The 71,419-nt window shown below is 50.4% G+C and overlaps 1 protein-coding gene across 2 annotated transcripts; it reads right to left on the bottom strand.

Moving 5' to 3' along the window:
• FGFR1OP (FGFR1 oncogene partner) lies at positions 37,044-65,569 on the bottom strand. Of its 2 annotated transcripts, XM_018053465.1 has the most exons (13): positions 65,382-65,569; positions 63,833-63,886; positions 63,188-63,242; positions 62,633-62,721; positions 62,060-62,197; positions 57,871-57,951; positions 55,159-55,218; positions 45,668-45,894; positions 43,677-43,789; positions 42,002-42,070; positions 41,364-41,403; positions 40,398-40,494; positions 37,044-38,773 (listed from the first exon to the last, which is right to left on the bottom strand). In XM_018053465.1, exons 1-13 carry the CDS (start codon positions 65,484-65,486, stop codon positions 38,699-38,701), a joined length of 1,203 nt encoding a protein of 400 aa, XP_017908954.1. In that variant the 5' UTR covers positions 65,487-65,569; the 3' UTR covers positions 37,044-38,698. The 2 variants fall into 2 exon arrangements, with proteins under 2 accessions (XP_017908954.1, XP_017908953.1); XM_018053464.1 differs by lacking the exon at positions 55,159-55,218.

Raw genomic sequence — 71,419 nt, 5'->3', positions numbered from 1 at the left:
ATGCTGAAGCTGAAACTCCAATACTTTGGCCAACTGATGCAAAGAGCTGACTCATTTGAAAAGCCACTGATGCTGGGAGGGATTGAGGGCAGGAGGAGAAGGGGATGACGGAGGATGAGATGGTTGGATGGCATCACCTACTCAATGGACATGGGTTGGGTGGACTCTGGGAGTTGGTGACGGACAGGGAGGCCTGCCATGCGGCGGTTCAAGGGGTTGCAAAGAGTGGGACACGACTGAGCGACTGAACTGAACTGATACATTATGTCCCTTCCCTCTGGAACCTCCCTCCCACCTCCCACCTCCCACCCCATCGCACCCCTCTAGGTTGTCACAGAGCCCGGGATTTGAATTCCCTGCATCAGGCAGCAAATTCCCACCAGCTGTCCTCACACGTGGTGATGCACGGCTCCCTCCCGCATGGCTTCCTCAGATGGCCCCGTCCTCTCCTTCCGCCCTCCGTGTCCGCGGGCCTGTCGTCTGTCTCTGCCTCCATCGCCGCCCTGCACATAGGCGCGTCAGTACCATCTTCCTAGATCCCACACACGTGTGTGTATTAATATTTACTATTTGCCCCTCTTTCTGATTCACTTCACTCGTGTACTAGGCCGTAAGTCCATCCGCCTCATTAGAACTGAGTCGAATGCAGCCCGTTTCATGGTTGAGTCCCATTCCATTGTGTATATGTACCACAGCTTTCTTATCCATCTGTCTGTTGATGGCCATCTGGGTACAATTATTTTTAAAGTAGATAAATTAAGATTTTTAGTTGGAGTTTCAATATCAAGGACTCAAAGTTAATAGGATAACTGTACAGAGACCTAGAAGGATCTAGCAAGCCTGAGAAGCACTATGAACCAATTCAACATAATTAAGATTTACACAATTTTCCTGCAGCAGTGGGATTCAAATTCTACTCGAGTTTCCACAGACTATAAACTGCTGCTGCTGCTGCTGCTAAGGCGCTTCAGTCGTGTCGACTCTGTGCGACCCCATAGACAGCAGCCCACTAGGCTCCTCTGTCCCTGGGATTCTCCAGGCAAGAACACCAGAGTGGGCTGCCATTTCCTTCTCCAATGCATGAAAGTAAAGAGTGAAAGTGAAGTCGCTCAGTCGTGCCCGACTCTTAGCGACCCCATGGACTGCAGCCTACCAGGCTCCTCCGTCCATGGGATTTTCCAGGCAAGAGTACTGGAGTGGGGTGCCATTGCCTTCTCCTAGACTATAAACTAGGAGACACTGAAACATATCCAGGGACATAAAACTAGGTGCAAAAAGCTCATGGTCTAAAGGCTGAAACCGTACAGAGTCTGCTCTCTTATCACTGCGAAATCATGTCTTTTTCTTAATGCGCATTTTGTTGCTATAAACTTCCCTCTTAGAGCCTCTCTTGCAAATCACGGACATTTCAGAACGCTGTGCTTCCATTTTCATTTTTCTCTAAACACTTTAAAATGTCTTTTTTTAAATTCTCCTTTGACCCATTTCTTGCTCAGTAGCCTGCTATTTAATCTCCATATATTTGTAAATCCTCCATTTTCTTCTTGTCATTGAGTTACAGTTTCATTTCACTGTGGTTGGAGAAGATACTTGAGGCAACTTCAATCTTCTTAACTTGCTGACTTTTCTTGTGGATTTATCTATCCTGAAGCACGCTCCATGTGTACTTGAGAAGAACGTGTATTCTGTTGCCATTGGATGAAATGGTCTATCGATATATAGATACATATGTCCTTCGGGTCCACCAGGTCTAAGATGTAGTTTAAGTACAATATTCATTGGTTGATTTTCTGTCCGGATGATCTATTTGTTGTTAAAAGTGAGGCATTGCTAGTGTTAACAGTATCAGTGCTGCCTGGTGTTATTGTATTCTTCCCTATTTCTCCTTTCAGATCTGTTAATATCTGCTTTATGTATTTAGTTGTTCCATGTCAGATGCATAAGTAGCTACAGCTGTCATATCCTCTTGATAAACGGACTCCTTTATCATTATGTAACGACTCTTCTATCTCACTGAAATCTTTGGCTTGATGTCTATTTTTTCTGACATATGTATATATAAAACCCTGTTTTTAAGTTTTCATTCACATGTAATTCTTTTTCTGTCCCTTCACTTTCACCCTACTTCTGTCCTTAAAGCTGAGACAAGTCTCTTAGAAGCAGCATACAGTTGGACCTTATTTTTCTTAATCCATTCAGTCACTCTGTCTTTCAATGGGAGAGTCTAATCCATTCACATTTAAAGTAACCATCAATGAATATGGACTTACTGCCATCATTCACTAATTATTTCCTGGTTGCTTTTTATTCCCTTGGGCCTTTACTCCTCTCTTGATCTCTGTGCTCAGCCCGGGTGAACAGCCAGGTGAGTCCTTGCTCACCCGTTAAGAACTGCTTGGGTCTCAAGGGCACAGGTCCTGCTGACTTTCAGAGTGAGCTGATTTGGGGGCCTGGCCTTCCGATGGGAGTGTTGAAAGCTGGGGCACTAGATGTGGAATCTAACCCTTTTGCTCCTCGTGGGGAAGGTGGGAGGTGGGAGCTCCCTCCAGAGCATATGGCCCAGGACCAAAGACCAGAGGGTCTTGCCTTTCCTCCCAAATTAGAAGTGGGCATGTTCTCATTTACGTAAAGAACAGGCACCCCTCAGCCAGTCTCTGTACCTGTTTCCAAGGGAACTGCCCCCCGAGTAGCTGTGTCTCTGGTGTGCCTGCGAGAGGACGGGAGTTGGGAGTCTCCAACGTCTCCGCCTGTGCTGTCTCCTGCCCTGTGGTCTTTCTCAACCCGCTCCTGTGCCGGGGCGCCGGGAAACGCTCCCGTGCTGGGGCATCAGGAAATGCTCCTGGCATTGGGAAACGCTCCTGGGCTGGCGCGTCAGGAAACACCTCCCACTCTGCAGACCTTGATCTCACTTCCTGCACATCCTGATTTTCTCAAATACACCTTGATGTTAGCAAAACGTTCGAATATCCTTCTGACTGAACTGGTAAAATGTAGGCTGAATGAATGCTACTCTTAGACAGATTCTTGGCTGATTGAATCACCATGTGCGACTAGAAAGAGGGAATCATCTTTTTCAGTGCGGAAACAGTTGATTAGTGACATGCTAGGGGGTACCCTGATCTTTCACTCAGCATTAGTTTCAACCTGTGACTTGGATACAAGTAGGAAAGAAACGCATCGAATTTGCTGAATTGTAAGATCTGAGATGGGTGACTACTAGTGTAGATAATGCTCAAGATTTTATATTGTTTCATGTGGTTGGAATTCTGCACTGAAAGCAACAAGACACAGAGGAAAATGATAAACATGTGGGCTGCAGGCCGCAGTCTTCGATGGTATCTGGTAGAGATACGCTGTGAGTCACATATGTAGTCTAAATCTTTCTAGTAGTCACCCTTAAAAAGGTCAAAGGAAACTGGGAAAAGCAATCTTCAACGTTTTTAATTCGAGGGACTTCCCTAGTGGTCCAGTGGTTAAGGCTTTGCCTTCCACTGCGGGGTGTGTCAGCTCAATCCCTGGTTGAGAAACGAAGCTCTCACATGCCTTGTGGCCAAAAAACCAAACTATAAAGGAGAAGCAATAGTGTAACAAATTCAACAAAGCCTTAAAAAACGGTCCACACCAAAAAAAAATTTTTTTTAATTTATAACTCCAAAATATATCCAAAATATAATTATATATATTGTATTATATATCCAAAATATAATTATTCCAACATGTAACCAATATAAAAATTAATGGAATATTTTATCATTTTTGTACTAAGTCTTCAAAAGCATATGTGCGTTGGATATTTATAGCACATCTCAATTCAGACTAACCACACTTCAGATGTTCCACTGCAAGTCAAGAAACCAATGTATGTAAAAGTTATCAAATAAATGTAACTGCTCATGTAAAGCAATTATCCTCCAATTAAAAATTGTTATTCAGTCGCTAAGTCGTATCCAATTCTTTGAGACCCTGTGGTTGCAGCATGCCAAGCGTCTCTGTCCTTCACTATCTCCCAGAATTTTTTCAAACTCGTGTCCAGTGAGTCGCTGGTGCCATCCAGCCATCTCAGCCTCTGTCACCCCTTCTCCTCCCGCCCTCAATCTTTCCCAGTATCTGCTTTTTATTTCTTCAGTGAGTCAGCTCTTCGCATCAGATGGCCAAAGTACTGGAGCTTCAGCCTCAGCATCTGTCCTTCCAATGAATATTAAGGGTTGATTTCCTTTAGGATTGACTGGTTTGACCTCCTTGCTATCCAAGGGACTCTCAAGAGTCTTCTCCAACACCAGTTTGAAAGCATCAGTTCTTCAGCCCTCAGCCTTCTTTACTAGTTGGATAGTAACTCTCTCTCCAACTTTACTATCCAACATCTGTACATGCCTACTGGAAAAACCATAGCTTTGGCTAGACAGACCCTAAAAATAAATAAATTTTTTAAAATAATGATAAAAAATCGTGAAAGTGAAAGTCGTTCAGTCGTGTCTGACTCTTTGCAACCCCAGGGACTGTGCAGTCCGTGGAACTCTCCAGGCCAGAAGACTGCAGTGGGTAGCCGTTCCCTTCTCCAGGGGAATTTTCCCAACCCAGGGGTGGAACCCAGGTCTCCCGCAGATTCTTTACCAGCTGAGCCCCAAGGTCAGCCCAAGGGAGGAACATGTGACCAATCCCATGTTTAATGTAAGCCACTATAACAGGTAATCCAATCCTGGGTGACGCTAGTTATACGGAGTGTTAACTATGTATTGGCAAAACAACACGGTAAACCTCAGCACTGGAGCCCCAGTGGGACGTGACACTGGCTGCTTACTGTTGCTCCCAGGCCTGCAGGCGAGCCAGGCGGCTCCCGACCCGGCCAGACAGCCGAGGTGGCTGAGCCACTCGCGCACCAGCCAGGTCAGCCGCTGCTGCCGTGCAGAATGGCCTCGGCCGGGACAGCCTGTCCGTACGTACCCGCGTGTTCTCTCGTCCTCCCCAGCGAGGCCCAAGCCGCCCCCGGGGAGAGGGGCACCGCCAACAGGACGTCTCAGGCGCTGGGCTCAGGACGGCACTCCGTCCCTTCACCTCGTGCATCAAGGCAGGCTCACCGGTCGGGAAGCCAAGTCTGCCTTCTGCGGGGGAGTGTGTGAGACCACATCACATCACTCCAGGGATGCTGGAGCCTGATGTCTGGGGGCGCTGGTGCCATCAGGCGCCCTCGGGAGCTGCGTCACGGGTGTCTGTGCTGAGCAGACAGGGGTCACTCCTTCCAGGCCTGGGCACCGGGGCTTAGGAGTGCCGGGCAGTGCGGTCGGGAAGGCCACGTGGCCTGGGCCCCTTGGGCAGGACTTACAGGAAAGCTCTGTGTTCAGTTCCAAAGCGAGAAGACTGCGGACAACCCGAGAGCTGTCTTCAAACTGTAAAGCACAAACCTGGGGAAGGCAGAGTCTTGTTCTCAGTTCCCCAAAGAGTTTCTGAGGGTTAATTCTATGCCAGGAACTGGGCCGGATGCAGAGACAGAAGTAGAAGAAGGGAAGTTTCCGTAGATACCGGCTCACCCAGGAGAACTTTCTAATGAACGGAAAGAAGCGGTACAGTCGGATAACTCGCCTGCCGCAGGTGAGCGCTGAAGCTGGAGGCTGCGTCAGGGGAGTCCCGTCCCCAGTGCGGGCCACGCGGCTGTTGTCGGAGGGGAACTCGGCTCTCAGCTCTCGAGGTCAGCCACGCGTTTTGGCTCTTTGATTCGCAGGGATCCCGCGGAACATGCTTCGTGCCCACGGACACATGCAGAGTGCTCCAACCAGACACGGACGACCAGGGTTAGAGGCAGCCCCACGTCACCTGGTGTCTCGTCCTTTGTTCTGCGGTGGGAAAGGGTGAGAAGGCACCGGAGGTCACGTGGGACGACCAGACAAACTGGAGGCGAGGTGGCTGCGGGTGCTGACCCCTGCAGTTCGCCCAGCCCCCAGACCGCAGCCCCGAGACACCGTCCCGCGCGCTGGGCTCCCGGCGCAGTCGCCGTGCTCCTGAGGCCGCGGAGGGCTTTGGCGGGAGCGGCAAGGGCATCGCGCCAACCTGCTCCTGTTTCCTGCAGATACAAGCACTGGGAACCTGGGAGGAATTCACGGGGCCTGCTGCGGATCCAAGGCAACCACAGCGGATGCCAGGGGAAGGACAGCGCTGGAGACGCAGTCACTTCAAGGTGGACCGTCTCCTTCCGTCTCAGCAGGAGTAAGGGGCCCTGAAGCAGACCTCCTTGGTCCTCGGAAGCCACGCAAATGCAGGCCACGCTGGCAAGCCAGGGAGACCGTGCCAGGGAGGCTCACCAAGGCTTCTCTTGGACTCAGGGTTTCCAGAACTCGGAGGCTCTGGGGAGAAGGGGCAGAAATCGATCTCAGGCCGGGGTGCCCCACGCCGAGGAGTGGCCGCAGCCTCACAGCCCCCCACCAGACGAGTCCAAGGCTCCCCACCCGCTCAGTGCCCTGGGGACAAAGTCAAGCCTGCAGGAGCTCAGGGAGTGCCCCACACTCGGCGAGGGCATCGCGTCCTTTGACAAGCCCTCTGGCCTGTTCACAGTCCTGGACCAACAGGGCAGGGCACCAGCTCTGCCCCACCTCGAGGCCCGCTCTCCAAGGCACAGAAGCAGGGACAACAGAAAACGCGGCTGCCCTTCCCAGGGAGGAGACGCATCCGAGCCCCCTTTCTCCTCAGCAGCGCCTCTGGGAGCAGGACAGGCCATCACGGATGAGCTCCCAGGATTCTCGCAGGGTGAGCAGGGAGGGCCGGGGCGGCAGCGGATGCTGAGCTTCCTGCCAGCATCCAGGAGACTGACCCGGACGTAGCTCTGACTATTAACCAGCATGCAGATGGCAGAGTGGTAAGCATTTGTCAGCGGCCCCCCAGGATTAAAGGAGCCCTGATGAGTAGGTCTGCCCAATCCTGTGGAGTGAACGATCCCACTCTGGCCAGCGTCCAGCAGCCAAGCTGATGTCACTGAACGCAGGCCCGGGAAGAGCGCTGCAGCGCCTCCAGGTCAGCCGGCTGCAAGGCCACTGCCCACGGGGACTCAGCGAGCAGCAGGCAGGAAGAGGACGCCCTGGCTGACTTCACGGACACGGAGCTCCCGGCAAAACGATCAGCCGGGACTCGGCGACAGCTGGTGGGTCAGCAGTCAAGCAGAGGGGCATGGGGCAGAGACAGACAGGAAAGGACTCCGGGAGCCTTTGGAGGGGTGGGAACATTTTCTGTTCTCACCGTGGTTGTGGACACGCTGGTGTAAATTTGCCAAAACTCACTGACACAGTCCCGACCGTGAGTGCTTTCTGCTGTTGTTGTTCAGCTGCCAGGACATGTTGGACTCTGTGACCCCATGGATGGCGACACGCCAGGCCCCCGGTCCCTCACCATCTCCTGGAGTTTCTCCAAGCTCGTGTCCGTTGAATCCGTGATGCCATCCAACCATCTCATCCTCTGCTGCCCTCCAAAGGTGTGTAAATTATATCTCAATAAAGTTGGCTTTGTAAAACATGATGGCCCTCCCCAGCAGGAGAGGTGTGTGCAGGCTGGCTGATTCATAGGTCTGGGTCAGGGGTGGGGTTGAGATCTAATGCCCGTCATTCCAAGGCCCGAACGTCTGTCAGAGCGACTTAGCAAACTTGTCCCAGGCTCTCCCTGCCGGTTTCCAGCATTACTACTTCTAAGATCTGCTGGTAAAAGACTTCATTTTTTGGGCTCCAAAATCACTGCAGATGGTGACTGCAGCCATGAAATTAAAAGACACTTACTCCTTGGAAGGAAAGCTATGACCAACCTAGACAGCATATTAAAAAGCAGGGACATTACTTTGCCAACAAAGGTCCGTCTAGTCAAAGCTATGGTTTCTCCAGTGGTCATGTATGGATGTGAGAGTTGGACCATAGAGAAAGCTGAGCGCCAAAGAATTGATGCTTTTGAACGGTGGTGTTGGAGAAGACTCTTGAGAGTCTCTTGGACTGCCACGAGATCCAACCAGTCCATCCTAAAGGAAATTAGTCCTGAATATTCATTGGAAGGACTGATGCTGAAGCTGAAACTCCAATACTTTGGCCACCTGATGTGAAGAACTGACTCATTAGAAAAGACCCTGATGCTGGGAAAGATGGAGGGCAGGAGGAGACGGGGATGACAGAGGATGAGATGGTTGGATGGCATCACCGACTCGATGGACATGAGTTTGAGCAAGCTCCGGGTTCGGTGATGGACAGGGAAGCCTGGCGTGCTGCAGTCCGTGGGGTGAAAGAATTGGACCCGATGGAGTGACTGAACTGAACTGAACTGAAGGTCTGCTGGAATGATGAAAGGAGAGATGCGTCAGGCTCCTGTACTAGGCCCCTCACCCACCCCCCCGGACATTAGGACTTCGTGACTCACCAGGACCTCACCTCAGCTCTGTCTCTGCCCCAAAGCCCTGCGTTAGCATCCTGGGGATGTTTCCAAAGTTTCACAAACCCAAGGACTTAATCTACAGGTACCTAACCTCTCACGGTCAGGGAGATCAGAAGTGCAGGATGGGGTCAGGGCTGCGTCCTCCATAGGTCTTAATACAAACCAGCTCAGGGCCCTTCCCAGCTGTGGATGGTGCCTGCAGCCCCTGGGGGGCCTTGCCCTACAGACGCACCACTCCGCTCTCTGTCTGAACTTCGAGTCACCTCTCTGCACCTGAATCCTCTCCTCTTATGGGGTGTTGATGCGGGGTGGGGCGGGCCCCTATCTCACCCTCACGTCAAGATGATCTGAGCCCTTAGCTTGGTTATTGACCTGTAGAGACAGGAGCTTCCCAGGCGGCGCTAGTGGTAAAGAGCCCGCCTGCCAACGCAGGAGACACGAGACGAGGGTTCAATCCCTCAGCCAGAAACATCCCCTGGAGAGGGCATGGCAACCCACCTCAGAGAATCCTGCGGACAGAGGGGCCTGGTGGGCCGCAGTCCATAGGGCCGCAGAGTCAGGCACGACTGAAGCAACTTAGCATGCACATTGCAGAGACCATGTCCAGATGAGGTCACATGCTAAGGCTCTGGGCAGACATGAGTTTGGGTGAGACTGTATTCACCTAACTACACCGTGAAACTATCTCCAGCCCAGACCCTTCTCTGGAACCCGACATCGGACCCCGACTCAGAACATTCACAAGAGCTCAAGTAGTTCCTGTCCAAAATCAAACTGTTTGCCTTCCATGAACTTGCTCATCCACAAGCCCATTTCAGCACCAGGCAACCGAACCCCTTCAACCCCTGTGGTTCAGGCCACAGACCTTGGTTCAGTTCAGTAGCTCAGTCGTGCCTAACTCCTTACGACCCCACAGACTGCAGCACCCCAGGCCTCCCTGTCCATTACCAACTCCTGGAGCTTGCTCAAACTCATGTCCATCGAGTCGGTGATGCCATCCAACCATCTCATCCTCACCCATGGAATCCTCCAGGCAAGAATACTGGAGCAGGTTGCCATTTCCTTCTCTAGGGGATCTTCCTGACCCAGAAAGAGAACCCAGGTCTCCTGCATTGCAGGTGGAATCTTTACCATCTGAGCTACGGGGAAGTCACAGACCTTGGAGGCACCCAAATTCTCTCTCACTCCCCATCAAGCACATCAGTGAATTCCCTTGGCTCTGTCCTTGGGATTAACGTGAACCCTGTATCCCAAATCCCACGGCCTGACTCCTTCCCTGCAGACAACCGATCCCCGGGACCCTCACTCGCATCTCCCAGGGAGGGGGCCCTGCCCCACTCCTGTCTCCACTCGGCAGGCCCAGTGGGACTTTCACGACTGTTCAAGTCAGGTCTGGATTCTGTTCGAAACCCTCCAGGGCGGCCCCGGCCCCAGCCTGCATCCTGACCAGGACCTACAGGGCTCTCCCGGGCCCCCACCCTCTCTCTCCCCCTCCAGGCTTTTTCTCCCCCCATTGTTAACACCAGGGATCCTGACATCCTGCCTTTTCCTGGAGTTTGCTCAGCACGTTCCTCAGCCTTTATCCTTCAGACTTCTCTGCAAGGATGTGCCCTCCCCAGACAACTTCGGTGGACGCTCCCCACTGAGGTGCCCGCTCCAGGGAGAGACCACCTGCCCCCCTGGCCACCCACAGGGGCTCCAGCCCTGCTTCCTCTCCCCATGGGCCACATTTCCTGTCTGCGGCCCCCAGCGTGCTCGCCCCGCAGAGACGGAGCTGCTGTTTGGCTCCCGTGGACGCCTCCCCAGCGGCCAGGTGCTCCAGAAAGGCCTATGGGCCTGCCGAGTGAACGAGTGAGGGATGAAGTGACGGGCGTGGAAAAGCTGAGGAGTGAGGGCTTCCAAAGCTTATCTTCTCAGGCATCCATCTTCAGACCTGAGCATCACCCGCCTCTCGCCGCGGCACAGATGGGGGGACTCACCGCAATCTGGGGCGCGACGGCCTTGTGATCTGTCATCTCAAAAGGGGAAGAGGTTTCGACTTCAAAGAGAAAAGCAGGCGGCCTTTATGTGGGACACTCACCCGAAGCACAGGGGGCCCGGCCGCGTCCCTCACGCCTTCTCCTGCTGGACCCCTCGCCCACCACCCTGCCGGAGGGGATGCCAAACCATCCTGCCGGGTGGAGCTCCTCGCTCTGACGGGACACACGGATGCTCTGGCCAGCGGACAAACACCCCTCGAGGGACTGTTTGGAAGCTCACACTAGACTGTGCTGAAGGTGCGCTCGTATTCATTTCCGCGGCCGCCTGCAGGCTTTCTCTTGCTGCAGTGAGCAGGCACGCCCGTCTAACGGCAGCCTGCGGGCTTCTCGTCGCTGCTTTCTCTCCTTGCAGAGCACGGGCTCCAGGCACGCGGCCTTCAGCAGGTGCGGCTCCTGGAGTATTTGTGGCTCACAGACTAGGTCTTCTCAGACCCGGGACTGAACCCTTGTCTCCTGCCTTCGCAGGTGAATTCTTTCCCGCTGGACCACCAGGGAAGCCCGGGCTACACGGCCCGTGCTTCTGCATTGCCTTTTAAGCCTGAAATTCTCCCTTGGTCCAACTATCAAAGACTACAAGCCTGGGACATGAGAGAAAGTAAAGGACCAGTGGGACCCTGGAGGATGGGACTGCAGTGAGCGGGGCCACTGGAGGCAGAGATGCCGAGACACAGGCTTTTTAAAAAAATTTATTTTTTACTGAAGGATAATCGCTTTACAGAATTTTGCTGTTTTCTGTCAAACCTCTACACGAATCAGCCATAGATAGACATATATCCCCTCCCTTTTGAGCCTCCCTCTCATCTACCCGGATGAGAATGTAATAGAGTTTACTAGACCGTGGATTTAGACTGGTACCTGAAGCTGGGCTCAGCTGGGAGCCCTGTGTAAGTCACGTCATCTCCCTGAGTGTGTGACGGAGGGCGGGGCAGCCGCCTTGCTGGGGAGCGTTTGACAGGCGGTGCATTTTATCGAGGGAAGGGCTCAGGGGAGGAGGGACAGGTAGGGGGGCCCAAGCTGTCGTAAGAGAACGGCAGGTCTAGTCTTATGCTGGTCCAGCCTGTCAGGGGACTGTGAATGCCTCCCACTGAGCCCCTGAACCTCAGCCCCCCGGACCGCAGCCAACCACGCCTCCTGGCAACCCCCGGTAGAAGGTTCGGAGGAAGACGACTCAGCCAGGTGTGAGGGCTGCAGAGATGTCTGTCCCTGCTTTACATACAGGAACCCCGAAGGTGGAGGAAGTGGGCTTGGAGGACCAGAAAAGAAGGGAAAAACAAAACAGCCGCAGAGGCGGGGCGGCCGCTCCCCTTCCTGTCACCTGGAGGAAATAAAGGCTAATTAGGGAGGCGCCGGAGTTTCCACACTTCTGATTCCTTTATTGCTGTTGTTCAGTAGCCCAGTCGTGTCCGACTCCTTGTGACCCTGTGGACGGCAGCACGCCAGGCCTCCCTGTCCATCACTGTCTCCCAGAGCATGCGTCCCAGGAGAGGAAGGAAGACCCTCCCCTGCCAGTCCCAGCCCCGCTCCCACCCGAGGTCCAAGTGGGGGACCCGCCCTGCCGTCCTGTCCGAGCAGCTCCCCCACCAGCAGCCCAGCCGCGATGCTGTCCTCCTCCTGAGGACTGGGAGGCCAGTCCTGCTTCTTGCTGATTTGACCCACCTCTGATGGCAGCTCCGTCCTCCTCTTCTCCTCTAGACCAAAGCCACGGCCGACTCAGGAACCCTGGCCCCAGGGAACACGCCGCACATAAGACGGGGCCACCCTGGGTCCCCAGGGAGACCCCGCTGACCTGTGACTTCTGCCCACAGGGGGAAGGCAGGGGTCTCACGTGATCCAGCACCTTCTATTCTGAGCCCCAGGGAGCCCCATGACGAGAGGCTGGCCCACAGTTTCTGTGGCCCCCCAAGTTCCTGGAGTGGGAGGTCCAGGGATTTACTAAGGATGCCCCGCTGTCCCCAGGGGTTCTGATTTCTGCTCACTGACCGCTGTAAGAACACAGCTCCTCGCGGGAAGGAGCAGGCTTTGTGGAATTCGCCCCAGCTGCAGTCTCTCAGCAGCGAGGACCTCCACTCACCCCTGATTGAGTCTGGCCCATCAGCCTTGGCTCCATGACTGAGGAAGCGACACCTCCGCCCCCGAGGGTCACCTCCGCGGGCTGCAGGGGGCGCGGGTTGGGAGGGGCCCTGTGAAATGGGCAGCCGCTCCTCGGGTGGTCTGCAGCGTCCACAGCACCAGGCCCTTAGGGACGGTGCCCAGGAAGCTCCATCCTCAGTGCCCCCAAGTGCTGCTGGCGCTGGTGAGCCCAGAACCGCTGAACTAAAGAACAAGCTTTCTTTCCCCCTTCAAAAGGTAATCCTCAGGTTAACCCGTGTGTCTTATGCTTTTTCATGTACAACACTGTCCCTGATACTAGCAACTAACCTGAACTAATTAATCTGAGCTGACTAATCTGAAATTGCTTCTTTAAACTTTTTTTTTTTTTTAAATATTGTCTTGGAAGTTTATTTATGATATGTCTAGGTGGATTTTTTTCTTCAGTTTTGGAGTTTTTGTATTTACACTGTTGGAGTTCCCTGAACTTGGTGGACCTGGAGTTTATCTTGCCCTGTTTTTGGAAAATTCTTAGCCACTATCTGTTTAGAAACTTGAGAGTTCCTTGGACAGCAAGATCAAACCAGTCAGTCCTAAAGGAAATCAACCCTGAATATTCATTGGAGGGACTGAAGCTGAAGCTGTAATACTTGGGCCACCTGATGGGAAGAACTGACTCATTGGGAAAGACCCTGATGCTGGGAAAGATTGAAGGCAGGAGGAGAGGGGGACGACAGAGGATGAGATGGTTGGATGGCGTCACCGACTCGATGGACATGAGTCTGAGCAGACTCCAGGAGATGGCGAAGGACAGGGAGGCCTGGCGTGCTGCCGTCCACGGGTTCGCAGAGAATCGGACACGACAGCGATGAACAACGGTGAAAATCTGTTTAGGTGTTTCCTCTGCTCTTTCACTTTTATTCTAGGAAAATCCAACTGAACGTGTTAGGTTATATGATACTGTCCCAAGGATCTTAGATTCTGTGTTATGGGTTTTTTTTTTTTCAGCCTTTTATTCTTTTTTTTGTATATCATTTTTTTATGACTTCTCCATCTACCTGCAAGTTCATTAGCTTTCCTCAGCTGAGACTAGGCTACTGATAAGCCCGCTAAAAGAACCCTTTCCTATCACTTACCATGGTTATTTTCAAGTCCTGATCTTAGCCTTCCAACATCTGGGTTGTTGCTAGTTCTGGTCCTGCTGATTGCTTTATCTGCTGGCAATGATTTGGTTTTGTTTCGCTTTGCTTTTTAAAGTGTCAGCTTTGGATGGACTGCTGAAAATTATGCATAAAGAAATAGCAGAGACCACAGTAAGTAGCTTTTATGTTCATAAAACAATCATTTAATATGTGCTTCCAGGAGCGAGGAGGTCGTCTATCTAATCAGGGCTTGCTTGAGCTGGGTTTCAAGGTGTTTGTCTTCAATTGTGACTTTCAGCACACCAGGTGGGCAAAGTGCCGCTGGCTTCTTCTCCATGTTCCCGCCCATCTTCTCGTTCCAGTTTCTCTCTCCTGCAGAAACAGGCAGCTGCTGTTGCTGCCTCGAGCTCAGCTCCTGGGGGTGGGATGCAGGGTTCTCCGCTGCCCTAGGGCTCGCGTCAGCCTATGAATCTGGGCTTTTACACAAGGTCTTCAAAGCACTCTTGCCGCTCCTCCCACGGAAGCCCCGCTCTGCCTCGTGGCCGGGGTTTGTCCCGGGTGGGAGACGGTCTCCTGTCTGTCCCGAGCTGCAGTGGGCCATTGTTTGTCCTTGGTTGAGAGGCTGGACTGCTCTTCTGTCCATAGCCTAAGGCTTTTACTAACTGGCAGGAAAGGGTAACGGGGGGGGGGGGGGAGAGAGAGCTATGTCTGCCTCCCAGAGCCCGAGAGCCCCACAGAGGACCGTCCACAGAGGAGCTTGCCCCGGAGTCCTGCCCCCAGGCACCCCTGCCATCTCCTGGGGGGCCTGTGGAGAAGGGCCCCCGGTGAGGGGGCTACGGAACTTGCCTAGGTCCCCGGCCCCACTGTTTGTGCCTGACCCCCAGCCCATCCTGGGCCTGCAGCTTCCTTACCCCCAGCCTCTCTTAGCCGCGGTCTAGCAGCCACCTCTCCTCTCCTCTGCCAAGTCTGGTGTGGATCATGCCATCTCACCCCACCCAACGGGCTCTCCTCTCTGTGCAGCTCAGCTGCAGAGCTGTCCTGCACACAGAGCTCTTCAACAGATTGAGAAGTGCTATGACTTCTGATTTCGGTGTTGACCATCTGGTGATGTCCATGTGTAGAGTCTTCTCTTGTGTTGTTGGAAGAGGGTGTTTGCTATGACCAGTGCATTTTCTTGGCTAAACTCTATTAGTCTTTGCCCTGCTTCATTCCGAATTCCAAGGCCAAATTTGCCTGTTACCCCAGGTGTTTCTTGACTTCCTACTTTTGCATTCCAGTCCCCTATAATGAAAAGGACATCTTTTTTTGGTGTTAGTTCTAAAAGGTCTTGTAGGTCTTCATAGAACCGTTCAACTTCAGCTTCTTCAGCGTTACTGGTTGGGGCACAGACTTGGATTACTGTGATATTGAGTATTTTGCCTTGGAAACGAACAGAGATCATTCTGTCGTTTTTGAGACTGCATCCATGTACTGCATTTCGGACTCTTTTGTTGACCATGATGGCTACTCCATTTCTTCTGAGGGATTCCTGCCCGCAGTAGTAGATATAATGGTCATCTGAGTTAAATTCACCCATTCCAGTCCATTTTAGTTCGCTGATTCCTAGAATGTCGACATTCACTCTTGCCATCTCATTTGACCACTTCCAATTTGCCTTGATTCATGGACCTAACATTCCAGGTTCCTATGCAATATTGCTCTTTACAGCATTGGACCTTGCTTCTATCACCAGTCACATCCACAGCTGGGTATTGTTTTAGCTTTGGCTCCATCCCTTCATTCTTTCTGGAGTTATTTCTCCTCTGATCTCCAGTAGCATGTTGGGCACCTACTGACCTGGGGAGTTCCTCTTTCAGTATCCTATCATTTTGCCTTTTCATACTGTTCATGGGGTTCTCAAAGCAAGAATACTGAAGTGGCTAGCCATTCCCTTCTCCAGTGGACCACATTCTATCAGACCTCTCCACCATGATGCACCCATCTTGGGTTGCCCCGCCGGCATGACTTAGTTTCATTGAATTAGACAAGGCTGTGGTCCTAGTGTGATTAGAGTGACTAGTTTTCTGTGAGTATGGTTTCAGTGTGTCTGCCCTCTGATGCCCTCTTGCAACACCTACCATCTTACTTGGGTTTCTCTTACCTTGGGCATGGGGTATCTCTTCACGGCTGCTCCAGCAAAGCGCAGCCGCTGCTCCTTACCTTGAACCAAGGGTATATCCTCACCGCCGCCCTTCCTGACCTTCAATGGGGGATAGCTCCTCTAGGCCCTCCTGCGCCTGTGCAGCCACCGCTCCTTGGACGTGGGTTTGCTCCTCCCAGCCGCCCCTGGCCTCAGACGCGGGGTGGCTCCTCCCGGCCGCCCCTGGCCTCAGACACGGGGTAGCTCCTCTCGGCTGCCGCCCCTGGCCTCAGACAAGGGGTAGCTCCTACGGCCGTTCCTGCGCCATCGCAGCCTGGCACTCTTGGCCACTGCCCTTGACCTCGGACGTGGGGTGGCTCCTTCCAGCACCGCCCCTGGCCTTGGACGCAGGGTAGCTCCTCTCGGCCGTTCCTGTGCCATTGCAGCCTGGCACTCTCAGCCACTGCCCCTGACCTCGGACATGGGGTAACTCCTCTTGGCTGCCACCCTTCGGGCATGGGGTCCTCCCGGCTTCTGCCCCTGACCTCAGACGTGAGGTAGCTCCTCTCGGCCGTGCTTAGCGTGCCGGTCGCAGCCGCCCACGCTGTACATTATCACTCTGCTTATTTAACTTCTATGCAGAGTACATCATACAAAATGCTGGGCTGGAGGAAGCACAAACTGGAATCAAGATTGCTGGGAGAAATATTAATAACCTCAGATATGTAGATGACACCATCCTTATGGCAGAAAGTGAAGAGGAACTAAAGAGCCTCTTGATGAAGATGAAAGAGGAGAGTGAAAAAGCTGGCTTAAAACTCAACTTTCAAAAAAGAAGATCATGGCATCCAGTCCCATAACTTCATGGCATGTGGAGGGGAAACAATGGAATCAGTGAAAGACTTTATTTTCCTGGGCTCCAAAATCACTGCAGACGGTGACTGCAGCCATGAAATCAAAAGACGCTTGCTCCCTGGAAGAAAAGCTATGACCAACCTAGACAGCATATTGAAAAGCAGAGACATTACTTTGCCAAAAATGGTCCATCTAGTCAAAGCTCTGGTTTTTCCAGTAGTCATGTACGGATATGAGAGTTGTACCATAAAGAAAGCTGAGCACTGAAGAATTGATGCTTTTGAACTGTGGTGTTGGAGAAGGCTCTTGAGAGTCCCTTGGACTGCCACGAGATCCAACCAGTCCATCTTAAGGGAAATCAGTCTTGAATATTCATTGGAAGGACTGATGTTGAAGCTGAAACTTTAATATTTTGGCCACCTGATGTGAAGAACTGACTCATTAGAAAAGACCCTGATGCTGGGAAAGATTGAAGGCTGGAGGAGAAGGGGACGACAGAGAATGAGATGGCTGGATGGCATCACTGACTCAATGGACATGAGTTTGGGTAAACTCCGGGAGTTGGTGATGGACAGCGAGGCCTGGTGTGCTGCAGTCCATGGGGTCGCAAAGAGTGGGACACGACTGAGTGACTGAACTGAACTGATAAAATAATAATTTCTATCAGGAGCAATGTTGCTCAGGTTTCCTTTTAGATAAAACTACAGGCTCTGAGTCTATAGGGAGAGGGAGAGCACCACGTTCCCTCCCCCACAGGGCAGTGTGGCTGGGTGGGCAGCGTCCTTCACGGGTCAGACAGGACTGGCTGCTCGCTCTGCTCGGGCTCACGGCGGCTCACGTGGTCAGAACAGATGCCAAGTCTCCACCAAGCTGGTGTCCCCGCAAGGCTTGCTTCAGTTAACGCGTGGAGGCTGGAGATCCATTGCACTTCCGGGCGAGACCTTGTAAGGTCTGGTGCGGGTTCTTCAAACTTGGGGGAGGCTGTCGGCTCCCTCCCTGAGCGGGGGTGCTGTGGGGCCGGCCTGGGACAGACACGGGTCTGGGAGAAACATGAGACACAGCAGAATCTTGCCTGCCCTGCATGATCCGGCTGGTTGACCACAGTGACAGGTTTCGGAAACTCAAAAGGCAAGCAAAGATTTCCCTAAAGGGAAGCGGTATAAACTTTTAACTTAGAACCATTCTTCAAGAGGCGTGTTTCGACGGCGCTAAAAACAGGGCCGTTTCAGTCCTCTCTTGCCTTTTGAAGAGAGCGGGCTCCACTTCTCAGAGCGTGTGAGAGGCTGCCCTCTCGCTTCCGGGCCTCACGTCTGGGTGCCGACCTCTGCACCAGCAGTGTGCTGGGAGCACTTCGCATGGGTCCTCTGCTGAGTCCAGCACACACCTGGGAAGAGGAAAAGTCACGAAGAACAGACGGAAGCCCCACGGTTATTCGGCCAGGAAGTGATGGAGCGAGATAGGACGGAGGACTCCTGTATGTGCTTGGTAAATGGAGGCCTCGCAGCATAAAGCCCTAACTCCAGACCCACGCCCTGTGTCTGGAAGGCGCACTGTCCAGAGCTGCTGGCTTTATGGCGGCACCCCCAGACCTTTGTTACCGTCCACACATGCTGCTCGGGGACAGTGAGCCTCAGGAAACAGGTGAGGAAGACGATGGGTTAGTATTGAGACCCTAACCGGGCACTGCACACTGCTTTCCCGCTTAGCATTCCCAACATTGCTGCCGGCGAGGTGCTGCCCTGATTTTACAGATGCACAGACTGAGGCTCGGGGGACATTAAACTTGGCCCTAATACATGCTGTACATATAAGGATTATAGATTTCAGCTCAAACGTGCCCTTCAAGTGACCCATGCTCTTCCCCTATGCGACCGTACCAAGAGGTCTCAGCACGGGACTGCAGGCAATGCAAGCCTTTCTGGGGTTGCTGGAAAGATCCGGAGCCTGGCCAGCTGTCCATGAGGAATAAGGCGGTGCGGCACTAAGGAGGAGAACCACGCGCGAGAGAGCTGGAAGGAAGCTGCCTGCTTTCTCACGCTGTCCAAGGCCAGGCCTAGGCCGGAGCAAAGCTGCTTTGTCCCCTCCTCAGATCTGACCGAAGTCAGAGTGCCCAGGCATTTTCAAGGAGAAATTGGAAATCTAACTGCTTTTCTAGATAAACCGGTGGAGTTTTCTCCGCCCAGGTGGCTCAGTGGTGAAGAAGCTGCCTGCTAGTGTAGGAGATGCGGGCTCCACCCCTGGGTCGGGGAGACCCCCTGGAGGGGGCGATGGCAACCGCCTCCAGCGGCCTTGCCTGGAGAATTCCGCGGACAGAGGAGCCTGGCGGGCTTAGTCCACGGGGTCGCAGAGTCACACATGACCTAGCAACTAAACAGCAACTAGTTTTCCCACCAATTCTGTTCTCCCTGTCTTTCTGGACACAAGGTCACTCAGCTGGAGAATAAACCTCCAACAATGGGGGCTCAAATGGATTTTTATCATGGTTACTTTCAACTAAGAATCAAAAAATCATAGTTTGGACAAAAACCAAACCCTGCTCAGAGTTTTAGCATCCATATTCACAAGAGATGTCCGTCAGTTGTTTTTGTATCAATACGTTGTGAGAGCTTTGTCTGGCTTTGGTGTCAGCAAACTGGCCTCATGAGGTGAGGTGGAAAGTGTTCTTGCCTCTTTTCTTTTTTTGGAAGTTTGTGAAGAATTGTTATTAATTTTAGAACGATGCGGTAGAATTCAGTGGTGAAGCCACCTGGCTGGATTCTTCTCTTGGGTACTCTTGTAAATTAATAATTCATTCCCTTCATTTTCTGCAGGTCTATTCAGACTTTGTATTCTTGAGTCAGTCTTGCGAATGTTTTTCCAGGAAACCTCCCACTTAATTGAGGTCACCTAACTTGTTGGCATACAGTTGTTCATAAGATTTGCTTACAATCCTTTTCTCCCTATAAATCAGAAGTAATGTCCTTTCTTGCATTTCCAATCTAATAATTTGAATATTCTCTTTTCCTTGGTCAACCTAGCTAAATTTGTCAATTTGGTTGTTTTTTTTTTAGCAGTTCCAGTTGCTCAGAGAAACCTAGTGGCCACAGAGGTCCCTTTACCCCGGCCTTTATATTATGTGGCTCGGAGGTTAAAGCGTCTGCCTGCAATGCGGGAGACCTGGGTTCAATCCCTGGGTCGGGCAGATCCCCTGGAGAAGGAAATGGCAACCCACTCCAGTATTCTTGCCTGGAGAATCCCATGGACAGAGGAGCCTGGTGGGCTACAGTCCACGGGGTCACAAAGAGTTGGACATGACTGAGTGACTTCACTTTCATACATCACATACACTAAAACCCCAACAAACTTTTAGTTTTTAATCATAAACATTTTAAAACCTCAAAAAGACCAGTCATACATTATATTACTTACACAATTGGCTTTTCTGACGTTTCTTTTACTCCTGGTTTTCCATGTTCTCCTCTGGTACCCTGTATCTTTTTTGTCTGAAAAACTTCCTTTAGCGAGTCTTTCTGAGCAGGCCCCCCACCAACGCATCCTCTGTATCTCCTTCATTTGAGGTGGCCTTCCTTTCACCTTTCTTCCTGAGAGACGCTGTCGCTGTGCGGCATCGCTTCTAATGAGCGATCTGCACGCATCTGAACCTCTGACCCACGACAAGGACCGCATTCTGTGGCTGCTCTTGAGGCTTCTTCCATGTAGCTTTCAGTAGCTTGATCATCACGTGTCTAGAACATGAATTTGGTGTGAGGTGCAGGGTGTCCTGTCTGAAGTTTCCCGAGGTTCTTGAACCCGTAGGCTTCCGTGTTTCGCCAGGTTTGGTCAGCTTTGGCCGTTCATTCTTCACGTTTTTCTGTGCGCTTTCCCATCTCTCTGGCATGCCTGTGACATCCCGAAGCTCCCGACTTTGTTCTTCTTTCTCAGTGTCTTTTCTCTGTCGTTCAAACCAGATAATTTTGTAGAACTGTTCGCAAGTTCAGCGGCTCCCTCTGTTATCCTTGTTCCGCTACTGAACCCATTCGGTGAGTATGCTGTTTCCTTTTCTGAAGTTCTCAGTTCTGACTTTCAGTTACTTTTCCTTGGTGCTTCTCTTTCTTTGCTGATAATTTCCATCTTTCCACTCAAGAAGCATTATTAGAGCAGCCACTTTCACGTCTTAGTCTGGACATTAAGATTACTAACTAGCGGATCTACACTTTAGACGTTTTCGATGTTAAAGTTTCCATATCTTTTTTATAAAGGTAAACTTAATTAACAAGAGCACTCCACCTCTGAATCATCTTACTAAGTGGGTTTTTACCTCAAACAAGTTTGGCTGAATAAAGGTCGATGGCCAAGGACACCTACACTATGATTGCTATTACATAACTGAACACACGCTTAGAGTATAAATAATTTCTAAAACCACAGAGGCCAAACCACAGTGGAAAATTCAGCTACTCTGGAGAGAGAGAGCAAAATTATCTTCTGCAAAGTTTCCTATTCAGGTCTGCATTAGAAGGTGGCCTATATTTCTAATGCTTCTTAAAGTCCGCACAGGTAAAGAGCTAGTTTCTGTACATTTTTGGAAAGAGTTTGCCTCTCTGGCTCTGGATTCAATATGACAGGCAGGCTTTAAATACTAATGAGATGTTTAAAATATCTATAAGACTATAGATTTCACTTCTTTTTCAATACACAAACATAGACCTCTGAGAACTTTGAAGATTTTTTTTTATCAACTCATTTTTTGAGAATTACTTAGGCTGAGGAGTGGCCATCACTGGTAAACACGACCTGATACATTAGAAATACCTCCCTCCCTGCCTTTCGTACTCTAGTAACCTCAGGACTGGAGCAGGGAAGATCTGCTGGAAGCCAGCCGGAGGCGATTAATGTGTCCACCCCACAGCAGCTGAGGACATTTCTTCCCAAGAAGCTTCCGTGGCCAGTTGATCCAGAAACGTCAGTCACCGATAGGACTCTGAGTGGTGGTCACGGCTGACACATGAACCGCAGCCGACCACTCGCTCCCGAGAAGAGGCCAGCGGCCAGCGGCCCAGTGAGCACAGCTCTTCCACCGCGGGGAGCACTGGTCCCACGTGCTCGCCACCCCCCAACATCCAGCCGGTCCTCCCAGCCCTCGCCCTCCCTGCCCTGCCCCTTCCCTCTCCTCTTCACACCTCCTGACCCGCTTCGCTTTTCACCTTTTCCCTCATCTTTCCCCTGCTCCACCCTTACTTGACCATAATGAATCAACTGGATATGTATTTCTTTGTTCTTTGAAAGTTGGCCATTTTACAGACTTTTAAATTTTGCAAAATAATGTTTGCAGATAAGCAGAAATAATGTTTGCTTAACTCTGTTTCCAAGTTTTCTGCATTCTCTCTTTGCTCAGAAAAAGAAATCTTTTTAAACGTTCTCTGCTGTTTCTGAGGAGATCCATTGCCAAATATTTTTATACGCCCATGGCTTATAAAGTTGTTTTTACCTTTTTCAAAGAAATGGAAATAGCGGCAGATAAATACCACCTCCTGCTCCAGTGGTAAGACTTCAAAATGCACACTGGGTAAGTGACCTAGTTTGACTGGTTGCTGCTACTAGGCATGTCACATAGACGACGCTGCTTAATACCTAGACACGAACAGAAAAACGTGACTCAGTTTCAGGTGGGTGGGTTTTTTAGGGAGAAGTTTGCTGTTAGCACACTGAGCTCAGTAACTCTTCTCAGTAACTCTCAGCGAGGCTCACCAGGCAACAGTGTGCGCCTCTGATGTGTCCTCAGAGCACGTCGGCTGACGGCAGAGATGTCCCCTCTGCCTTCTTTACGCAGCGTGGCTTTCCTATGCCAGGTGGCTATGCCTTCTGGGCAGCATGCTAACCCCAACAAAAGCGGTGCTCAGTCCAGCAGCTCCCCACAAGGCAGGTGTTAAAGGAAAACTGTTCAAATTTCAGAACTTGATTATATATTATGGGGGGTGGGCAAAGCGGTTTTCCACTGCCCCCTCCTCAGCCCACTGATACAGAGTACAACCAAATAAAATTACTGAAGCTTCCACTCATGAAAGACATTTCAGAACCATCACAGAGGTCAGAGGGTTAGCATTCATCTTCCTGTAGAAACATGTGTCCAGAGGTGTAGAGAGCAAGGGCCCCAAGCTCCATAAGTCTCCTCACTGCCCAACCCTCTGTTTCAACTCTGCTTCCTGCTCCGAGTCTTTGCAGCACACGCCCCAGACCACCTTCTGAACTCATCACACTTTGGACGTTTCAGGTTTCTTGAACAATCACAGACAGCTATACAAGGTTGCCACCTACACTATATTTAAATTCCAGTAGAAGAATCCAAATTGTGAGAAATCCCAGTGCATAGCGCAGCGCATGACAACGTCGACAAAGTGGAAGTGAGCACGCCCTGAGCCATTCTGCGACACTGCCCCGGAACAAGTGGCCTGGCAATAGAGAGGGCTGAATCAGGACACGCAGCCGACTAACAGAGGCGGGCAGGGGTGCCATTCGCTGCAGGCTCGTCCAGCGGAAGCTCACAGAGGCCCCTCTAGCAACAGTTCCACTGACTCTGTCCACTCAGGGGCACAGCTCCCTGTTCATACGCTTTTTCCGAATCCCCACCTCACTTTACCGCCATGGGGGATCTCAAAGACATAGAATGATATAAAGCAAAAATCATAATAGGTAATTCTTGGATTTGTAACAGGCGCAGAGGTGTTAACAGTAACAGAACAAAAACCAGGGAGGAGGGAGTAAACCTAACAGGAGAGCTATCTCAGTGGAGATAATTTAGGATAAACCCAACAGAGGTGCTTGTAAGTTAAGAAGGACATTGAAACTGCTGGCAGGGATGTCAAATGGTGCAGCTGCTTGGAATGCAGTTTAGCAATTCCTCAAAATACTAAGCATGGGCTTATTATATGACTCAGAAACTCCACTTCCATGTATGTCCTCAGGAGAAAACATGCATCCTCACATAAACTTGTGTGTAAGCAACCACTTGAGAAAATAACTTTCAAAAGACACTGACAATACATAGGAAGGTTGCTAAGAGAGTAGATCCTAAGAGTAATTCTGCATCACAGGAAGAATTATTTTTCTTTTTATTGTATCTATATGAGAGGATGGATGTTTCCTAAACCTACTGTGGTAATCATTATTCTATGATACATGACGTAAATCAAACCATCATGCTGGACTGATCACCTGAGACTCAGATAGTGACGTGTGTGGAAAAGACACCCACATACACAGTAAGCAAACAGCAATTAAATTATTACACTAGGAAAGAATCACTTGATGCAAGAGAAAGCAGTAAAGAACAGAAAAACAAAAAGCTCACGACATATAAAAGCATAAAAAGGGCAACTTGCAGCCATAAATCAAATTATATCAATAATAACACTAAATGTGAATGGATTAAATAATGCAAGCAAAAGTTAGAGGCTATTTAGATTCAGAGATACAAACAGGCTGAAAGGAAAAGTTATACCATGCAAACAGCCACCACAAGAACAAGAAAGTTTATACGGTGTCAGGCAAAATGATTTTAAAACAAAGACAAAGCGCTAGAGATGAAGGGCATCTTATGATGAAAGGGCCATCCACTCAGGAAGATGCAACAATCACCTAACAGAAGAATTCGGCTCACAGGCATTCTGAACCGAAAGAGAGAACTGAAGGAGGAAGCGGATAGTTACATGGTAATAGTTGGAGACTTCAATGCCCTGTTTCCAGTAACGGACAGAAAACCTAAGATCAAGGGAACAGAAAACCTGAACAGCACCATTAACCAACCAGGCCTAAAAGACACCTGCAGAACCGCAGCAGAGGACACCTTCCTACGGGAGCACAGGCCACGCTCCAAACGCGAACCCAAACCACAGTGCAGGACTCCGCGTCCACCCGAGCGGCTGCGTTCAGACAGAGGCACTGACAAGCACTGGGGAGGACGTGGAGAAACTGCTGGCAGGGATGTCAAATGGTGCAGCTGCTTGGAATGCAGTTTAGCAGTTCCTCAAAATACTAAGCATGGGCTTATTATATGACTCAGAAACTCCACTTCCATGTATGTCCTCAGGAGAAAACATGCGTCCTCACATAAACTTGTGTGTGACTAGTGTGTGAATACTCCTAGCAGTATTATTCCTAACAGCAACAAGTGGGAACAACTCAAATGTCCATCAACTTACAAACTAACATATCAGACATGGTATATCCATATATCCATACAGCAGAATATTATTTCACAATAAAAAGGTAGGTAGGTAGATGCTACCACGCGGATAAACCTTGAGAATATTATGCTAAGTGAAATGAGTCAGTCACACACACACAAAATTAATATAACATATTGTTTAATTCCACTTATTAAAAAAAAAGGCCCAGAGTAGGCAACTCTAGAGAGACAGGAAGTGGCTGTCTTGGGGGAAGGTTGGAGGGGTGCGTAAAAGGGCAAATGACTGCCCGTGGGTATGAGGTTCTTTTTGGTGGAGATGGAAATGCTTCCGGACTGATCCTGGTGGTGGTGGCACAACTCTGTGAGTAGACGGGTGACTTGCTCGGTGTGCAAGTGTCCTGATAAGCTGTTCAGATAACTCCAGGGAAGGGCCAGGACCCGCATTAAGGCATGTTCTGGCCTGAGGCGCACACCCCACCCTTTCTCTGGCCCAAAGTTTGTCTCAGCTATTCCAGCTCACTGCTTGCCAGCTTCTTCTTGGCTGAGTTATGCCAGTGACTGGGCATCGGACTGTAGGCTTCAGAGAAAATATTTTTGTATTTTGCATGGTTAGGGCTCTCTGAACAATTTTTACTGGGACCTTGGACAAAGTGCCTCAGAAGTTAATGCATAGAGTGCCTTTCTTGTGGTCTGTGCTTATATTTCAAAAGAGTTTGAGACCCAGGAGCCATGAAGATATTTCAGGGGTCTCTCCTCCAGGAGACATTTAATCACATTCCAAAGAACAAGAACCCAGGAGTCTTTCCCCCTTTCTTCCTGAGAATTTATTTATATTGAGAGAATCAAATTCCTTTCCATCTCTCAGGGGAGAGGTCCATGTTCATAAAGCCTGCAGATCCTTATTTGGGGGGCTTCTCACCTACAACTCCCAAGTGGCAAAAAGGAATTGGAGAGTTCTTCAGGTTGTCCCCTAAAGATTGAGAAAAAGAGAATAGGTTCCTGAGGAGGCACGAAGCAGTGGCTTGAGAAAAACAGAGAGAAAAGCACGTCCTTCGCCACCTGACCTCAGAGATGACGGAGAACAGGACTTTCCCACGCGTCCTGGGTGGGGGTCTCCTGGCCTCTCTGGTGTTCCAGGCTGTAAATCTGCATCAGTGTATTTGTTCCGATCAGTTTTGCTAAGTAGGCATTCAACTTAAAAAATGAGGCTTACATTTAGTTATTCAAAAGCAAGCAATTTTGATATTGGAAAGTTTGTAAGATTAATTACAGTTGACACAGTCATTTGGTTTCCTTCACCTATTATTAAGCTTTTTCTTGCTAAAATTATTTCATGACATTCTAATTATGAATCTGATGTATTTGAGATTTACTTGGCTCTTTGTACTGTTGCCATTTTATTGGCATTTGATTATTGGAATGATGCCCTATTTTTCCTTTTATTTGCTTTAAAAGAAAAAAAGCAGAGGTACGTTTCTGCACATTTAAAAAGTCGGTGTGAATTAAACTGAACCTATATCCTTTTTAAGAAAGGGAGCCAAAGACGCAATGCTGCAAAAATCTGGGCAGCTGTCTGCCTTCTCCTTGGAAAAACGTAAGGGCAGTTCGGTCCTAAGGGTTTAAAGGGTCAATAAAGCTTCTGAAAACAACAAAAAATATATATATAATACTAGTAGAATCAGGCAGGAAAATTCCACAGACTACTTTAAAAGAGAGAAAAGAATATACCTTTGGTTTAGTGCCGTGGGCTTCCCTGGTGGCTCAGCCAGTAAAGAATCCGCCTGCAGTGTGGGAGACCTGGGTTCGATCCCTGAGTTGGGAAGAGCCCCTGGAGAAGGGAATGGATACCCACTCCAGTATTCTGGCCTGCAGAATCCCACGGACTGTATAGTCCATGGTGTTGCAAAGAGTCGGACACGACTGAGCAACTTGGGCTTCACTTTACCTACAATACAGCCCCCAAAATGGGTTCGGTGACAGCAACTTGGCCGTCACCACACCGCCGCAGGATGGGGAGAGCTAGGATAAAGGAAACAAAGCTGGTAACTGCCCTCAGAAACAATCGGTCCCTGCCCAGGAAACCCACGTGTGCTTTCAGGACAACACAAACGAGCGTGGGTGTGGGAAGACTAGCGAGGCGCGTGCACCCCTGCCCGGGCCACCGCAGAGTCCCGCCGAGGCCCCTATAGAGAGTCCAGCCAGACCTCCAGCGCAGCTTTACTGCCGGCGCCCCCGCAGCGAGCCGCCCCACTCCTGCCTGCACAACCCGCTCTCTGAAGTACACCCCGGTTCTGCTGGCGCGTAGAAGCCGTACATTCCGCACGTCTTGTCTGCAAGGCTGAGGCCCCGCTCCGCAACTTGGACAGTCTTGCCCGTAAGAGAGGAATGTGCCGTTTCCCCCAAGCTGCCGGGTGCAGCGCACAGAGGAACGGCTGTCTCTGGCGGAAGGACACAGCAGAGAGAAAGAGTGCCTGCCTCGCGGAGCTTACGTCTCCTGGGAGAAGCCTCTATGAGAACTGAGAAGGCTGCGGTCACTGCTACTGCTACTATGAATGACAGTTATTTTAGCAAAAGTTCCCAACGCACACTATTTTAAGAGGCAAGGTAAGAACAAATGAGAATGCATCTGCTGTTCCTTAAATTTCTCTGATATGTACTGAACAGTCTTGCTGGCCGAGAGAGGGTTCTTTATAAAGTTTAATGCAAGCTTAATACAATCTGATTTCTAATAAAGGCAATTCAGTGTACAAGGGGCAGTTTTTTCTCCAGTGGTGCTGAACAACTGAGCAGCCGTACGTCAACAGGTAACTCTAGCCCCAGATCTTACACCTTTCATAAAAATAAGCTCAAAAGGTTACATGTAAATCACAGTATCTCAAATCGTGTAAAGGAAAACAGGAGAAAATCTAGATGATCGCTGAGTTTGGTTTTGAGTTTTTAGATATAAAACCAAAAGCACAACCCATACAAATAAAAGAAAAATCTCATAATCTGAACTTAATTCAAACTTAACACATCTTTTCTGGGCAAGACTGACAGAATAAAACGGCAAGCCACGAGTGGGGAGAAAATATTTGCAAAATACCTGATAAAGGACTTGAATCCGAAAGCGTCCAATCTGGTCACTCCAGGGCCACTATTTACAGACTGCGGTGGCCCCTTGTGCTCTAAGCGCCCAGGGTGGTGACCAGCTGAGTTCTCAGCAGTGCTTCTGGGTGAGCCCCCAACCCCTGCCCTGCATGCAGAGAAGTGCCTTCAGCCCCCGGCAGTCCAGCAGGTCCCCAGTGGGGTCTGGTCAATAGGAAATGCCGTGGGTGCTGCGGCGTAGACAGTGGGTGCCGGACGGCTGGGCCCCACGCTTGCCAGCACCCCCCGAGGCACCGAGCCGAGACAGGGGAGCCAGCAGCCACCCAGGAGCGGACCCACTACGGGGTGCCTGGAAGCCGGGCTGACCTGCCCCACGGGAGACGGCCACGCAGGGCCACAGTCAACTTAACATCAGCGAAAAACCAACCTGCGATGGGTTTAGACACAAGATACGCCAGCACCGACTTACTGTCTCATCCGTTAGGAGGGCTGAGTCAGAGAACACACAAGTGCTCAGCGGATCCGGGCACAGCACAGAATCGGCTGACACACGGTAAGGCGGGGCATTCTCCACTCACAAGGACCCCAAGCGCAGGTCCGAGAGGAGCGCCTGTGCGGCCTCCCGCCACGCTCTCACCTTCGTCCAGCGTGCTGCGGAGCTTACCACCACTAAGTCTGGACGCCCGCCCAGGGTGGAGGACAGGAGGCCTGCCAGCCGGGGCTCTGCGTGGGAGGGGGCAGCGCCAGGCGCTGGGGCGGGCGTCCGGGTGGGGGGGTGGGGGGCTGCGGCGGCACCCGGGGCCCCCTCTCTACCCGCCTCCCTAGGTTCCTGCCTGTCTTTTGCCCCTGATTCTCCCCCCTGGGTCTGTATAAGAAACTGCATCTCTGTCTAAGCTGGGGAGAGACTGAGTCTGCAGCTTGTTAGGACGCGCAGCACCCAACGACAGAGGCCACGGCGGCGGCGGAAGCCCCTGCAGCAGGCTGGAGCCGGAGAGGCGCTGGGCTCGCCCCGCCCACGGACGCGCGGACCTGCGGCCCCGGCTGAGCGCCGCACGCCCGCCGCCCGCAGGCTGGCGGGGACCCGGGAGGGGACAGGCGCCAGCGGGCGCGGCAGACCCCGTCACAGGTCCTCAGGACCCGAGTCTCACGGGGAAGCTCGCAGTGCGCCTCAGCGGTCTGAGCTACCGAATCTGCTCACGTTTCAGACGCCGACGTACTTTCAATGACCAGTGCTACCTGGTAACAGATTTAAACTTTTTCCACCTCCACTGTTTTCGATAAGGCTCCTAGCCTACGGACTAGGGCAGGGCCTTGTTTAGGCCTGTAACATTTGGGATTACCTTTTTAGCGAAGGGACACCGAAATTACTTATGCAAAAATAGCTATAAATATACATACTCTGAATAGAAACAAAGTCACAGCAAACTACAAACCAACAATCTGCTGAATACCACAAACGTCACAAAATACAGGGAACTATTTTCATTGACTGCTTGATGTATTTTCAAAACACATTTTTCCTACATTGCTTTAATGGCAAACTTGCTGATATCAACTCTTCATATCAGAATGACTTAAAAATATCTTTCTATGGAGATGATAAAATAATTTTACTCTAGAAGGACTGATCAAAGTGTTTTTTCAACTACTGATGTATCTTAAGAGTTTCATTGATCGATGAATTACAATTCATTTTGGAAATGACAGGCGTGTTAAGTTTGAGAGCTGCCATCTTCTGGAAACCGTTTTCTAGTTCTTTTTTAACATACGAGTTTGGAGTTTATAGCATTTCAGGTTTTTTTAGTGACTAAGAGTTGGACACGACTGAGCAACCTCACTTTCTTTTTTCACTTTCATGCATTGGAGAAGGCAATGGCAACTCAATCCAGCGCTCTTGCCTGGAGAATCCCAGGGATGGCAGAGCCTGGTGGGTTGCCGTCTATGGGTTCGCACAGAGTTGGACACAACTGAAGCGACTTAGCAGCAGCCACATTTTAGTAACATGAATGCTCTCAGCTATATTCATTCACCAGTTTTTCATTAATGGTTTTGTCGTAAATGGCGCATCACAGTGTCCTGTGGTCCTCAATAATGTCAGATCAGTAGTAAATCTAAATAGTTTTGGTGTGTTTATGATTCACTCCTCTTCATTAATCGGATTATCAAACAATACAATAGCCTAGTGATTTACTTGTATTCAAAATCTAACTCATGAATTACCACTTTGGTATAATCTGAAAAAGTATTTTGTTATAGGAAGTACCTTTTAACGGCGAGATAACTTCTGATGTTTCATCCTGAGGTTCATCACGCAGACCTTAGCAGCAGGACGGAACAAAGAGGCTCGCCCTGTAAATTTAAGCTTGAACCCCAGCCCTGGACAGCTCAGCTTGTACTGCACTAGGAGCTGATAGCTTTCCACCCTGTCATTCTCTTGGGAAAGGAATCACAGTGCATTTGGGGTGTCCCAGTGCTATCTGATGCGCGTCTTCATGGCACACCGTGGCTTTGCAGTCACTCCAGGGCTCCACAGTTAAACCCACGTCGGGGCACCACAGACGGGGACCTGAGGAAAGGGCATACCGTGAACACGCCCCCCTGGAGTAGCTCAGGGGGTGGGAGTGACCTCTAAACCAGGCCAGGGAGGAGGCACGGAAATTCATCTGCCGTCATCCAAGATCCTCTCTCTTCTCCTCTCCCTCAACATCCAAGTTCAACCCCTTCCTAGTTAACAAACACTATTTCGTATTTACTGAGTACTTGCGATTTGCCAAGAATGCTGCTGAGCACTCTGCAAGTGTTACCCTCCTTACACAACAGCCGGCCTCTGAGGTCAGGAGGCAGGCGTTCACCCCGCGTGCAGGTGAGCAGACTGAGGACACCGGTGGCCAGCAACCGGCCCGCCAGCACTCAGCTGGGAAGCAGGCGCCCAGGGTCCGGGCCTGCGCAGTGGCTTCAATGAGAGGCGCCTCTCCCCACCCCCCCACCCCCCCACCGGCGCCACCGCCCCCGGCATCGTGGACACGCATGTGGCCTTGCCAGGGACACACTCCTTCTCAGGGGGGGCCTTCTGCTCACTCCGAGTCTGGCCATCCTGGGCAGACCCCATCAGCCCGCCAGTTTGCCAGGGACACACTCCTTCTCAGGGGGGGCCTTCTGCTCACTCCGAGTCCAGCCATCCTGGGCAGACCCCATCAGCCTGCCAGTTTCCCAGAAGCCAAGATCATCTCAAGCTCCATCCTTCTGGTGGTCCCGCAGGACGCTGTCTCGGGGGCCCAGGAGCAGGACACCCCTGTGGCAGCCCTCGGCATGCAGCCGCACAGACGTGTTTCCCAGGCTCCGTCACAGACTGCAGAGACCTGTGCACGCCTGGCACAGCGCCTGGCACCCGGGACCGTCAGTATCTGTAGGAATACTGGTTTATTTCCCCCGCAACAGGGCGTGCAGGGAGTAAACACTGGCATACTGAGCCAACACTTCCGCTAACTGGGCCGTGAGACAGGAGAAAGGGGAGGAGTGGGCCAGGTGTGTGTGATGGGGACGGGGAGTCGGGGAAGGTGGTGCTCCCAGCCAGAGCACCAACGCCAGGGATGCGGGAGCTCCTGCCATCAAGGCCCAACACCAGACTCAGCATGGCAGGTGCAGCACAGCACTCTCCCTACCAAAACTTTAAACTTACAGTCAGATAAAAACATTTACACCACATGGACTGAGAGGAGGGAGATAGTAAATGCTTCAAATGCAAAGGGTACTCATTCATGAAAACATCCCATTTCACAAGAGCTACCACTCAGTTTTACAAACTACTTAAAAGAAAGGTTAGTATCCACATCCAAGAGCTGACTGATAAAACAAACTGGCCTGGCACCAGTGTTTGAAAATTAACATTCACAGGAAAAAATAACTTTAGCATCAAATCTGAAGACTTCATAAACTGCCGAAACAACGAGCTCCGGTTAAACTATCAGAAATGAGCCCCGTAGGAGAGGTGGGGTCCCGCCTCTGCCATCCTGATGCTCCTCCCGGCCCTCTTCCTCTCCACCTGCCCTGAGCTGAAGGCCGGGGAGCCCCAGCCCTTTCTCCTTCCCGTTTCTGGGGAAGCAGCCTGACTTTTTCCAGCGCCACCATCTGCAGAGGCAAAGCCGTGGCAAGGGCACCGCGTGCTCCACGAGGTGGGGAGGGCCCCCAGGTCCTCTCCCACTGCCGGGAGCAGCGCACACCGCCCCGGGGGCATGGGACAGAGACACCAGGCCCGCTCACACCTGCCCGTGGGAGCTATTTCCTACAGGCAGGTTCCTTTTTTCAACCAGGGTGGAAACTCCATGTTCAAAATCCGTCTTGCCTCTTAACTGCAGTCATTGCTGTCACTTCCAGCATGCAGTCGGGCAATTTCATTCTCGCTCCTTTAAAGTTATCTCGGAGGAGCCTTTTCTCTACACTAATCAGGGCCCATGTGGCCGCGGCCTGGCTCCACTCATGCAACCACTCACATGTCTGAACAGAAGCGCGCTTCTGCCAACGCCTCCTGCCTCAGCCGCAGCCCCCTGGAGGGACACGCCCGTCCTGCCTCCTGCTTGGTCGCCTCTGCTACACGTGAAGACAGCTCTTTGTCTTTCAGGCTACTCATCGTTTTGTGGGAGTTATCCCATCATTCAGCCGAATGATTCGACCCAACAAGCGTTTAATCAAAAATCACTGGACTGTTCCTTTTCCACAGCAGTTTTTTAGGTACAAACGGTCTCAAATCTCCAATCAGGTTTTTACAATTTCTTTGTTCTTTGAATTGTGTCCCCTAAGATGAGCCGTTCTGTTGGTTCATCTCAGCCTCCGTCCCACACTGCTCACTTCTTCCCTGCCAGGGACCCGGGTCCAGTGTGGGTGGCCCGTGGAGATGCTGCCCTCCCTCTCTGCACTGCTTCCCCAGACAGGCCCCTTCCTACAACGGTGGCCGGCAGTGCACACGTGTCAGGAGGTGTGGTGGATGGAGGTGCAGGGACAGAGACCAGGTGGGGTCCCAGCAAGCACCAGGCCAGACCCTGCAGGGTGAGCGCTGCCCCACAGGGTGCACACTCTCCAGCAAGCGCTGTCCTCCAGGCCTGTTCTCCTGGCATGGCCAGCGGGCGGTCAGTCCAGCTACCTCGAGCCCTGCTTCTCTTCTGCCAGTGTCCACGCTGAGCCACAGACAGAATGGCTGTCTAATTCCTTCGAGAGCACCCTGGAGGCGGGAGGGGCAGCCAGGGCCCACTATCCAGGAGACCACCTCTACCGAACACGAGCCCACTCCTCAGACGTGAGGCTGGCAGCCCCTGCAGGTCTGGGGGAAGGACAGCTGCCCCACACACCGCACGGAGCTGTCCTCGGGCAGCAGCTGCCGGCCACACACTGCCCGCTCTGCCCCTGCTCCGAGCCAGGAGAGCCTGCTCCTGCCGCCCTGGCCTCGTACTGGGCACGGTCTGTAGACTCAGCGCTGCTCCAGGGACCACGGGGGCCCTCTGGTTAGCAGGCCAGCTCCCGCGGAGCTTACAGATGCCCACTCAGCACAGTCCAGGCAGCAGTGAGTAGGGACCACTCAGCACAGTCCAGGCAGCAGTGAGTAGGGACCACTCAGCACAGTCCAGGCAGCAGTGAGTAGGGACCACTCAGCACAGTCCAGGCAGCACTGAGTAGGCGCCCCACTCAGCACAGTCCAGGCAGCAGTGAGTAGGGACCACTCAGCACAGTCCAGGCAGCAGTGAGTAGGGACCACTCAGCACAGTCCAGGCAGCACTGAGTAGGCGCCCACTCAGCACAGTCCAGGCAGCAGTGAGTAGGGACCACTCAGCACAGTCCAGGCAGCAGTGAGTAGGGACCACTCAGCACAGTCCAGGCAGCACTGAGTAGGCGCCCACTCAGCACAGTCCAGGCAGCAGTGAGTAGGGACCACTCAGCACAGTCCAGGCAGCAGTGAGTAGGGACCACTCAGCACAGTCCAGGCAGCAGTGAGTAGGGACCACTCAGCACAGTCCAGGCAGCACTGAGTAGGCGCCCACTCAGCACAGTCCAGGCAGCACTGAGTAGGCGCCCACTCAGCACAGTCCAGGCAGCAGTGAGTAGGGACCACTCAGCACAGTCCAGGCAGCAGTGAGTAGGGACCACTCAGCACAGTCCAGGCAGCACTGAGTAGGCGCCCACTCAGCACAGTCCAGGCAGCAGTGAGTAGGGACCACTCAGCACAGTCCAGGCAGCAGTGAGTAGGGACCACTCAGCACAGTCCAGGCAGCACTGAGTAGGCGCACCACTCAGCACAGTCCAGGCAGCAGTGAGTAGGGACCACTCAGCACAGTCCAGGCAGCACTGAGTAGGCGCCCACTCAGCACAGTCCAGGCAGCACTGAGTAGGCGCCCACTCAGCACAGTCCAGGCAGCAGTGAGTAGGGACCACTCAGCACAGTCCAGGCAGCAGTGAGTAGGGACCACTCAGCACAGTCCAGGCAGCACTGAGTAGGCGCCCACTCAGCACAGTCCAGGCAGCACTGAGTAGGCGCCCACTCAGCACAGTCCAGGCAGCAGTGAGTAGGGACCACTCAGCACAGTCCAGGCAGCAGCTGAGTAGGGACCACTCAGCACAGTCCAGGCAGCACTGAGTAGGCGACCCACTCAGCACAGTCCAGGCAGCACTGAGTAGGCGCCCACTCAGCACAGTCCAGGCAGCACTGAGTAGGCGACCACTCAGCACAGTCCAGGCAGCAGTGAGTAGGCGACCCACTCAGCACAGTCCAGGCAGCACTGAGTAGGCGCACCACTCAGCACAGTCCAGGCAGCACTGAGTAGGCGCCCACTCAGCACAGTCCAGGCAGCACTGAGTAGGCGCCCACTCAGCACAGTCCAGGCAGCACTGAGTAGGCGCCCACTCAGCACAGTCCAGGCAGCACTGAGTAGGGACCACTCAGCACAGTCCAGGCAGCACTGAGTAGGGACCACTCAGCACAGTCCAGGCAGCACTGAGTAGGCGCCCACTCAGCACAGTCCAGGCAGCACTGAGTAGGCGCCCACTCAGCACAGTCCAGGCAGCACTGAGTAGGCGCCCACTCAGCACAGTCCAGGCAGCACTGAGTAGGCGCCCACTCAGCACAGTCCAGGCAGCACTGAGTAGGCGCCCACTCAGCACAGTCCAGGCAGCAGTGAGTAGGGACCACTCAGCACAGTCCAGGCAGCAGTGAGTAGGGACCACTCAGCACAGTCCAGGCAGCAGTGAGTAGGCGCCCACTCAGCACAGTCCAGGCAGCACTGAGTAGGCGCCCACTCAGCACAGTCCAGGCAGCACGTGAGTAGGCGACCCACTCAGCACAGTCCAGGCAGCAGTGAGTAGGGACCACTCAGCACAGTCCAGGCAGCAGCTGAGTAGGCGACCCACTCAGCACAGTCCAGGCAGCACTGAGTAGGCAGCCCACTCAGCACAGTCCAGGCAGCACTGAGTAGGCGCCCACTCAGCACAGTCCAGGCAGCACTGAGTAGGGACCCACTCAGCACAGTCCAGGCAGCACTGAGTAGGCGCCCACTCAGCACAGTCCAGGCAGCACTGAGTAGGCGCCCACTCAGCACAGTCCAGGCAGCACTGAGTAGGCGCCCACTCAGCACAGTCCAGGCAGCACTGAGTAGGCGCCCACTCAGCACAGTCCAGGCAGCACTGGAGTAGGGACCACTCAGCACAGTCCAGGCAGCACTGAGTAGGGACCACTCAGCACAGTCCAGGCAGCACTGAGTAGGCGCCCACTCAGCACAGTCCAGGCAGCACTGAGTAGGGACCACTCAGCACAGTCCAGGCAGCACTGAGTAGGGACCACTCAGCACAGTCCAGGCAGCACTGAGTAGGGACCACTCAGCACAGTCCAGGCAGCACTGAGTAGGGACCACTCAGCACAGTCCAGGCAGCACTGAGTAGGGACCACTCAGCACAGTCCAGGCAGCACTGAGTAGGGACCACTCAGCACAGTCCAGGCAGCAGTGAGTAGGGACCACTCAGCACAGTCCAGGCAGCAGTGAGTAGGGACCACTCAGCACAGTCCAGGCAGCAGTGAGTAGGGACCACTCAGCACAGTCCAGGCAGCAGTGAGTAGGGACCACTCAGCACAGTCCAGGCAGCACTGAGTAGGGACCACTCAGCACAGTCCAGGCAGCACTGAGTAGGGACCACTCAGCACAGTCCAGGCAGCACAGTCCAGGCAGCACTGAGTAGGGACCACTCAGCACAGTCCAGGCAGCACTGAGTAGGGACCACTCAGCACAGTCCAGGCAGCACTGAGTAGGGACCACTCAGCACAGTCCAGGCAGCACTGAGTAGGGACCACTCAGCACAGTCCAGGCAGCACTGAGTAGGGAACCAGGGCAAACGGGACAGTGACAGGGCTCCAGGGAAGACGGCCTCCCCTCCAGGTGGGAGCTTCTCTGAGACCAAGACACAGACGAGGCAGCCAGGCAGGGCTGCGGGAAGAGGAGGCAAGGACACCCTGAAGCAGAACCACCTGGCAGCCGGCAGCGGCACGCAGGCTCGAGCGGCAGGTGCCGGCGCGCACCGGGGCGAGAACAGGGTGAAGCGGCCGGCGGCAGGAGGGGTCAGATCGGGACAAGGCAACGTGGGGCCGGGGGCGCCCGGCCACTGTCACTGCAGAGCGTGAAGCGTGAGCTCGCACCTTCATCGCCGTCACTGAAGCAAGGCTTTTACTGACACCTGACCAAAAAACATCTGAAAACTCCACTGCAGAATGCAAGTGGTATGGCACGAGTGCCATTTCCTGGCTCAGTGTTTCCGCGTGTTTTCTCGCTGTCTAGTCACCACGTCAGGCCCAACCATCCTGCGGCCCTGTGGACTGCAGCCCACCAGGCTCCTCCGCCCGTGAATTCTCCTATGCATTTCTTAACAAAGAGAAAATGCTAACCACAAGCAAAACGTTCTAATCAAGGAACACAGGTAGAAACAGCTTTCTCAGAGCGGAGTTTGAAGCTTCTAAATCCACCGGCTCGGACGCACGCAGCACGCGATGACAGTCTCCAATCTAACCTTTCTCCCCGTCCCCCCAGAAGACCAGACTCTAGGGGTGACAGGAAAATGACAAATTTCACATGCTACTATCCAAGTTTCCCACAAGATTAAAGAGCCACACCCTAATGATCATCCCACTGAAATGATTTTAAACCACCTCACAGAAATCTACCTATCAAACAATACAAAAAATAAATCACATTTGACAGATTCCAGGGGGCCAAAACAGAATTATAATCTCTATAGGAAGTGACTGTTTACAGAGATGACATCCAAGGGACGCATTCTGTGACAGCACACTGGGGGCTTCTAACAGCAGCCTGCACCTTCACACAGCGCTGCTCCCTCACACGGACCGTGGTGAGACATGCCTGATCGAGACCGGCGCCCGCAGCTGGGGGCTGACGGGGGGTGCCCAGGCCGCCCTGGACCACATTCTGCCTTGCTTCCTCTTGGGGCTCACGGCCCAGCTTCACTGAAATTTTATAAAATCGGATTCTAATGTCATATAACCTAAATACTTACATTATCATCTCCCTTGGCATTTCAGAGCCCAGTAAGCATTTGTGTAGTCTGTAGACTCGTATGAAATGAAAACCTGGCATACAAACCACAAAGTCTGTTCACTTCTTGAGATCAATGAGTAAGTTCTAATTTGCTCCTTTTATTAACAAAGGCGACTCTTAACAAAAAGTTGTAATTGAAATTAAAAAATACAGAATTTAACCGTTGGTCACAGCTGTGCTTACGAACAAGCACGCCTCACCTCCCGCAGCTCTTTTTAACACTCAGGACCACGGTGTCGGCACCTGTACAGACAGCAGCACAGGGGGCATCAGACTTCCCCAAACTCCATCCCCGGCTCGACCCTGAAGGTCCCCAGTGAGACTGAGCAGTGTGTATAGCTGGTCACCTGGGTCTGGTCTTAGCCCATGACCACCGTTTCAGCCCAATGCGGATTTAAACATGACCAGCTTACAGATCTGAAATGAAAGCGCTGCTCCATGGTTTCAGGTGCATTTTGTATTTAATGTTTCAAAGCATCTTTACAAATAATAAATTATAACTGCAGTGAGGAGAACCTGTGAATAAACTGCTTACATGGAACCAGGGCGGTGACCTCAAATGCATCAGGGACAGTTCCACAAACTGATTCCACAATCAGAAACCACAAGCACCTCCAGATTTCAGTCTTTAAAAGGAGCAAAGCTAAGAAGGACACACACGAGGATTCTGATATAACCTTAACGGTCCAGCAAACCTCCCAAACGGAAGGAGATGCAAAGCCGAGCCAACCTATCAAGTGTAACTTACAGTGACGGGCTCCAGGCTGCAGGTCTTCCGGGCCACAGGCCAGCTCCCTGCGGAGCCACCCACCACCGCACCCTCTGACTGCAGACGCGCCTCCTGCTGCCGCCACGCCTGAGCCCCGGCGCCAGCCCGCAGGCAGCACGCGGAGCCGTGAACCTACAGCTTTACTGACGCCTTCACGATGCATTTAGCACTGGCACTGTACCGGCTCCCTCCTGGTGGTGAATTTGAGCCTAATCAACTTTCACAGGGACACACGTACCTAAGCCAAATTAGGAATATTAAATCTTCCACACATGGGCTCAAATAGGAATTATTTTGTCTAGTATAATGAAAGGTTAATTTTAAAAAATATCTGTAATCTTTTGAAACACAAGGCACCAACAGGGAGCAGACATTCCAGCAAAGAATGATTGTCTGGGGGAAGAAAGGAACTGATCAGAGTCCTGTCCTTTGCTGCCCAGCGCGCGTGCCTCTCGCAGGCCTAGGCGACGTCTTCCAGGTAGTCAGCGACATCACTGAGCTGGGACACGGTCAGGTCCTGCGTCAGGTCCCCAAGCTGGCCGTTCAGAAGAAAGAAGAGAATCAGTGTCAGCAAGAAAACAGTCATAAATGATTCTCAGCACACTGCTGCAACTTAAAATACCGTCTTACACTCTACACACTGACAGTGTAAAGTCCTTGCCCTGGCGCGGAAACACATACGTTACCACACGTGAAATACAGGCCAGTGGGAGTCTGCTTTCATACACTACCACATGCTAAATACGGGCTAGTGGGAGTCTGCTTTGTGGCCAGGGAGCACAGCTCAGGCTCCGTGAGGACCCACAGGGGTGGGAGCGGGTGGGCAGTGGGATGGAGGGGATGTATTTACACCTGTGGCTGATTCACACGATGCACAGCAGAAATCAACACTGTAAAGCAATTATCCTCCAAGTATATATTTTTTTATAAAGTCCTCTTCCTCACTTTCTTCTTCCCATTTTGAAACTGGTGACGATAACAGAAGCTGAGCAGCCAGGTGAACTCAACACTAACAACAAGACTGACTGCTAAAATCACCCGTTTGTAGTTCTTTTGGTTACTTTAAAGCAATATTTTCAGGACTAATTAGGATGACTCCAGTGTTCCTGCCTGGAGAATCCCAGGGACAGGGGGAGCCTGGTGGGCTGCCGTCTATGGGGTCGCACAAAGTCGGACATGACTGAAGCAACTTAGCAGCAGCAGCCGCAAGGTGAAATGGTAAGAGAAAACAAATTATTACAACTTTATTAGTACACGGTATCAGGAACCAGAGAAGGCACTTCACATACTATCACTTAACCTTCAGAACAACCCTAGAAGGGAGGAATTCACACCCCTGTCTCAGGAATAAAGAAACTGAGGATGAAAGGCTAAAGCTTGCGGAAGCAAACACACATCAAAGACTAAGGATGCGGCCCAGAGTCGGACGCAACGCTGCGGCCCAGAGTCGGACGCAATGCTGCCTGTGTCAAAGGCCTTTCCCCGTGGTAGTCTGCGACAGGCAGAGTCCCACCTCACTCTGCAAAGCAAGCTTCACCTCCAGGTGGGAGCCAGCCTAACCCAAGAGGCAGCCTCCCTCGGTCTACCGTGGGCACCAACACCCGACCCTGAGGTGCCACCTGACACCTCACACCTGACACACACCTGAGCACTCTGCTCTCTGCCGACAAGACAGCTCAGGCGTGGGTCTCCGAAGCCGAGTCCTGCCTTCACCCCCGAGTGCCTGTTAGTGCGGCCTCACCCCCCAGCCTGCTCAGGGCTCGCCGACACCCTGCAGCCAGTCTCTGCCTCAGCTCCGGCACCATGGGGCTCCTCTGCGGCCACCTCCTCCCACAGGGACGTCTCTGATGAGGACCCCTTGCCTACACTGTCTACACGCTGAGGCAGTGCGCTCTGACTGTAGTCCTGACCTGACCCACTGAAGTGGACCTGCACCCACAGCAATGCAAGCCCCAGTAATAAGACGCAGGCGTTTCACAAGCAAAGCGGGCCATAGCTGCAAACATTCGTAACAGGTACTGTTCTCAGATCTGGAGCAGAAAATCCCACCATAAACCTTTCCTAATTTTCAACTGCTTTTCTCCCAGCTTCTGAAGCTTCCCAGTGACTCAAGGCAACAGGCACAGACGGCACGCCCCGGGGAAGGAACGGCATCGTACTTTATCACTGGTGTTGACGTCGTCCATCTCCACAGAGAGGTCCTCCTCAATCTCTTCCCCAATACTCAGCTCACTCTTCTCTGAGCGATGGCTGGTACTAATTTCAGGGGAAAGAGAAACATCAGAACTCTGATTACAAGCATTTAGAAAGAGTAACTACCATTCTTTCATGTTTCAGCTATCTTAAGTCTTTAAATAAAATACAATAAAATGGTACATGTCATTCACTCCATACATCCCACCTCACTTGATCCTACGCTAACTTAGTAGCGGCAGCAGGAACAGTCCGATCCATTCAACAGATGAGAAAACTAAGGTTCACAATGGTGACTGTGGTCACAACGGCATGAGAGAAGGCCCAGATTTTTAACACTTCATTTCTCAAAATACTGTATGTTACAAAGTAAACATGAATCTTAAATTGGAAGAAAAACTATCAATTGCATAAAATCCTCACACTGATTTAAATTTAATTTCTAATCATATCTACAACAAAGATTACTTCCCAATTATTAGCCAAGTCATAATTATATTTTCTTTACATTCATAAAAAAGTTATTTGAAACAAAACATCAAGAAATGCTATCTGGATCAGAAAAACAATCCGAGAGGGCAATTTGTTTACGCCACTGCAGACAATTCCCAGCAGTGAGGTCGGAAAGGGGCCAGAGCGCTGGCGACTGTGACCACCCGCTTCCGCGGCCTCGAGTCACCCCTTTAACGCTGGTTCCTCTTCTGGTTCTCATTAAGCTCCCTGAACATGATGAAGACGTTCTTGTTCTAATGCGACATCAAAACCATGCTTCCAAGTCTAGGGGCAGTGCTGGATTAACTCTCTTTAACTCACAGTCAGTCAACACAAAAAAGAGCAGACAGACACTAAACAAGCACAAATGATTCTGTCATACTGTCCTGTTCGGAAACTGTTGACAATTCATGTATTTCTTGTCCAACCATTTTTCTTACCTATTAAAATCATCAACATAGTCATCTTCTTCTCCAGCCCCTGATAAGTTTAAGAAAACATACATATATATTTATAATAAAGACACCTCATAATATCTACAGTTAGACATACATGTTTCCTTCAAAAACACCCCAAGGCAGACAGAGAGAAGAGTGAAATCCCAGCTAACACAGTGGGGACAGCTGGGCCGCACTTGGATTCGGGGAAACTAACCACCCCCTCACTCGCCTCCAGCTTTTGCAGCCGATTCCGGCACAAAACAGCGGCCACTTAAGATGCTGGGGCCGGCCATCAGCTGCTGACCCCCTGGTTCTACGGCAGCTGACCCCCAGGCCGAATCTGCCTACAGCCTGTTCCGTGCAGCCTGTGAGCTGAGAGTGACTTTCACAGTGTTCAGTGACTGTAGAAACACCACCACTCGACACAGACTGCGCGTGGCCATAAGGCCTGAAGCACCCACTCTGTCCCTCTGCAGCTTGCTGCCTTGTGCTTTTAACGTGCAAAGTGCCCGTCTGTGCACACGAGCACTTTGTCTAACATAAGGTGCTCCGGACAGGCTGACTGACCCGTCACTGAAGATTTTATTCTCAACCAGTCACCTGAAAGTAACCAATACTGAAACTGGAAATTCAGTTACCTAATCCAAGGGATCCGATTCTATCGTTGACCAGTTTAAGATCTTTTAGAATTGTGTTTCCCCTTTTACCTGTGAACCGGAAAAAACATTCGCATTAAATTGTCTGTTAGAATACAACAGTCTCCAAACCATGTCAACTTTTTTTTTCAGGGTCTGTTGACACATGATAACTGAACACTAATAAATTACGAATCATGACTAATTACACTGCATTATCCATTATACAATACAATATGCTTACATTATGTATCACACACCCCTTTTAACTACACACTACTGTAATATACAGACTTTTTGTTGCCATACTATATTCTTTATTGGAACTTGGCAATCGAAACCATTTTTACCCAACCATAAGAAGCCCTACTGGGTATGAATTCACAGACCACAACTATTCTCATCAGTTTTATTTTTCTGTTAAACTTCTGCCTTTCGCTTCAATTTAACGGCTATTTCGCTTACTAAGCTCATCTCCTCGCCAGTTCCGTTTCTCAGCCCTCGTTCTGAACACCCTCTCTCAGCCACTACTCCCAAATCAGTGTCAAGAGCGGCACGATCATGGCATTCTGGACTCCTTCCCTGGGGGTGACAGGGCTACAGGAAAGGAGAAAAGGAGGGGAACTGACGTGGCAGTCTGACAGACACGTGGCGAGTTTACTAGATCTGAGAGAAGCCACAGACCGCCTCCTGCGCGTGCCCTGGGGAATCCATCGTGAGACGTGGAGCCACATCTCGCGAAAGCTCAGCAGCTCTACGTGCGTGCTCGGTCGTGTCTGACTCTGTGCGACCCCGTGGGCTGTAGCCTGCGAGGCGCCTCAGTCCAGGGGATTCCCCAGGCATGAACGCTGGAGTGGGCTGCCATCTCCTTCTCCAGGGGACCTTCCTGATCCAGGGGTGGGACCCGCATCTCTTAGGTCGCCTGCACTGATAGGCACGCTCTTTACCTCTAGCGCCATCTGGGGAGCTTAGCAGCACTACAAGGTTATGCAAAATCCCAGAGCAACTTCCTAATAAAGATCTACTCAGAGGCACGTTTATGCTCTAAACACTGGCAGTTAAACCCGGTCTCTACTCCGATAGAGCACACAAGCCCGTCTGTGTGCTTACTGCACGCTGAAGGCTGTGCCTTTAAACCCTGGGTCTCGCCACCATCCGTGTGCAGCAAGGCCTGTCCGTGTCGAGCTAACAGTCCCCATCTTGGCTACACGCAAAAACACACAGCTGATCCAGATCTCCAAAGCCAGAGGTGCATTCTAACATTCTCATAATGACTACTGTGGTGTGCACAGAATCTCTAATGCAAACTTAAAAAAATTAATTGTACTTGAATCCTACGTAAGTGATTTCAAACGTCCAGCAAACGAGAGAGGGCTTAAAATTATGCCTATTTATTATATAAGACAGCTAAAAACTCAATTTTCTAAAAGTATTTTCATGGCATAGAAAAAGCAGAATATAAACCAGTATAGAAGATATGACCAGACTCAAAAAAAATTTTTAAAGTAACGAAATATTAACAGAAAATATCGCTGAGTAGCAAAATTATAGGCTATTCTTATGATTTCACATGTATTTTCTGAAAAAATAAACGATCATACACAATTAGAGGAAAAGCATCAGCAGCCTTCGAAGCACATGTCTTCAACCAGCAAATCTAGAACTTTCAGACACTCACTTTCAGACTCTTTCAATGAAGGGGCTCCAGCAAGGGAGCTGAGTCCACTTTTTAGGGGGGGCGCATCAGAGAGCGATGCATGGCTTCCCGCTTGCTTACTGGGTTCACTTCTCCTGACGGGAAACAAGCACACAGTTAATGGGGCTCTCACACGCTGCCCCTAACACACAAGCAACTTGAATACGTCTCACAGGCCACGTAGGGGCTGGGAACTGAAGAGTATGCATGTCACAGATGGAAGCCAAAACCTACACCTGCCGGGCAAAGCAGACCACGAATCGCTGCAAAGCCAACCAAGAATTGCTGCAAAGTCGTGCAGGACGCTATCGCCTGTCTCCAGAATTTTCTCCCCCAAACAACCCTGCCCCTCTCATCAGCTTCACCGTCTGTGCTTTCACTGGGAGCTGCTTCAGGGGCCCAGAGCTGCAGGCAAGGAACAGCCTGGGCCGACGAGCACAGCGCGACTCTCCAGACACAGCCCCGCCAGCCGGGCCACAGATGACCCCGCCAGCTGACCCCTGACCTCTGCTCAGAGCCGGGACTGCCCGCCTCCCGCAGACGTCTGACAACACGCCTGGCCCGCCTGCTCGCACTCTGACACCACGCCCTCTCACCCCTCCAGCACTCCAGGAGTCCCGTCCCTCTCTGACCTCGTTTCCAATTTCCCTCTTTAAGACTTGGTTCTTTTCAGCAACATACAGGCGTGCTGCTGTTTCCCACCGGGACGCTTCTCACCCCGTGTCCCCTCCAGCCGCCACCATGCCCTCTGCGACCCCCACAGTCAACTAAGCAGGAAACCACTCGTCCCCACAGCCCTCCACCCTCGGGCTCTCGAGCCCAGCCTGACCTGCCCTGGCCCGGCCCCCCTCGGGCAGACTGCCTGGGAAGGCCCTGGGTGGCCTGCAGGCGCTGAGCACGGTGTGACGCTCAGCCGCCCACCCTGGCCTCGTCCCCCGTCCCCCGGGTTCCCTTCCCGCCACAGTGCCCTTCCTCAGGGGCCCTGCAGCTCCCCTGCCGGGCCTTTAGCTCAGAGGGATAAGTCTTTCCTGTCTCCTCTAGCCCAGACCTCTGCCTTCACACCACGCTCACACCCGAAAACACAGTTCTTCGCATCGGCAACCTTCTTAAATTAGCAGGCGGGAAGTGCGGTCCAGAGGGCCAGACGGCCCCCTGTGTAGCCAGCCTTGCTCTCTCCACCCTTCACCTCCGTGACAGCAATGCCAGCCTTCCAGTCCCTCAGCCCAGCAACCCTGGAGGTGGCCTGACACTGCTCTGTGTCCCGCACACTTGCCAGCAAACCCCTCTGGATCCACATTCAGAGAACATCCCTAACCAACTATCCTCAGCACTTCCACCCGGCTCACCCCACAGCTTCCGTCTGCAGACCCAGCAGCCAGATTCCGCCACAGCGCAGGTCTGTCCCAATCACCACTGCTCAGAGCCCGGGCTTCCAGGACCATCACAGCGGGGCCAGGCCTGGCCGTGTCACTCCCCGGGCCCAAGACCACCTCCGACAGGCGCCTTGGCCCAGGGGCTCAGGCCCGCCACAATGCGGCCCGCGAAGCCTCCTCTCCGAGGAGCCCCAGGAGCCCGCCCTGGGGCTGAGGCCTGCTGCAACACCTCGAGACCCAGAGGCCCCCACACTCGCACTCCTGCCCTCACGGCTCAGCTCCCTAACGCGGCTGTGCCCCGACACGGCGCCTGCCATCCGAGCGTGAGTTCCCAGAGGCAGAGCCTGGCCTGCCTCATCACTGCTGCGCCCGGCACACGCCCAGCACGCACCACACACCTACCTGCTGAAATCATTAATGTCCAGGTCTTTCAAAACTTGGACTCTTTAAGCCCTAAAAGGCTTTAAGGACACAAAATCAGATTTATGAATTCAATAATCACAGACCATTGGTAGCTCATTTTCTTAAACACAAAATAACCACGTAGAAACTCCATTTCTAAGCCTCAGGTCTGACAGCATAAAAGCGCAGGTTACTCACCAACCGTACGCTGCTTCCGGTTTAGGAAGGGGGTCATCGAAGAAAGAATCCCCTTCCAGGTCATCGTCATCTGGACCGGGACCCGCTCTGGCGTTGACATCGAGACTGCTGTTGTTTAACAAGGACCCGATTTTAGTTTCATGGGCCAGTAAGTGAAGACTGCTTCTGCTCTTCGGTTCTGACGATGAGATACTGGTGTCGCTGTGACTAGCATCACTGCTGGCCTTCTAGAAGACGGAGGAAGAGACGGAAGTTCTTGGTGATGACAGCTAGTTATGACCAACTTCAGGAGGGGAAGAGTGCCAGACGTGTTCACACCATTCCTCCCTCCCTCCCTCCGTGGAAACACCGTTACCTAGCCCATTCACAAACAAACTCTCCCATCTCCTCCTACACATGCACCACTGCTTCATAAATCACCTTAGAATGTTTTCAAATGGCAGATGGAGAGCGTAATAAGGAGGCAAGGAGGAGCACCATCATCAGCACGTCACAGAAATGAACCCAGGAGAAAAACAGTGCACGTCAGGAGAACGCACAATTTTCTACCCAGTGCCAAATACCAAGGGCATCAAGATCAAAGTTTCGCGAGTGAAGTCACCGCTGTTACTCCAGACTTTCAGTGACTGCCTAACCCACACCTTCCTTGTACATTCACAGACACGTGTTTCTACGTGAAAGTTAAAGTGTTAGTCACTCAGCCATGTCCGACTCTGCGACCCCATGGACTGAAGCTCACCAGCTCATGTGTCCGTGGAATTATCCAGGCAGGAATACTGGAGTGGATAGCTATTCCATTCTCCAGGGGATCCTCCCCACTCAGAGATCCAACTCGAGTTTCTCGCACTGCAGGCAGACTCTTTACCACCGTCAGCCACAAAGGAAGTCCCATGTTTCTATACGCCTCAAAGCAACACACGCCTCTGTCAAGCATTCATCCTTACTCTTGTCCTACTGACCTGGTGATGTTGGCACAAAATGTGTTTCTTGTTTTCAGTCAGCCCTATCCTTCACAACCAAATTTTATTCTATCCTTGGTCAGATTTATTTTTGCCTTTAGACACGTCTATGTCAACGACAATAAAAATAATAATGAAACCAAAAAACAGGATAGCAATAATAAAAGGAGCTATCATTTATGGAAAGCCTTCCAATGCCTCCCATGGTCACCTGACCTTAATCCTCAAAGGAACTCTCTGCTACGTGGGCAGCTTCTGTCTCCCTGCCAACAGGGAGAAGCAGATGCAGAGGCATCTCGGTCGCAGGCCCCGGCCTCCGGGGGGCTAAGGGGCCTGCTATCAGAGTCTGATTCCCGAGGCTATGCAAAAGGCCTACACTCTGTTCAGCTGAGTCACGGGAAACTGCAGTTCGTATGGGTCGGATTTAGCCCTCCCACTGCAGAGGGCAGCACTGAGTAAGCTGCCAGGTGTGTGAGCAGAGCGCTCTCCTGAAACGCGGAATACGGAACGCAGCCTCTACTCTGCGTGTGCTCACTCGTGCCGGACTCTTTGCAATCCCACGGATCCCATGTAGCCTGCCAGGCTCCTCTGTCCATGGAATTCTCCAGGCAGGAATCTGGAGTGGGCTGCCATTCCCTTCTCCAGAGGATCTTCCTGACCCAAGGATTGAACCCGGGTCTCCGGCATTCCGGGCGATTCTTTACCATCTGAGCCACCAGGGAAGGCCTTGTACTCTACTACTAACTATGTAATTTTAAGAAATTTAATGTTCTCAGGCATGAGAACTGAACCAGAGTAGTCTTTTCCAAGTCAAGTTACCACGAGGAGTGAAGAAAAAAGGGATGAGCAGTCGGGGAGAAGCTGCTGAACACTGAAGCAGGGCAGTGGCAGACTGTTATAAGTGGTGCACCGGGTGCTACGAGACCCCAGGATGGCTGCACTTTTAACACGGGTGTGGCAGGGGACTGCAGCAGGATGCACGCTGGCTTTCCACGCTAGCTAGAAGCCACGAGTAGGCTACAGCAGGTAAGACACACGCTATGCATTCCGTATGTTATTAACGTAGAGAAATAAGTGGGTGTAAAAAGAGATGTCTGGAGAGATGAACATTAAGTTATCTCCCTTTCAGACAACATAGAATATTTTCAAAGAAACACACAATTTTTCAAATTTCCTCACAACCTTCTTGAAGTTTTCCTGTTATTATTAGTTACAGAGACACACCAACCACTTATTTATTTCTTAATAAGATTCATGCCTATTACAATTTCTGATTTACACATGTTTTAAAAGATTTGTATCTTTTCAAAGGAATATACATTAGGAAATAAATACCCTGAATTATTCTGATATTTAAACACATTTATGACTATAGATACTGAGACAATATCTCCTTCAAAACACCCCTGAGAAAACTCAAAAGGATGCCTGACCTGAAATAGACAAACACAGATGTAAGGCACATTACAAAAAACAATCGTCATTTAAAGCCTCTCTTCCTGTGAATTCACATCATCAGCATAACTTAAGTTCATATAATGAATTATCTGAATTGAGTAACTGATATGTCCATGCTTATTTCTGACAAGTTTTAGCAACATTCTTGCTATGAAACAAAAGGCGAGTTTTAGGAAGACAGCTTTCATGGCACAGCACATCATGATGCTTAGCATAACACGTGCACACCTTTAAAAGTAATAACTAACAAACTATAGCTCTATTTATCTATGGAGTGAAAGTAAAGCTTTAAAGCACTGAAACTGCACTGGAATTGTTCCCAAAATCAACTTCTAAATCACACAGGAATGTGTCATTACTTTATAACTGGCTCTCTTTTTTTTTTTTTTTTACCAAAAAGACCATTATCTAACTGGGTTACTAATGAATTCACCAAACTTGATTCCACATATTTTTTACTATTAAACAAAAAAAGAAATCCACTTTAACAGGAGAAACATTAATCAAAACATACTGCAGATTAAAACAAAAGTACTGCAAAAGTATGACCAGAAAAAAAAATCCTCTGACAATGGTTTAGAATTCATACCAGGACTACCCTAAAGGCCCTGGAGATTATTATGAGTTAAATTGTGTTCCCACAAAAAGTTCAATTCAGTTCAATCGCTCAGTCATGTCTGACTCTTTGCGACCCTGTGGACTGTAGCACGCCAGGCCTCCCTGTCCATCACCAATTCCCGGAGTTCACCGAAACTGATGTCCATTGAGTCGGTGATGCCATCCAACCATCTCATCCTCTGTCGTCCCCTTCTCCTCCTGCTTTCAATCCTTCCCAGCATCAGGGTCTTTTCCAATGAGTCAGCTCTTCGCATCAGGTGGCCAAAGTATTAGAGCTTCAGCTTCAGCATCAGCCGTTTCAATGAATATTCAGGACTGATTTCCTTTGGGATGGACTGGTTGGATCTCCTTGCAGTCCAAAGGACTCTCGAGAGTCTTCAACACCACAGTTCAAAAGCATCAATTCTTCTGTGCTCAGCTTTTTATAGTCCAACTGTCACATCCATACATGACCACTGGAAAAACCATAGCCTTGACTAGATGGACCTTTGTTGGCAAAGTAATGTCTCTGCTTTTGAATATGCTATCTAGGTTGGTCATAACTTTCCTTCCAAGGAGTAAGTGTCTGTTAATTTCACGGCTGCAATCACCATCTACAGTGATTTGGGGGCCCCCCAAAAATAGTCAGGCATTGTTTCCGCTGTTTTCCCATCTATTTGCCATGAAGTGATGGGACCAGATGCCATGATCTTAGTTTTCTGAATGTTGAGCTTTAAGCCAACTTTTTCACTCTCCTCTTTCACTTTCCTCAAGAAACTCTTTAGTTGTTCTTCACTTTCTGCCATAAGGGTGGTGTCATCTGCATATCTGAAGTTACTGATATTTCTCCCAGCAATCTTGATTCCAGCTTGTGCTTCTTCCAGCCCAGCATTTCTCATGATGTACTCTGTATATAAGTTAAATAAGCAGGGTGACAATATACAGCCTTGACGCACTCCTTTTCCTATTTGGAAGCAGTCTGTTGGTCCATGTCCAGTTCTAACTGTTGCTTCCTGACCTGCATACAGATTTCTCAAGAGGCAGGTCAGGTGGTCTAGTATTCCCATCTCTTTCAGAATTTTCCAGTTTATTGTGACCCACACAGTCAAAGGCTTTGGCATAGTCAATAAAGCAGAAACAGATGTTTTTCTGGAACTCTCTTGTTTTTTTGACGATCCAGTGGATGTTGGCAATTTGATCTCTGGTTCCTCGGCCTTTTCTAAAACCAGCTTGAACATCAGGAAGTTCACAGTTCACGTATTGCTGAAGCCTGGCTGGGAGAATTTTGAGCATTACTTTACTAGCGTGTGAGATGAGTGCAATTGTGCAGTAGTTTGAGCATTCTTTGGCATTGTCTTTCTTTGGGATTGGAATGAAAACTGACCTTTTCCAGTCCTGTGGCCACTGCTGAGTTTTCCAAATTTGCTGGCATATTGAGTGCAGCACTTTCAAAGCATCATCTTTTAGGATTTGAAATAGCTCAACTGGAATTCCCCAGGGACAGGGAAGCGTGGTGGGCTGCCGTCTATGGGGTCGCACAGAGTCAGACGTGACTGAAGTGACTTAGTAGCAGCAGCAGCAGCAACTGGAATTCCATCACCTCCAATAGCTTTGTTCGTAGTGATGCTTCCTAAGGCCCACCTGACTTCACATTCCAGGATGTCTGGCTCTAGGTGAGTGATCACACCATCGTGATTATCTGGGTTGTGAAGATCTTTTTTGAACAGTTCTTCTGTGTATTCCTGCCACCTCTTTTTCATATCTTCCGCTTCTGTTAGGTTCATACCATTTCTGTCCTTTATCGAGCCCATCTCTGCATGAAATGTCCCTTGGTATCTCTAATTTTCTTGAAGAGATCTCTAGTCTTTCCCATTCTATTGTTTTCCTCTATTTCTCTACACTGAAGCTGAGGAAAGCTTTCTTATCTCTCCTTGCTATTCTTTGGATTCCAATGGTTATATCTTTCCTTTTCTCCTTTGCTTTTCGCTTCTCTTCTTTTCACAGCTATTTGTAAGACCTCCTCAGACAGCCATTTTGCTTTTTTGCATTTCTTTTTCTTGGGAATGGTCTTGATCCCTGTCTCCTGTACAATGTCACGAACCTCTGTCCATAGTTCATCAGGCACTCTATCAGATCTAGCCCCTTAAATCTATTTCTCACTTTCACTGTATAATCATAAGGGGTTTGATTTAGGTCATACGTGAATGGTCTAGTGGTTTTCCCTACATCTTCAATTTAAGTCTGAAATGGCAATAAGGATCTGAGCCACAGTCAGCTCCCGGTCTTGATTTTGCTGACTGTATAGAGCTTCTCCATCTCTAGCTGCAAAGAATATAATCAATCTGATTTTGGTGTTGACCATCTGGTGATGTCCATGTGTAGAGTCTTCTCCTGTGTTGTTGGAAGAGGGTGTTTGCTATGACCAGTGCATTTTCTTGGCAAAACTCTATTAGCCTTTGCCCTGCTTCATTCTGTACTCCAAGGCCAAATTTGCCTGTTACCCCAGGTGTTTCTTGACTTCCTACTTTTGAATTTAGTCCCCTATAATGAAAAGGACATCTTTTTTGGGTGTGAGTTGTAAAAGGTCTTATAGGTCTTCATAGAACCGTTCAACTTCAGCTTCTTCAGCATTACTGGTCAGGGCATAGACTTGGATTACCATGATATTGAATGGTTTGCATTGGAAATGAACAAAAATCATTCTGTCGCTTTTGAGACCGTGTCCGAGTACTGCATCTCGGACTCTTTTGTTGACTACAATGGCTACTACACTTCTTCTGAGGGATTCCTGCCCACAGGAGTAGATATAACGGTCACCTGAGTTAAATTCGCCCATTCAGTTCGCTGATTCCTAGAATGTCGACGTTCACTCTCGCCATCTCCTGTTTGACCACTTCCAATTTGCCTTGATTCATGGACCTGACATTCCAGGTTCCTATGCAATATTGCCCTTTACAGCATTGGACCTTGCTTCCATCACCAGTCACATCTACAACTGGGTGTTGTTTTTGCTTTGGCTCTATCCCTTCATTCCTTCTGGAGTTATTTTTCCACTGATTCTCCACTGTCCCCCAAAAAAGGGACATTTGTAAGCCTAACGCATAGGACTCGAGAACGTGCCCTCCTTTACAAACAGGGTCACTACAGATGTAACCAGCTATGAGGAGGTCATGGAGGAGGACAGGCCTCTAACACAATACCCCTGGTGTTCTGATGAGAGAGGACAGATGAACTCGGGGAGACGGCCCCATGAACGTGACAGCAGAGACGTGGGTGACATGTCTGCACGCCAAAGAGCATGCAGGAGGGCCAGGAGCCATGAGAAGCTGTGGAGAGGCAGGAAAGGCCTCTCCTTCCCACCTTAGAAGGAGGCAATCCTGAGACACCCTGATCTCAGACTCCAGCCTCCAGAGCCGGGAACAATCCATGTCCACTGTTCTGAGCTACCACGTTTGGGGGATTTTGTTACAGCAGCCCTGGGAACTAAGAGGTATTTACAATAAACATCTGAAACATAACGGAGTTGTGTCTTTTCTTAACAGAGAGAGACCGACTGCCCAGCACCGTGGCCGTCACTTGGGTGACTTGGGTGCACGTCAGGACTAATACACTTTAAGGTAAACTACAGCAAAACTGTAAGAAAACTTTAGTGGGTGATTCATTTTCTCTAGAACACTTACACAGTCAAGACTTTAATCATTTCTACATTAACAGAAAATCAGCATCATAGAGAAGTTTCACAGAGAAATTACTGTTTTCCCAGTAGCTGAAAACTCGATTATTAGACTGTCTTAAAAACCTGGAAGAAAACAAACTTGCTTTTTTTCTACACTAAAGGCTTAATCTGCACTGTTCCTAAAAGAGAAACATAAAAGCCAAAGGAATATCCCGCTCTGCAGAAGCACTTCAAAGCATCTGTCCGGTTTTAATTTCCTCTGTGCCAGGCCTCGGCACCCCTCCCCTCCTCCCGTGTCTCCTCCCGCTCCTGCGCCGGCAGGCGGACTCTTCACCGCCGCCTGGGAAGGCACATCAACAGAAGGCTGGGCTTATCCCAGAATTCCGAAAATAAGGAGCAAATTAAGAAATGTCATTTATTAAGAACTTGAGGCCAAAAAACTCAACAAAAATTAGTTTTAAAACACCTGAAAACAATTATGAACAGAAAGGATAACCTTTGATGATCCATTTAATGTGATGATTGAAACTGCTTAATGCTGAAAACAAACCATCTAACATCTTATTCAGTTTCTTCATCTGAATGGTAAAAACCTTTGTGGAGCCTACCAAGTCTGTTGGGATTTTTGGTATTTTTTCCAGACAACTAGCACCGCGCTTGGTACAGCAAAACAGCCTACAATTAAACAGATTATTACAGCGACGTTGCGGATGCAAATACACGTTGAAAGTGTCCGAGTAAAGAGACAGCTTCCCTCCCAGTATTTTTGCACCTTGTATTCCTCCACTATCCATCCTTCACTGTCTTACAACAATAACAAAACCAGGAACGTAACTTTCATTTCTACTAAATTAGTCCAAAACCTTAGATTTTGCTATGTATATTAACAGGTTCACAACAGTTATAAGTACAAACTAGTTATCCATATAACTGATTTTTTAAAGTTTGTTTCTGACATGAATATAGCTTCTCTGAAAACAGCCAAGTTTCTGAATGAGCACTCAACACTCATGCCTCACTGCAGGCAAAGCGAACAGCTAGCCAGGGCGGCTCTCCCCGCCGGGCACCCGGGGCTTGGGCCCTTCACGGCCGGGGCGGCACTCCCAGATGAAGGGTCCACCGCCTACGGTGGTGAAGGGCTCCCCCTGGAGCCCAGCCGTGGGCCACCCCAGACCAGAGGCAGCTCGCTATCTGGGTTGTTAGGATGTGGAGAGTGTCGGGCTACTTCAGGGTACTGGGCACCTGCTGCGTGCACAGAGCGGAGCAGAAAGGCGGGGGCAGGAGAGGAACAGGCTCGTCTCTCAGGCTGGAACCAGACAACACGGGGATAGCACAGGCTCCTCGTAAAAGCGACTCAGAGACGCGAGCAGGAGGGAGAGGGGAAAGCCGTTTCCAAGTGACTGAGCAAGTGCTCTGGGCTCAGGAGTATAATCACGAAACAAGAGGGGTGAACTTGCAGCCTGCAACTCCAGCATCCGGGCGGACAGACTCTCCAGTCACCCCTCAGAGCACGCGAGGCCCTGCTCAGAGCAGAGGAAGCGGGACGTCTGGGCCCCGAGGCTGCGACCAGCACACAGAGTGAAGTGCGGCTCCAGGGGCTCTGGTTCTACACAGCAGCCTCTTTCAAATGTTCTAGCTTCTTTAAAACTCATGACACCAACAAGAGTTTAAAATGCAATACTACAAAATATACTTTTTAAAAAGGGCAAGAAGTTGATTTAAGACATCTATAAAAAAATTCCAATTTATCCTTTCAATTATTTTTCTTAAGGTCTGTCTCACCTCTGCCATTTGACCCTAAGCTGCTTCAGGGAGGATCTGTGTTAAATTTGTCTTGTTCTCAGCACTTAACACTGAAGACTTTCACTATGTAAATATTCAAACATACTCCAGTATATTTTAAAACACCTTCTGGTGCAGTAGTGCATAAAGAACAGTGTGAACAAACATAACAGGAACTTACCATGGAAACCACTAGAACTAAAGCCAGCTAACATAGCAAGCACAATTTTTCAAAACGCTAAAATTTTGGAAGTCTTGAACTTAGTGAAAAAAATCTGCACATAAACTAAGACTCATTAAGGATTAGCGACTCTCACAGAACTAAACGTTAAATAACTTGATTCTATTCTAAGTAAGTGTAAGAACTACACTGGCAATTGATAATTACTCCTGAGAATTCTAATATTTAAATATTTAAGCAGCACATCTACCAACTTATTCAAAGTCTGAGACCTTCTGGGGAGGAAAAAGAGCAGCCAAGGCAGGGACTCAGCAGGTCCCCAAGTCCACTGTGGGCTGGCGCTTAGAGAGCCAGGGCTCGGAAAAAGGCTAACGGACGTGCAAGGCTGACAGCTGAGTGTCCTGAAGGACACCAGGGCTGGCCTTTCGGTTACCAACTAGAGCTTATCCAAAAAGTAGGCTGATGCTCTAATTACCTCAGATAAAAATCAGAAGGTGAAGAATACACAGGTGACCATCCACTTAAGAGGAAAGTAAATTAAGAGGAAGGTATTTTCAACTTTTTCTGTTGCCAGCAAATCAAGGAATTTTCAAGGGCAAACTGAGAGCAGAGTTTTAAAATACAACAATATGATTTTCACTGGGTAAAAACTGGAAATCAAACTATTTTTTCTTTTACGTCACCACGACGTTGGCATATTCTGCTCACAGATAAAGAAAGCAGTATTTCCAAAGGAAATGTAGCCCTAGGCCAAGGGGAACTGGGCACCCGGGGAGGCCCACAGGGGCTGGCGGTATGCCCGCCCAGCTGCTCTCCTCCTCGCCCTCCCGCGTGTTACCTTGGCACCAGACTGCTGCCCGCTTGTCTTCTTCTTACCTTGTCCTTTATACCTTGGTATCTGAGCATGAGAATAAAATGACATTTTACCACAAAATAGAAATCTTTAAAAGTAAACTAATTCATACCAAACTAAAAAAGATTCCTATGAGAAAATGTCTTAAAAATGGAAAATCTAATTAATATATTCTTTGAAACACTTTTTTAGCCTTTTCTCGACACTCTTCCTAAACTCAGGCTACAGTTCATGTCCAGCAGTCACGGGGTCACACAGGGGGCCCACAACCTCACCCCACCCGGCTCCCCACGTGAGACTCACTCCTTCCCACTCTGGCGAAGGGCACCCCAAGAAAGCCAGCCTTCCATCCTTGCAGCTTCCTTTAGGAACCACTTTTCTCGGGGTGAAGCAGAGAAGAGCTTGTCCGGGCTGGGCTGGCCCGGGGCCTGGCCACAGCTTCCCGGGACTCCTAGGGCTCTCCAGGCTGATGAGATGCCCTTCTTAGAGCCCCAGACACTCAGAGACCTCAGAGAGAGAAGGAAGCTGGCCAGAAAAGGGTGAGCAAAGTACTGGGATCCTGAATGAAGATCCTGTAGGACTAGACAGGAACTGCATTTTAACTGCCAGCAGAATGCCTTGTCTCCAAACAGCCCCAAGCAGCCCCACTAGAGATGAGCTACGGTGTCCGAAGCACCCACTGCCTCCACAGGCCTACGTGCTGACGGAGAGCCAGGCAAAGCTGAAGACCGTCAGAGGGTGGATGGGGACCACCTGGAAACAATCAAGCGTCTCCAGGTTCACCTTAAAAACTACCATCACTTCTGTACTTACAGCACATTTCCTGACTTAAAAGCTAAGAGTCTCATGATCGAGCTGAAAACATTTTTATGTAGAGAGAATAGAAATATGTAACAGACATTAATATGTCATCCTGAAGATATACAATATGTGGAAAGTCCGTATTGCTAACATGCTTTAAGAAAAAGTATCTAAGAAGAGAACTTCCACATAACTCAGTGCTACAGATACTACTCAGTATTTAGGAATATGCATTAACTTAAATACCACTAAAGCCAGATATTCTCACAGAAAGCAAAGCTTTCTTCTCCTGTGGCTCTCTGCGTGGCACTTCATCTGAAGAGAGCATCAGACTGACTCACAACCTCACGCTCCCTGCACAGAAGTTCCACCCTGATGAGCATCGTGGGAGAATCCTTCCTAGACCAACACCTGCCCCAGCCCCCAACCAGGAGAGGCTAACTGGACCTCAGGAAGCAGGACAGCTGCCAACAGCACGATGGCCTCATTCCTGGTCGGGAATGAAGCGCAATATTCCTCCGACTCCCAATTTAAGAAATAAAAAGGAGCCACAAAATCAAAGAACCAGCAACAAACAACTGGAACCATTCACTGGTGTCCACTCCCAGGCGTCTGGAAAAGGAAGGAGCCTAGCAGCGTAACCGCTGCTCTCTAGACTTCACCTGACTCAGAAAGACACAGCTGGCACCACAAACAGCACAGCGCCGGAGCCGTCGGGGGGACGCGCTCCACCAGAGGCACTCACACGGCACCAGCAGACCCACGCCCCGTGGGCGGCACCCGCGGGCTCGCCCGCCGCGTGGAGCGCCACCCGGCGCAGGGGAGGACGCCCTTCCCGACCATCACCCTTCCATCCTCCCCTCCAGGACGGGCAGCCCTGATTCTAAACTCCAGCAGGGGCCCCACTCCGTTTCTTCTCCGTGATCCAAACCCCTGAAGTCAGAAGGCCTTAACGTGAGCTCACACACACACACACACAGACACACACAACTCACACATACACACACACCCCTCATAGACACATGCACGCACAGACACACACAACTCACACGCATGCACACACAGACACACACACCCCTCATATGTGTGCACACACACTTCATACACAAGCACGCACGCACACAACTCACACACGTGTGCACACGCATACACACATGCACACATACGACACACACATGCACGTGTAGACAACACACAACTCACACGTACACAGACACACCCCTCATACATACACGTGCAGAGACACACACACACATGCAGAGACACACACAACTCATACACATACCATGCACACCCACACAAAGATAACCAGAGTACATCAACGTTCCTGTAAATTCTCAAAAGAGCTCATCAATATAAAAAACCACCACAATGTACAATTCCAGATCTGAGCACCTGTCTACAGTATTTAGCACAACAATTTTATATTCTGGAATTTAATATTCTGAAATTATAGGAATTTAAAAGGGAAAAAGAAGTAAACTTCTTTTGTCAATTGGACAAAATGTTCAAAGTATGAAATGAACCCAAATATCCTACAATTCTGTTATTTAACAGCACATTTCTTTCTATGGTACAATATTCAAAACACTATCAACAAAGCAAAAGAATTAAAAAAATTTTTTGATTAGAAAAAGTAAATTTAGTATTTTAAAAATGCATAGTACCAAGATACAAATCTCATGTGGCTCAGCATATAAATCACTGATGAAACAATTTAAGAACATATTTACATGGCATTTTAAAACACCTACTGACTTGTATAATGGTCCCAAAGGAGCTTATTAAAATTTCAGAACATTCTCATAAATAAAGACTTCAACAAAAGATAAAAAGCACTTTCAACAACAATGACCCTCATACCAAGACTAGAGACAGGAGCCTTGGCCCGCTCACCTTACTGGGGGGAGTGTGTGCGCCTGTTTTTCCTTCTGGTGACTTTGGTGGAGAATGTACATCAGACAGGTCCAGAGCACCCTGAAATGTTACATGGGTGAAAATTAAGACACGCTTAAAAACAAAGCACGAAATACTAGTTATACCTCAACAGAATTTAAACATTTAAAACCACCACACAATGTTGCCATTTTTATTTCTTCCTATTAATATAAATATCCTTAGATTTTCTCCAAATTTTACCACAACCACAAATAAACAGACTCAGGATTCTAATTACCTGCTGAGTGTTTCCCTCAAGCACCTGGAACAGGCTCCTCAGGCCACATGTATTAATAAATATGCCCCTAGCATTCTTGCCAAGTGAACCTTCTCACTTTGCTTTCCCTGCTCTCCACAAAATCAGTCCTCTGATTCTCAAAGATCATCTCTTTCTTTCTTCCCTCCTTGAACCTCATAAAAACAACTATTTCAAAAATGCAGGACGAGGCACTAAATTACAGGGGCTGCCAGGAGCGAGAGGGGAAGGAGAGGGACAAGGTGGACGGCAACACCGCAGAGCCGGGTGGGGGAGAGGGTCACCACTTCAGGTGGAAAAGGGACGAGAAAAAGGGCAAGGCAAGGAAGCAAAGGCCACTCTGGGGTGCGCTCTGTCTGAAGCTTCCAGATTCAAAGCCAGGCATGGGGCTAGAAGCCACGGGGACCCCACCATGCAGGAGCTTATAGCTGAGGAAGTGAGGGCTGCTCAGGCGTGTCTGACTCTGAGACCCCATGGACTGCAGCCCGCCAGGCTCCTCTGTCCAAGAAGTCTCCAGGCCAGACCACTGGAATGGGCAGCCTTCTCCAGGGGATCTTCCCAACCCAGGGATCAAACCCAGGTCTCCCGCGTTGCAGGCAGATTCTTCACCAGCTGAGCCACCAGGGAAGCCCAAGAATACTGAAGTGGGTAGCCTATCCCTTCTCCAGAGGATCTTCCCAACCCAGGAATCAAACCCAGGTCTCCCGCGTTGCAGGCAGATTCTTCACCAGCTGAGCCACCAGGGAAGCCCACAGCTGAGGAACCTGGAGGTTATTCAGCGTCATTCCATACTTACTGCAACGTTTGAAGAGGGAAGAAATGGACAAAGGGCTGAATTTTAGGATTAATTAGGCAATCGTGAACAGAAAAGGCTGAAAAGGTGTGGACCCAGCAACCTGGTTTTAAGGAAGGTTTTAAACCACGTTTTGAGGCTTCCCAGGTGGCGCTAATGGTAAAGAACCTGCCTGCGTTTCAGGAGGGATGAGAGGCGTAGGTTCCGTCCCTGGGTTGGGCGGATCCCCTGGAGGGCAGGGCAGCCCCCTCCAGTCCTCTTGCTGGAGAGCCCCACGGACAGAGGACCCAGCAGTCTACGGTCCACAGGGTCGCAGAGGCAACTGAAGCAACTTCTCACGCGCGCACACACACACAGAATCACATTTGCTGAAAGCGTCTCTGAGTTCAGTGGGCTAATCCACAGCGAGTTTTCTTCTCCAGCATCAAAAGTCAAAATGAGGTCAATTAAATCTACAATTTTTTATTTCATTATAAAAATCACAGAATGTTTCCCCTCTAAGTGGTAAGGACTAGTAAATGACAAAAGGGCCCAAGCACACACCTGTGAGCTCCCTACTCTAAGTGTCAATCCAGTGAGCATGTGCGTGCATGTACACAATGAACTACTAAAATAAGACACCGGGTATGAAGGGCGGAAAACCAGCAGAAAGCAGAGATGACAGGTCCAGCCTAACGGTTCTGCTTCCTGAGGGAGGAAACGATCACCTTCTGGAGCTGCAGAGACCCCAGGCCGGGTCCACGTGACAGACCTCATCTACGAACCAGGCAAGCGGAGTGGGAAGCTTTGGACCCGTCTGTGAAGAGTTACAGATCCCCAGTCAAAGCGACCGGACAGGAAAGCTCCCACTGAGTCTGTGTTTGAGGCAGACAGCCTGCCAAGGAGGGCACAGGGAGCTCCCAGGAACCAGCCTTTCCTTCAGGAGCTGCTGCCCCACCCACAGCGCTCAGGAGGGAGTGACAATGCCGTCTGGCAAACAGGGCCGGGGCGAGCCGAGTCACAGGGCAGACCCCACACACACTGAGACAGGGCTTGCAGAAGGCGCCGGGCGGGCTGGGGGTGGGGACCACCGCTGGCCTGGTGCAGCTTTCACTCTGCCAGAAGTCAAGACAGCGACGTCAGTGCTCCTTCACAAAGAGTCAAACGTGCCAGTGGGTTAACCAGGTGAAAGGCTGGAAATTCTGGTCTCAAGCCTGTGAAAATGATCGGGCTGGGCTTGGGAGTCCTGTGTTCAGTCCTAACAGCAAAGGAAGGAACAGGAACAGTGGTCATCGCCTGCCCAGCGTGGGTCCCAGAGCTCCAGGATGTGGCAGCCTCCAGTCCTCGATGCGACCACAAACACACCCGACTCTCTCCATCTCACAGCTGCAGGACCTGAGGCAAGCGGAAGTTAAGTGGCCAAAGAGGGTCACACACAGGGTGGAGCAGAGCTGGCGTGTCACCCAAGCAGTCTGGCCCCAGAGTCCAGGTTACTACTAGGACGCTAAGGCAGGGAGAGCAAACCAGGCAGAGGGCAGCCACCCCTGCACGAGGGGAATCAAAGACCAGAGAGAGACGAGACAGAAGGGGCAAGCGGAGAGACACAGCAGCCAGGGCCACCTCCACCCACAGACGGAGGCCCAGCAGACGGCAGGGGTCAAGGCCACCTTTCAGTTCACCAGAGGCCAGCACAACGGCCTCATGGAGTGAGTTCACACCAAAAACTGCTCGACTATTACAGACGACTGGGCCCCAGTGCACGTGCTGCGGTCGGAGCTCACCGCCTTCTCCAGCACCCTCCCACACAATCCCCCGCCTCACACTGCGACGGAGCGCAGCAAAATCCCACCCTGAAACAGCTGCTGCCCTCTGCTAGCTGGAACCGCTGCCCCTAACCGCGCAGAGCCACTCAGGGGCTACAGTGTCTGTCCTCTACGATGGCTGTGTGTGGGCTCGGCTGCTCAGCAGTGTCTGACTCTTTGCAACCCCATGAGCTGTGGCCCGCCAGGCTCCTCTGTCCATGAGATTCTCTAGGCAAGAACACTGGACTGGGTTGCCACTGCCTTTTCCGGGGGCTCTTCCCGACCCAGGACTGGAACCCACGTCTCTTCCATCTCCTGCACTGTAGGTGGATTCTTTACCAGCCGAGCCACCACGGAAGCCTTAATTTAAATGTCCATTTCCTTCTGTGAGTGCACCCTGACTAGCTCCCAACCCCTCCCAACAGATGACTTGGCTTATATTTTGTATTTTAAATAAACAATCTATTTAGTATGCCTTTGATGCTGTAGGTACTCAAGCTTTAATGATTTTCAAAGATTCTAATGGGAAACACACTCTGAGACTCTCCAAATGGAGTAACAGCAGCCCATAGCCTCCCAGGCTCCTGCCTACCCACCTCTACTCGACTAGGTGTCTGAGACAGTCACAGTGCTGTGTCTGTGAAACAGCACCTTGATGGGAAATGACTGTTTGTAAAGGAAACCAGACCATTAATCTCATTAGCGTGATTTCTAAAAAGAAAGGCTAAAAATCAGAAATACAATGGCTAATTTAAAAATTATGAAAATGTTTGGAAACTGCAAAATCAACAGTTCAAAGTTTTAAGCCTAATTTTAAAAAGACTTTATGTTCAAAAAATTGTTAACAAGCCTACAATTCAGCCCGTCTGTGTTTAGAAGCAATAATAAAAATGATGACCAACAATCCGTTGGGTGTCCTCAGTATCTCACATGCACTAACTCGTGCACGTGAGCCTCCCCATGCCCGAGTGGAAGTCCACCATCCCCATCCACAGAGGAGGAGCCGGGCGGGGAGTCGCATGACCAAGGCCGAACTCAGTGGGGGAGCCGGCAGGGACTCCATACACCCGGCCCAAACCCCGCGCTCTGAGCATCCCTCCCCAGAAAAGGCACAGCAGCAGCTTCAGAGCTTCTGTGTCTACAGTTTTCATCAAATTGTGCATTTATACAAACTCTGAGTATGTCTGGTTTGATTTGAAGGAATGGCCTCTTTTTATTCAACCTGACTCAACACGTGTCAACTAATCCGCATGGCCGCCCTAGATATGCAGTGACGGGAAAACAGAAACAGATAACAAAGGATAGGACTGTACTCACTTCCCCACTGGTCAGCCCTTTTTCTTTTTGTTGACAGCGTCTGATCACTTCTAATAATAAGGGTCCACCCACAGTACCTTCGGCTTCAATAATTCCTAAATCTCGGGCTAAATTCTCTCGACCTTCAAGACCTTGAAACTGGGAAAGAAATAAGATGTAAGAAAGTAAAACAGAAATGCACAAAAATGTAGCAAAACTATTTTCAGAGGCGAAAGAAAAGCATTTTCAACCTTAAAGGCATCTCTAAACTCAAAGACCCAATTTTTCTAATGAATGAAACCTCCATTTTTAAGATCACGTATCTCCGCATTTAAAGTCCGCACCAGCAGGCGCAGGCTAGCACCGGAACAAGCTAACTCTGTAAGAACAATTCTGTCAAGTTCTGTGAAGCAGGGGCACTGGTGCCAGCTGTCTAACAGCTCAGACGGCTTCTAAGAAACTGAGACACAGCCAATTATAAAAGCAATCTTTACGCAGACACTCTACAGGGTCGGAGCTCGCCACGTCTCAGCTGCGGCGAGCCCGCCTGTGCCAGCAGCCACAAGGGCGGGCATCAGGAAGCGGCGTTCTTACTGTGCTAGCTTCGGGCTGGAACACCGCCAAGGTGAAGTCAAGGTTGAAAAACTGAAGAAACTCGGCAACGAGGCTGGCCACCAGCCGGCCTGCAAAGAGCGAAAGAGAAAGTGGGAAAGGACCGTTAGGAGCCCAAAGCCTCACCACCGACACTGGAAGTAAGATAGCTAAAGGGGATAAAGTTCCTCAAGGTTTTAAGTGACCACCTCTTCTCTCTGAATAATACAGTTAAGGGATGACTGTCTCAGTCTCCTTCATTCGGATAGTCAGTCTGAAACAATAAGTAAGACAATATGACGTTGCATAAATGGATTATTTTCCTAATAACTTTTTACAGTAAGTCAGCTTTCTGTACTAAAACTGTCTTTAACCAATAATGCTCTGAAGCCAAGGATTTTCAATAGCAAATCAACAGTTGTCCAATCATATTCAATTTAAAATGAGAACTTCTAATAATTGAAATTTCAAAAAATAATCTGAAATTCCTGACTTCTCTCAAATAGAGTCAAGATTTGAAAATTCAGAGACAGACAAAATAAACAGCAAACATCTTACCATCTTTCGTATTTAAAAACTTTTTCAGGCTCTCATTGACTAAAGGAGTTTTGTTCTGTTAAAAAAATGAAATATCATTAAGCGTTACATGTTCGTCCCCAAAACCATTACAAAATGTAGACCAAAGTTTAATTTTTTGGCAAGATATTAAGTAAAATACTATCACACAAAAAATCTTGGTTAAACCCGTTCTGTAACTACTGATTATTACAGGAACTGGTTTTTTTTGGTTAAGGTTAAGGACTGGGATACTCAATTAGGAGATTGTTCCTGATAGCAGCAAAAGAAATTTTTAGGTGTGATAATAACGATTTTAAACATTAATGAATTAGAGGTCCCTGGAGCATACAGGACTACGAACCCATTTCTTCAAGTGTTTCCAATTTCCCCTAAGGGTAGGGATCTATGAGATTTAGTGCTGACTTCAGAGTTCCTGTGATAACTTTCTTTAGGTTACCCCAAAACTCTAAAGTATACATGCAAAGAGAATAACCTCGACCCTCCCCTAACAGTAAAGAAGCATAATCTTTAGTTCAAAATTATCCCTGACTATACACTACTATAAACAGCATTCCAGAATGGTTTTTAAGTAATTAGAACTTAAACATAAATAAATACGGTCATTAAAGTTTGTAGATTTCATACCTCTACTTTCTCTTGCTCCTCTAGCGCTAAAAACACAGCTGCTCGGAGTTCAGCCTTTAAAAAGCAGGGTGGGGAGGAGGAAAGGAACAAAAATTATCTCCAGACAATTTTCATGGTAAGAAGCACAAACACCAACATTTCCAAACTCAAAACGAAAACCAGCAAGATTATAACGCTTAGGAGGCAGGTGCAGAGAGAGGTCAGAGGGCATCCTGACACTGAAGAAAATGACAAGCTCTCAAGGCTACTGTTCCTGCGGCACTCTCTCTCCCAGCACCCATCTCTCTGGTTTAAGCTGTGATCTCCAGTCCTTATTCATGCCCACCAGTAATGTGAATGAATGAGAAATACACCCCAAGAAACAAGCTGTTGGACATCCGCAACCCGCTTGTTTCAGAAAGCTGGAGAGGCTGGCCAACCGGCAGCTCAGGCCAGAGGTGGGGGAGAGCGAAGGAGCGGGGGGCAACTCGACCACCGTGGGCGACTGGACGATCGGGGGCGGGGAGGGACCAGCAGGGAGCAGCGCACACATGAGCCCCAAACGTGCAGTGGGGTTCAGAGGGGACAGTGAGCAACTGGACCCCAAACGTGCAGTGGGGACCAGAGGGGGCTGCGGGAGACTGGACCCCAAATGTGCAGTGGGGATCAGACGGGACAGTGAGCAACTGGACCCCAAACGTGCAGTGGGGACCAGAGGGGGCTGCGGGAGACTGGACCCCAAACGTGCAGTGGGGATCAGACGGGACAGTGAGCAACTGGACCCCAAACGTGCAGTGGGGACCAGAGGGGGCTGCGGGAGACTGGACCCCAAACGTGCAGTGGGGTTCAGAGGGGACAGTGAGCAACTGGACCCCAAACGTGCAGTGGGGACCAGAGGGGGCTGCGGGAGACTGGACCCCAAATGTGCAGTGGGGATCAGACGGGACAGTGAGCAACTGGACCCCAAACGTGCAGTGGGGATCAGACGGGACAGTGAGCAACTGGACCCCAAACGTGCAGTGGGGATCAGACGGGACAGTGAGCAACTGGACCCCAAACGTGCAGTGGGGATCAGACGGGACAGTGAGCAACTGGACCCCAAACGTGCAGTGGGGATCAGACGGGACAGTGAGCAACTGGACCCCAAACGTGCAGTGGGGATCAGACCGGACACTGAGCAACTGGACCCCAAACGTGCAGTGGGGATCAGACGGGACAGTGAGCAACTGGACCCCAAACGTGCAGTGGGGATCAGACGGGACAGTGAGCAACTGGACCCCAAACGTGCAGTGGGAACCAGGCGGGGCTGCGGCAGACTGGACCCCGGACGCCGGGGTCGGCCTCCTGCGACTGAAGCCGGCTGGGCCCCTTCGTCCGCTCACAGCCGCACCGCCTGGGGCTCCCCGTGACTGACCCCCGACCCCCGCGAGGTGGCCGGCGGCTCGGACCCCAGCCCGGGCGGCCCGTCCGTCGCGCCCCGCGCCCCTTTGTGACGCCGGCGTCCACACAGGCCCTGCGGCGCGCGAGCGCGGCCCGCAGCCGCCCGCCAGCTCCCAGGCCCCCGCCTCACCTTGATGCGGTTCAGGACCCCGCTGTTCTCCAGCGTCTGCACCAGCAGGTCCCGCAGCTCCGTGTCCTCCTCCGCCACCACCGCGGCCGCCGTCGCCGCCGCCATCTTGCTTCTCCAAGACAACCGCCCAAGCCGCGCCAACGGCCGCCGGTCGCCTCAGCCCTCAGGGCGCGCGGCCGAGACCACGCCCCCGGCGCCGGCGCGCAGCCCGCCGTCACGTCGGGGCGGGGCCTCTGGCGGCGCGCGGTGGGCGGGGCCTCGGGCGGGGCGGGGTGGGCGGGGCCTCCCGGTCCCCAGAGGCCAGAGGCTTGAGGGGTGGGCCCGGGTGGAAAGTGGGGTTCGGCCGGGAGGCAGGGGGAAATAGTGGCCTTTGGATGGTGTCAGGTGCACGCCCGCGGGTCGCTGCTGTGGAAGACGGGCTGAAGTCCTGGGTCCCCCACTGGCTTCCCAAGGTGCGGCCGAAGTGTGCGTGCAGGGTAGGTGTGTGTGCACGCTCGTCGGGAGCGCACACCTCCCCGCGCCGTGCACTGGAGGGTGTGTGGACGTGCAAACGCTGCGTTGCTGTGCTTTCCACCCTGCGTGTTCTCACAGCTGCGCTGTCACGTGTGGAGGAAGGTGATCCCAAACCACTAGCGCTTAAGGGGAAAGCTGTAGATTCTAGAATCCCCCGACGCCCGCTCGGCGAGTCTGCAGCCGGTCCTCAGAGTCGACTTTCTCCAGGAGCCCGGGGCTCCAACGCGCTGGCCTGCAGGTGACCATCTGAGCTACAGATGAGAAAGGAAAAGGCGCGGTTCCTGGCAGGTCTGTTCGAACTGACATGTGCCTTTCCAGACAGCCTTGCACGTGGGTGTGTTACACCAAGTACTTTCTTCACGTCCCTAATTTGGAAGCTATGCTTACTGCTTTTTAATTTACTAACTTCACTCAGTAAATCCTGATCATTTTTTTGAAGGGTACATATATATTCTGCCTCTCTCTTTTTAACTCCTATGTAGACCCCACTCCAGTACACTTGCGTGGAAAATCCCGTGGACAGAGGAGCCTGGAAGGCTGCAGTCCATGAGGTCGCGAAGAGTCAGACACGGCTGAGCGACTTCACTTTCACTTTTCACTTCCATACATTGGAGAAGGAAATGGCAACCCACTTCAGTGTTCTTGCCTGGAGAATCCCAGGGATGGCGGAGCCTGGTGGGCTGCCGTCTCTGGGGTGGCACAGAGTCGGACACGACTGAAGCGACTTACCAGCAGCAGCAGTATTCTCTTTAAGGATGTTTCACAGCTATTCTTTGTAATAGGCTCTGATTTATTTGCATTTGTTTTGTCTGTTATGAAAGCTACTCATACCAGTGGTTTAAAATAAAAAGAAAGCAGAAAATGCTAAAAGTATCTGCATCCTCCCTACTCACCTAGGTCTCACCTGATACCATACCCTGCTGCTGCTGCCGCTAAGTCACTTCAGTCGTGTCCAACTCTGTGTGGCCCCTTTGGCGGCAGCCCACCAGGCTCCCCCGTCCCTGGGATTCTCCAGGCAAGAACACTGGAGTGGGTTGCCATTTCCTTCTCCAATGCAAGAAAGTAAAAAGTGAAAGGGAAGTCTCTCAGTCGTGTCCGACTCTTCAAGACCCCATGGACCGCAGCCCAACAGGCTCCTCTGTCCATGGGATTTTTCAGGCAAGAGGACTGGAGCGGGGTGCCATCACCTTCTCGTGTCTGACTTTTCTGTGACCCCATGGACTATAGAGTCGATGGAGTTATCCAGGCCAGAATACTGAAGTGGGTAGCCTTTCCCTTCTCCAGGGGATCCTCTCAGCCCAGGGATCGAACCCAGGTCTCCCCCAGCTATTAATACAATTAAGTCTGTTTTTAGTTCTTTTTTAGTTCTTCTGGTTCTTTTTAACTCTAAATAATATATATCCTGACCCATCAACCATAAAAATCATCTTTTCAAAGAATAAAAATTTGTCTTTTCTTTCAACTACTAATTTTAAAAATTGCATACTTTTACTTTTAACAGTGGAAGATTTTTGTGAGTTTTAAATTATTTACCTAAGTCATTACTTATAAATTTACATATTGCCTATCGGCTCCCTGCAAAGGGAGGTGAGGAGGTTAGTGTATCTATACTCTCTTCCACCCATGTTTTAGTTCAAGTTTTATTTTTATACTATCAAGAACTTGCATTCCCTTCTGTACTTATAATTGCATTTCAGACTTTGTCCGTAACTGATGGAAAACAGTCAGCAGCATTCACAGTACTCGGGGCACATCAGGTCTGTAGGCAGAGCCCATATGCCCTCAGCTGAACCTTTTCTGCCCCCGGGCCAGCCTCCGGCTTTGGCTTTTTTAGCGACCAGAGCCTGGTCTGCCTGCACTGGGGGAAGACCTGAGGTGCCAGGGGATTTGCACGTCCCGAGAGTGCCTGCAATCGCAGACAGGGAATAGGTGAGGACCCCCAGCTCTGTCACCCCTGGGGGCAGGAGCTTCATCTCACGTGTGTCCGCTAGCTTCCAGTGCTCGGGTTCAAGTTCTAGTTAAATGGAAACAGGCTTTATGAGTTCCCTTCACCGCCTGGTCCCGCTTCCCTGCTCGCACTGGCGTTTCCTGGGATCCCCTCCCAAGGCCCTCAAACCAAGACAGTGCCCCCAGACTGAGTCATGTGAGGCAGACACAGGGATGGGGTCTGGAATCGGTTCCTTACCAGTCAGATGGCAGCAAGGACCCACCGTGGTGGTAGGCGGGGTGATGGCAACCCTGGAAAGGTGCCACAGCTTTGTGGTTGTGGCCAAGCGGGAAGGGGGTGCGTGTGGGAGGTGCTGACTTGTGCAGTCCCTCCAACATTTGGGGAAGTGGGGGCGATGGTAATTTTAAAGATTATGGAGTCAGTTTTTTGGTTTTTTTTTAATGATAGAAAAATGCCGAAGGGAGAATATGACAGCCAACTGTCAGCCCAGAGTGTGTGCTCATGAAATCACTTTGGTGGCCTGAAGCCCACTGTGGTAGGAAGCACTAAGGAAATGGGCAAGTACTCCAAGTTAGAGCTCAAGGGGGAAAAACCAGCTGTTGGACACTTCCTAGCACATTTCCCTTCACTTCACTGGGTTTCCTGAGTCTGAGGATTTATTGTGGTTGTTGTCGTAAGGCCTCGAAGCCGTGTCCCACTCTTTGCAACCCGGTGGACTACCGCACGCCAGGCTGCCCTGTCCTTCACCATCTCCCAGAGTTTTCTCAGACTCTTGTCCATTGATTCTGTGATGCCACCCAACCGTCTCATCCTCTGCTGCCCCCTTCTCCTCCTCCTTTTCCTGAGGATTTCTACCACTTGTTAGTAATTCTCTAGGCCTCCTGACCTTGCTAAGCCTCAGTTTCCTCAGCTATGGAGCATTAACCTACGTCACAGATTTCTGTCATTTAAAATACCGTAGACGAGGATCTGACCTGTTGGCGGAGGCGAGATGAACGAGGGCAGCGGGGGCTTGCAGGCAGGCAGTAGGCCACGGTGCACATCTTTATTTGGCCCCGGCTAGGTCGGCCCCTGGAGTTCTTGTTTCAGCTGAGCTGCGCTTCTCCATTTTGATTCTTTGAGCAGCTTTGGAAGGTAACTTTCTAAGTCACTAGGGTGTAATTTCAATTACTACTCTATCAAAAAAGTTATTATAACACTTAACTTGCTCCCAGAGAGTCATTTATACAGTGGGGGAATTTGCCTTAAAATGCACGTGTGTTTCCTATCGTAAAGTCCATAGAGTGAAAGTTCTGTTAAAATATTCATTTCCTTCAGCACTTTAACGCTGAGAAGGTCACTATTTATAATTTGTGAACGTGGGATTTTTAATAATGCTGTTGTTCAGTCGCTAAGCTGTGCCGACTTTTTCCGACCCCATGAACTACAGCACTCCAGGCTTCCCTGCTTAAAGTTCATTTTCATAATTGAAGGAAGTATACTATTACATTTTAAAATATCCAAAGTAAGCCTTAAATTAAGGGCAAAGAAATGGGAAATGCATTCTTACTTGACTTGGGAGCTGAGAGCTATTCATGTATTAATTTTCATATCACCAAAATTGATGGATAAAAGGCTAAAAAACATTTGAAATGATAAAGAAAGACGCCCTTAGAGGTGGTGATTCTGTGCTCACATGTAGCTTGTTCTTGCACCTACTCATTCACCCTCCAGGTTTATTTAAGAAAACCAGCGATGGGTCTGCATTGTTTAACTCACCTCCTTATAAGAGTTCTTCAATTTACCATTATTTTTCACAGCTTTATTGAGAAATAATTCACATGTCATACACTCATCCATTTAAATCATGCAAGTCAATGATTTCAGTACATTTGCAGAGTTGTGCCCCATCTGCCGCTGCTGCTGCTAAGTCGCTTCCATCATGTCCGACTCGCCGCCCACCAGGCTCCCCCTTCCCCGGGATTCTCCAGGCAAGAACACTGGAGGGGGCTGCCATTTCCTTCTCCAGTGCATGAAAGTGAAAAGGGAAAGTGACGTCACCACGTCCTAATTTTAGAATATCTCTGTCCTCCCTGAAGGAAGCCCCTACCCTTTAGCAGTCACTCTCCACCCTACCCCACAGCCCCAGGCAGCCGCTAATCGGCTCCAGCTTCTGAATTGAGCCTATTCTGGTCAATTTCTACAGATGGAGCCATCTTTTGTAACAGGCTTATTGCTCTTAGCGTGATGTTCTCAAGGTTTATCCGTGCTGTGGCTTGATTTCCTCTTACTATTAATATGCACTAATATTGCATTGTATGGTTGTAACTCATTTATCTATTCATCAGTCCGTGGACATTTTGAATGCTTCCTAGTTTGGGCTATTATGAAAAATGGTGCTATAAACACTCATGTAAAAGTCTTTGTGTGAACATATATTATTCACTGTATTTCTTACACCTAAAAATAAAGACAATGTAACCAAAAAAAGTGAAAAAGGACCTTGGGCTCAGAAGTGCAGAAGTGAGGGTGCAGAGGGCCTTCCCTGGTGGTTCAGTGGTTGAAACTTTGGGCTCCCACTGCAGGGGGCACAGGTTCAATCCCTGGTCAGGGAAGTTCCACCTGCTGCGATACAGCCAAAAAAAACACCTGAGCGCGCAGAGAAGATGGACTCAAGAGATGTGAATATGTTATAGAAACAAACCCTTTAATTAGATTCTGATAATAAATTCAGGAGGCAGGACTAGGGGAAATGCCTTCTGACTTCCTGCTTGCATATTCTTGGCATAGAAAGTCCCTGTTTCTTTAAGATTAAAACATTGAAAATGTATATGGACTCATGGGGATCCTCTTTCCGTCTGCACTTGGGAGCTTTCATTCTCGGGGTCAGCCATCCCGTGCTTGAAAGAGTCAGGATAGTTTAGACAGAGGTGGGGGGTGAGTACAGTGCTTCCTGACCTGTAAGCTCTGATAAATGTTTCATAGATTGTGCAAAAGGCACTGACATGCTGGGAAAGAAACACCCAGGCTTCCCCTCCTGGCATGTTCATCAAGCGACTTCATTCGTTATTTCAACGAGGATTTAGTAGCCGGTTTTGCGTCATGGTTAAAAGTATGGACTTTTAAGTCACATTGAGTTCAAATCCTCTTACTAGTTGAGCTAACTGGGGCTTTCCTTAATCTCTCTGTGCCTTGATCTCTGATTTGCAAACAGGGTCAAAGTCTCCATGTGTGGGCGTATGTATAGTGAGAAGGATTGTCTAGATCATACTGAAGGTCTGAAACGCAGAAATCACAATAAGAATATGGACTGTTATTAGTGGTTATATACAGCCTCATGGCATTTTTATTTCCATGATTTATTCTTGTTTAGCCACGAAGTCATGTCTGACTCTGTGAACCCATGGACTTAGCCCACCAGGCTCCTCTGTCCGTGGGATTTCTCAGGCAAGAATACTGGAGTGGGTTCCCATTTCCTTCCCCAGGGGTTCTTCCAGCCCAGGGATCGCACCCACGTCTACTGCATTAGCAGGTGGGTTCTATAGCACAGAGCCACCAGGGAGGCCCCCTTGTCCCTGAGCCTTTGAGCTAATTTTTG

Source organism: Capra hircus, chromosome 9 (assembly GCF_001704415.2).
Source record: "Capra hircus breed San Clemente chromosome 9, ASM170441v1, whole genome shotgun sequence".
Lineage (NCBI taxonomy): Eukaryota > Metazoa > Chordata > Mammalia > Artiodactyla > Bovidae > Capra > Capra hircus.
This window is presented reverse-complemented; position numbering and strand designations above follow the sequence as displayed.

What these genes read in the sequence shown, in the direction of transcription:
- FGFR1OP (XM_018053465.1), bottom strand. Translation starts at nt 65,486, where the DNA reads ATGGCGGCGGCGACGGCGGCCGCGGTGGTGGCGGAGGAGGACACGGAG. An exon ending in GGCAGCAGTCTGGTGCCAAG is followed by an intron (nt 45,895 to 55,158) that starts GTAACACGCGGG and finishes TCCGTCTTCTAG; the next exon opens with AAGGCCAGCAGTGATGCTAG. An exon ending in AATCGGATCCCTTGGATTAG is followed by an intron (nt 41,404 to 42,001) that starts GTAACTGAATTT and finishes TAAACTTATCAG; the next exon opens with GGGCTGGAGAAGAAGATGAC.